Source organism: Symphalangus syndactylus, chromosome 8 (assembly GCF_028878055.3).
Source record: "Symphalangus syndactylus isolate Jambi chromosome 8, NHGRI_mSymSyn1-v2.1_pri, whole genome shotgun sequence".
NCBI classification, from domain to species: Eukaryota; Metazoa; Chordata; class Mammalia; order Primates; family Hylobatidae; genus Symphalangus; species Symphalangus syndactylus.
Genome location: NC_072430.2, coordinates 121,410,187 through 121,482,275, shown reverse-complemented (window position 1 = coordinate 121,482,275; position 72,089 = coordinate 121,410,187). Strand labels below are relative to the sequence as shown.

The following is a 72,089-nucleotide window of genomic DNA, read 5'->3' as shown; positions in this document are numbered from 1 at the left end:
TGAAAAAGAAGGAATATTTCTATTTTGATCATATTGAATTGGGTTCTTTAGAGTCAAGTCCTTACAGAAATAAATGTATTATCTCCGGTTGCTGTGAGAGACTTAAACAGTCATGCATACACACACACTCAATGACTGTTACATTTCCTACAGGCAGGAGAAACATATTTGAATGGTCTCTTGTACTCCTCCGATGCCTGGCACAGGGCTGGGATTCAATTTCTCAATAACACCTCTCTGGGAAAGCCTCACTTAACATAAAAAGGACCTCAAAACTGAGGGTGGCCCTTGAGCTGCACGAAAATGACCACCTTATTTCACATATATGACCAAAGTGCAGCAAAGGTGAGTGACAGCACAATAGAGCCCCGCCCACCTGCTGAGCCATGCCCCTTCCCTGTCACAATGGCCAAGGCCTTAAATACCCAGACTCCTGGCCCCCTGGCCTTGCAAAGCCCCTCATTTTGGCAGAACTTACCATGTCGACCAGCCGCAAATTAAAGAGTCATGGCATGAGGAGGAACAAGAGCCGATCTCCTCACAAGGGAGTCAAGAGAGGTGGCAGCAAAAGAAAATACCGTAAGGGCAACCTGAAAAGTAGGAAACGGGGCGATGACGGTGAGTGAGGGATGGGGAGGAGACTGCCAAACTTAGGCACACATTGATGCCAGGCCCTCCCTCTTGGAGGCAGCCCTCACAGGACCCTGAAATCTTGGCCTGAGATTATTTCCAATAACTAAATGCAGATTTGAGCAATAAGAGTATTGATGGGAATGTTCTAATTCGTGTCTCTGTTGCAAACCTGTCCTTTCCCACAGCGAATCGCAATTACCGCTCCCACTTGTGAGCCCCCAGCGGGCTCTGCCCTGGTGTGCTTCACACAGCACCAAGCAGCAACAAGAACAGCAGAAGGGGAACTGCCAAGGAGACCTGATGTTAGATCAAAGCCACAGAGGAGCCTATGAAATGTGGATCAAATGCCAGTTGTGACGAAATGAAGAATGTATATGTTGGCTGTTTTTCCCTAACATCTCAATAAAACTTTGAAAGCAGAAATGTTTACTTTGATCTTTTGGTTGGAAAGACTTGAGTTCCTGAGCTAGGTGGGTTTGGGGAAGAATTGGCCAGTATGAAACCATTAAATGTGACTTGGAAAATATCAAAAGTAATTTGTCCTCCAATTCCCTCCCACGGTAGTCCTTCTCTGGCCACACACTATTGCCGTATTTGTCTTCATCCCAGTGTGCTGTCTCCCTCCCCAACATGGAAAGGGAGAAGAGATAAAAAAGGGAGAAATGCATTCGTTAGCATAAACCAAAGGATTCAAGCTGTTTTTGTTAGAGCTTAAACCAAAGGATGCAAGCTGTTTTTGTCAGAGCTTATAGCATAGAGGTGTTGAAAGCTAAACTAAATCTAAAGACTTGGCCCAGAGAGAGAGATCACCTGGAGGAGCTCTTAGAAGCTCTTAATTCATTGATCATATGAGCAGGATTAGCAGGCTAAGAGATGGGAACACCTTCTGGACAGATACCAACATACTATTTGTAAAGGATCCTATTAGTAACAGTGGAAGTGATGAGAGTTTAGATTTCTTTAGGTTATTTTGGTAGCTATGTTGGGCTTGAGGTAGGCAAGACTAAAGAGTGGGATATTGCCTCGTAGCATGTCATAAGCCTTAGTCCAGTGTGCCCGGAAGTAGGAATTTTCTCAATCTGAGTAGGCCTTATTGATCATTTGACAGAGAACTGACTTTAGGGATAGAGCTGGTTCTGCTCATTTGGGAAATTCCTAAGCCCTCACTTTACCTTGTCCCTGAGTTGTAACACAATTTATGATGTCTCTGGTCAAGGATATGACATTCACCCACTCAGAGATGCATCATATTTTTCTTGTGTTTGCTGTTGCCTCAGAGGTAGCTCCAGGGTAGAAATGAGACTCATATTTAAACTCAAGAACCAACCACCCACATGGTTTCTGGGGAAGTAACCAGGAAAGGGTATAAGCAGGAAGGAATGAGGGGGCATGAGGTTAGACACGAAGTTTCCAGCAGTCAGGGGTGTGAGACATGGGAAGAGGACACTATTAAGTCTGAGCCTCATGCAAATGTGTGGGTACCAGGATGTTGGTCCTATTAAGGGGTGGCAAAGGGTGTTCCTGTGGGTTAGAATCTAGAAATGCAATAAAAAAGCATGTTCATTTTTCACATAAGTCATTTCACTTATTGGGGTAAAATATTTCAAGTCCTCACTCTTCCATAACCCTAAGAATGCGCATGCTGATTCAGAGCTGTTTTCAAGTTCATGTAAAAAACATTTCTCCTTACCGTCAGGCACACAGATACTTCAAAGTTTTCCATTGTCAGTTTCCCTTTTTGTCAAATAGGGATAGAGAAAATGCTTCATAACCCTCATCCTCCATGGTTATGTCTATTTACCTCCTAAATGTGACTTTTGTTTGTCTTTGCTTCTCTAACTAAACTCAGATTAGTCTCAAACAATCCTATATGTGTCCGTAGTGTCACTGAATGAAGCTCTAACTTCTTAGAAGTTTGCACACATATCTGATCTGGATTCCCTCCTTCAAATCTCTGAAAGAACTCATCAGCCATGGCTCTCACCCTGCTCTCATGCCCCTTGGGACTTCCTCTGCCTCTGTATAAAATGTAAACACTCTTTGCAACACATGAAGTCTATAAAATAAATCCAAAAAGTAAAAATTGTTTAATTATTTTAATGTGCTTTTTCTGCTCTTGCTGTAAATTCTTTCAAACAGCCTCATAGGTTGGGTTCTCAGGGAGTGGAGATGGAGTTTGAATGCAAGATGTTTATTAGAGGTCAGTACTTGAAGAGGGAGGCTGCAGGGTTGTACAGAAGAAGGAGCTGAACAAACCATCAGGCAGTATAGCCAGGCCTTTATACCATTTATACCCCACCTGGCTGGGCTGCGCCAGTAAAAAATGGCATTTCCCTGCTGAGGCAGACTCAGAAGGGAGCATCAACTGGAGGTTCCTTGGTGGATCACACACCCGCAATCTGAGCAGCTCACCTCGGTGTCTATTACAATTGATCTCCGGATGATCTGTATCTTTTCTCAGCCTCTGCTCCCCATCTTCCCCTTAAGCCTCTTCACAGCTTGCTGCCTTGCCACTTCCTGCTGTGACTGTGTCATGAGTCTTCAAATGCTCTTGTGCACAGCTCACTTCTCGTGGATTGCCAATTTGCACAAAGATGACCTCTCCCATAGGACAAAGTCAACAATCAGGAACAAACTAGAATATCGTGACGCTAAGTGTGCAACATTTACTTCCCTCAGGAAACTTGTTATGATTAGGGAGCCACACAGATCCCTGCATATGGTCCAAATGAAGACTTTGTCAAAGGGATTATTTACAGAGGAGAGACACCTAGAGCCTACCAATGGGGTCTTTAGACCCTTAGGACTGAGAAGGCAGAAGGGCAAAATAGCATGACAGGAGCCCACTGACAGCCAAAACTGTGTGTGGGAAGGAATGGTTGTGAATGGACCTCCTGGTAAAATCTGTACTAGGAGGATCACAGCTGTTGTCAGGCTCAGACACAGGGAAGAAACATTCCATCATTTATCTAATCTCCTGCTGTTGCTCTCATTGGCGAAATTCAGAAGTCAGCAGACAAGAGACCCCAGGTGACACAAAGCATAAGGGCCAGCCCCCTGGGACATCAAAGAGCAGAGAATGTTGGATAAAATCTCCAAAATCCAACAGTGATAGCTGACACAACTTTGTAGACAAAATTCTTCTTTCCTTGGACTCCTTAGAAGTTTGCCATTTTATCAACCTGCTTATCTCCTCCCTTATGTTGTCATGGACCAAAGTCCCTTCAGAAGCAAATTGTAGAGAGATAGAGTGAGGAGAGAGACTCCGAATAGTTACACAGGGCTCCTGAACCCTCACCTTAAAAAGCTTGTTTTCATGTTATTTGCATGACAGTATTATCCCCAAACCAATACAATGCAATGTTCTAATGCAGTGCTATATCTTCACAATACTCTAAACACTGAAACAATCTAATTAATCATCAGGACAGGCATGTGGTGAACAACCCAAGACTAGCCACGGCAGACAGATCCTCGCCTGGTGACTTCAGCCTCTGCCCTCTTAGACAGGTTGTGAAGGAATGGTAGACGCCCGGAAAACTCTGCTTTGCACTAGGAACATTTTCCAGATCCATATATTGGAAATTTTTCAACACTGGCATTGATGTAGTCTCTGTACCCCAGGAATATTCATTCTGTCCCTCTGTTTACGGTTCCTTTAGGTCCAGCACCTACAAGGCACGTGTAGGGGTCTTTGACCACGGGGACGCTCTTTCAGAAAACCCAAAGGCCTCACCCCCTGTGTGCTTTTTCTCCATCTCCCTAACCAAGGAGGACTTTGTTTCCCTCTCCAGTTTTCTCCAGAACGCTATGTCCTAAAGTCATCACTTCTTTGGACTTTTGGAAAAGAGAAAAATCAAAAAAAAAAAAAAAAAAAAAAATGAAGGATCTTGGCCACAAGCCCTTTTGGGTCACCTTGACCTTCATGTGAGCTGACTTGGATATTCGGCCTCTGCTCCACTGGCCTCAGAGCCCACTGGGAGTGGCGAAGCCCAGGGGACCCACGTGTGGGTGGAGAAAACCCCAAGGAGCTATGGAGAACACAGCCAGCTCCCACCTTTCACCCAGCCTCCTCCAGATGACCCTTGGGTGGGATCTGCATCTGTGCAGCTGCAGGCAAACAGGAAGTTCTGGAGAAATGCTTAGGGCTATGTTTAGGAGGTGAAGGCCCAGAAATGGCAGCAGGGAGGAGACTTTGTGCTCTGGGGGTAGCTGGTGCAAGCCAGACATGGCCTGGGGCTTGGCTGTTTGGGTCACCCAAAGGTTCTGTCCTTTGAAACAAGAGAAGAGCAGCAGCCTGAAAACTCTCTCACTTTCTGGCTTTGCAATCTGAGCACTCACTTCCAGGCCTATGCTGGGAGAAGAACCCAAACAGGGAAGGGTCTTAATTCCTGACCTCTAGGAGCAATGGGCCTTGGTTCCAGGTTGATCTGCCTCACTGGGCTGTACATGAGGAAGCTGGCTATTTCAACAAAGCCTGCCTCTCCTCATGGCTGGCCCCACCAAGCCTCTCTCCATTCTCTCCCCAGTCCCTCCCACAGCGCTCCAAACATAAGCTTTCTCCTGCAGCTGAGCCCTCCAGCCATTCCTGAGCTCAGTGTTCCAGAAGTAGTTAGCATCATGGTACAAGAGGGTTGAGAATCAAAACCCAGGGGCCCGACTCCTTCTGAGCCAACTCTTCTTGCTTTGTGACCTCGATTGACCTATTAGTCCTGCCTCATTTTAAGCTTTGCACACCTCCTCTCCTGCAACTGGGGCCATTTCATCTCTTTCAATGGCCCAGCATCATCATCGCTGTAAGCAGGCCTGACCTCAGGCAGAAGGGAGTGAGACAGCATGACATAGGATGAAGCAGAAAGGCACTGGGGTGAGTGGGCCGGCGTCTGAATGCCCACTCTCTAGCTGTGTGATCTTCGGTGAATTTTATAACCTCCATTAACTTCATCTTCCTTATCTGTAGGATGCCAGTCATAAAATCTACCTCTCAGGTGGCTTGTAAGACTCTAAAATGCTGTAAATTATAGGCCCTGAGTACATTGCATAACCCCTCATTTCTCTGTCTGGACTGGTCTTTTAGGGATCATTGTGCCTGTCTGATCTTGACTCATGACTGCTTCCCAGACCTTAGTCTCAGGATGCCACACCAGAAGAAGTGGACCCCACACTTGAAGACAGATGTCCCTGGCGGTGCCTGCCTGCTCTGCAAAGAGCTAGTCCCAGGCTCGCATCGTGACCTAGCACCTCAACCTCTCCTGACCCTTTTGGCTAGGCCAGATCCTGAGATCGGAGAATACCTACATCTCCCTGGGGCTTGCTTTCCTCTCCCATGAAATTTAGGAGTTGGGGATGATCTTATCCCTCTACCTAGACTGTAGACTCCTGGGGGCGGGAGGCAAGGCACTCATAAGCGAGGGCATCAGAGTGACATCAAGACACAAACAGCCATGGAATCTTGGGAACAGATCAATGAGTCCACCTCTTAAAATATTGTAAAAAATAAAATCTGAGTATGAATGTTGGTGAAAAGGACCAAGGATGGATCAATAAACTCACCAATTAGCACCATACTTTTTTTTTCCATTAGCACTTGCAAGTATCTTTAAAATTAATTAGGTATGAAGTCTCCGGGTCTAACACACAGGAGGTTTTTACTAAAAAGATGTAAAGAGCTTGAATTTCACAATCAGTAGGGATCATCCTGAAAAATGCTTTAGAACAAAAACTTTTCTAAAAGTTGAAGGAAGGATACAGCCTTCAATAGTCCTAGAAACTGGACCTTTATTTGTTGAATTTCCCTTCAGGAACACAGAAGAACAACACTACACCAGCTATACAATAATACTTCTGCAACTGTATGTGATAGAATCACCAGGAGATCCGGATAAGATGCACACTCTAATTCTGTAGGTCCAGGGTGGGCCCAAGATTCTGCATGTCTGAGAAGATCCCAGCTGGGGCTGATGTTGCTGGTCCAAAGACCAGAGGGAGTAGCAAGGACATAAGAATATTCAACTGGAAGCTCTCTCCAAACTTCCACAACCATTCATTACCCCTATCTGAATCTGAGCTTACTTCCCAGGGATATCAGACAAAAAAATGAAAGAAGAGATAAGAAAGTGCTGTGAAACAGTTAGGCTTCTCCCACCATGGCCACCACTGGACTCTTGAAAGGGGATCTCTGGGTTGTTTGTCTGTTTGTTTGTTTTGAGTCGGAGTATCGCTCTATCGCCCAGGCTGGAGTGCAGTGGCACGATCTTGCCTCACTGTAACCTCCGCCTCCCGGGTTCAAGTAATTCTCATGCCTCAGCCTCCTGAGTAGCTGGGACTACAGGTGCATGCCACCACCCCCAGCTAATGTTTGTATTTTTAATAGAGACAGGGTTTCGCCATGTTAGCCAGGCTGGTCTCAAACTCCTAACTCAGGTGATCCACCCAACTTGGCCTCCCAAAGTGCTGGGATTACAGGCGTGAGCCACCGCATCCAGTTGGGATCTCTGTTTTGACCACGTAACCCTTTCCTTTTTTTTCTTTTATGTGCTCCTCTATGCTGCAGATCATGAGCCATATCACCCCCAACCTGCTGCTCGAAATGTGCACTCGTTTGCATTTGGTTGAGATCAGCAGAAACAGATTCCAGCTCACTTAGAAGTGGGGTGGGGTGGGGAAAGGATGAAATATATTAGTAGAATGTGGAAGAGCTTAGGGAATAGGAGGAAAAGCTGAACAACTGGGCCTCACAATGGGAGCCAGGCAGGCATCAGATGGGGCCTGAAGGGCACCCTGCTTTGATTGAAATGACTGATTGTTTCTCATTCTTACATCACTTACGCTAAAAATTCAGAGTCCCAGGAGAGAGAAAATGATGACCACGCTTGTGTTGCTGTGGGGACAACAAGGGCTGGTCCTAAAAGGAAAATTGAGAAACTAATACCAAAGATGGTTATATGCATACTGATCAGCCAGACACGATGATCTCCTCTAGAGATATAAGAAACTACTTTCCTGCAATGCAAAGAATTCCAGGGTACCGACAGCATAGCATAAAAACAGCACACAACAGCCACTTTCTTGAACCCCTAAATCTGTGAACACACTTATGCAGTTTTTTTCTGTAAAGTGGCTATCTTAGCACAAAGAATTTGTTTAGAATACATAACGTACATTTTACTTTTCACCACCAGAACCAGAAGGTAGCTTCATTCTCAACTCCATTACTTTCCCTGCCTAGAAAGTTTTGCCACATTAGGAGAGGTGACAGAAAATGGGGTAGGAAGGAGGGAGTCATATAACACTGCACTGCAGGTCTACATGCTGGAAGGATGGCCAGGCTCATTTGCTAGTGAGCATGTTTTATATTCATGCTACAGCAAAAGGAAATGTGCCTGGGAGTCACAGACTCTCTGAAAGAGTCCAGGATAAAGGCTGTGATGTCCTTGAAAGCCAAGAGTACAATGACATAAAGGTGTGATGGTTGGAGGGGACCCTGGCCTCAGGGCACTCCATCTGCCCCTACCTAACTCCTAGCAAGAATAGACCCCTCTTCCTCTCCTTTTACTCCGAACAGCCAGGAAGCAAGACATGCTCTGGCTGATTCAGCAGACAGAAGCTCCTTGGGGTTGAGGTCTGTGGCTCTCCAGCCTGGGATCCACTGGGCTCATCCCAGTTACCAAGCACTGGAAAGAGGGCGAGTTTGAATGTCAGTGTGCTCCTATGATAACAGACACACCAGCCACCAAAGACATCACGCGAGAAAAAGAGTGTAAAATACCTCATTCATAATTTTTTACATTGATTACATGTTAAAATAATATTTTAACTGTATTAAGTTAAATCAAATAATGAAAATTAATATTTACATGTTTCTTCTTTGCTTTTTAAAATGTGCCTGCTAGAAAAAATGAAATTACGAATATGACTTGCATTATATCTATTTCCATATTTGGATAGAGTTGGCCTAGGCTGCCCTGGGTGTTAACTCCTCATTCCTCATACTTTCTGCACTTCGCACTAAGAGCAATGCCTACTAGCCAGGCCCTGTGCTACACACCTTTCTTCTCTCTCTGTCTCCTTCTGTCTTAGTTTAATCCTATAGGTCTAGAGGTGTAGAGGTGATTGCTGAGGCACTGTTGTGATGTTCTTGTTGTTCTCATGCTCATCCTTGTTGCCTTTGATGGACCTATATGATCACCTTATCTAGAAGTCTGGAGGCAAAATTGTTCACCACTGTATATCTGTATCTTTTCTACCCAGACAACACTTAGCTCCTTATGAATGGGCTCAAAGTTGACTGGTTTATAAGCATATAAAATGAAAACAGAAAATGTATTATTTTTGATATATGAGGAAGTTTTCTACATCACACACGGAGGAAAGGATAACTTGACATCTAATTTTCACCATGATCTACCCACACCTCTGCCTGCTAACTCTCTGTCTCTCTCACACACACACACAAACACACACACACACACAGGCAAAAAATAGAGAAGAAAATATCAAGGGAGTGGCACTCAGCTTTAAATTCTATGTTATTTCCCATATATTTATCTGAAAATACTAGAATTTCATTAATTACACATTTAAGAAGAATAATGACAGCAATACTCTTAAAACACCTATACCAGATACTCTTCTAAGGGTGTTATGTGTATTAACTTCTTTTACTTTCCTCACAGTCCCATGAAGTAGGGATATTATGATGATCTCTATTTTAGAAATGAGAAATGTTTCCAAGGTCACAGGGCTAGTGAGCAGCAGAGTTGGGGTAGAGCCAGTCTGTCTTTTGTCTGTGTGCTTAACAACTAAGCTATGCATCTGTGTTTTATAGGCAGAAAAAATGAAGCCTCGAGATTGGGAAAGATGCACTCAACATGGCTCAGTTAGTGACAGAGGCAAAACTAGAAATCTGTGCTTCTGTACTCTATTGCCCTCCCTCCACCCCCACAAATGCTGCTCCTCCACCTCCCCCGTCTCGCTACCCGCAAAACCAGACTACGTCATTGTCTGAAGTGAACGGGGACTTTGACAGCAGACCTAAGATGCTTAGGGGTAGAAGACAAGGAGGAGAAGACAGACCATGTTTCTCATATCTCTTGATCTGACAGAGACAGGGCCAGTTGATTCAAACCCTAAGTAACAAACTATAACAGAAAAATCCAACAGCCTGATTCAAACCCTAAGTAACAAACCATATCAGAAAAACTCAGGCTTTCCCAACAGCCTGTTCTAGACTCAAATCTTACAACAACAACTTAGCAGTTACATAACCTTGAACAAGTTATCTAGCTTCTCCGATTGCTGTCATTTGCTCTGTAAAATTGAGTTAAGAACAACTTCTAGGATCAGCATTCAGATTTACATGGAATCCACACACAAAACAATTCACACCATACCCAGTATATCCTGGGTACTTGATAAACATCGGTTCCTCCCCAGACCACCCTGACCCATCTCAAGGTTAGCTGGAACCAAACGGGGACCCTTGAAATCTCTGCAAATGGGTCTATCATGGAGGACAGTAAGTGTGCAGGTCTAGAGAGTTGCCCCAGGAGCAGAGAAGGAGCAACCTACACACCGGTCACTGCATAGCAAGTCGGGCAAGGGTTACCACTGACAAATCCACCCCACAGCCTTGCTCTGTGTTGCTAGAAAGAAAGAGAAGGATTGTGAGCTTTTGCTTGAGTCACAGAAGCCCTTTGTGTCTCCCCGGAGAGGGGAGGGTGGGACCTTAGGCTAACGGAACAGTGGTGGGCGGGGTGATCTGGCAGCCTCGATTTCATCGAAGAAAGGCTGGCTTGATGCCCAGCCTGGCGTGTTGCAAGGCCAAGGGTGGAGGTGCCCTGTGAGGTGGAGACAGGTGTGGGGGAAAAGCAATGACTTGGAAAAAGGAGATGCCTCATTTTTCTTTCTTTTAGATTGCATTTTAACTAAGTAAACTCCATTTTTAAGACTTTTTGTGCTTAAAAGGAGCCCATTTTCCATGCCCCAGTTTCCTCAACAAAAACATAGGAACTCAAAACATTGTGGAGCTCAGAGGACACTCCCAGGCCCATCTTTTCTATCTCCCAGTACACACCACAGACGGCTCTCGCCCCTACTGAGCAGATGGAAAACAAATGGGTGAGACCCCAAGACTCCCAGAGACTAGAAAGCACCTTCTCTTTCTAGGCCAACTTGACCTTCCATAGTTTTGGTTGGAAGGGAACTAGGCCAAAGACCAAAAGGAGGCTCCCTTCGGGAAAGAGGCCTCTTCTGTTTCTCACTGTCACCTTTCTCTTTGAAATTCCTCCCAAATGTTAAAACCCAGCTCCAAGGATCTTTTCCTAATCAACCCAGGCAAAAATGAATAGACTTTATCACCTCTCAATTCCTGGCTCACTGTGCATGCCCTTCTAGAAGTCCTCACTTTCTAAGAATGCAATGATATTATAGCTGCTAGGGTCTCTGTTCCTAATGGAGCATAATTTCCCTGAAGACAGAACCATTATCAGCTCTGTCTCATCCACATGGCTCACAACAGGGCTTCTCAGGCTGGGATAATATCTTCCCTACTAACTCAGGATTTATTGAATGTCTACCCTATACCCAGACTGTATTTATAGTTTCCCACATTCATCCAGGATGACAGCCACTGTTCTGTAAATGTCTGTGGAGTAAGAGCCCCTTACACCATAGACTGGTGCTTGTGTAGAATGAGTGGTCCAGGTACCAATTTCACCCTTCAAGTTATATGCCTCTAAGGTGAGCAGGGCATCAAGATCCACACGAAAGAGACAAGTTTTACCATGGGTGTGCTGAGTATCTGAAAGATGAAAAATATTGTCCTGGGTCCCTCAGAGTACACACCAGGAGTTCCCAATTTTGTTCATTCCACAATGCCTCAATTCTAAATGTAATTATTTGGCCAAAGAGGGTAGAAGAGGGCTCCATTAACCCAAACTGCTATTCCAGGCCTGGACATCCGGACATCCCATGAGGACAGGTAGCGTGACATTTTGTACTCTACTGTCTCTAGCCTCTGGTAAAGTGCCTGGCACATGATAGTTGCTCAATAAATATGTGTGGAATAGATGGACAGATGGAGGTGATGCTGCCGGCAAGCGGCCACATACATCTTAGGAGGAGGATGAGAATGAAGAACATCTCAGTTAGAAGGGACTGTGAAGTTTTGCAAAACCAGCCTCTTATGTTTAAATTAGGAAATGAGGGCCAAGGTCACATGATGGAGTAGAAAGAGCACTGAACCAGAGTTTGGGAGATCTGGAAGCCTCAACTCTGACAAAAAAAAAAAAAAAAAAAAAAAAACTTAGAAAAAAGAATGGTCAGCAGGGGTGATGTTGGGGAAGCAGTCCTTGCCGTATTACCACCACCACCCCTCCACCGACCAGGTCATGTGCTCTTAACACAAGTATGTTTATGCACATTTCACATTCTCAATTCTGTTCCTACGTAATTCTTTAATTGTAAGCTCCATGAAGCTTGCAGGGGGGTCATGGTTTTGGTTTGTTCTTTTCTCATCGGCCATGGTATCCCTATCATCCACCACCACAACTGAATTACATATTAAATATTTGTTAAACACAAGAAGTTATTAATTATACATTCCTTCTCAATTGCATGCTAAATTTTTCATGCAGTCTAGAGTGGATTTCATTGTAAATGCAGCCACCTTCGTAACTGTAAAGTTGCATTTGAGAAAGCTGATCAGAACTGAAGCAGGTTGAATTCGGCCCTAGAGAGCTGGTAAAAACCAGAAAAATGCATGGCTGTTGGAGCAAAATTGATTCTGCCTTCAAGACGGTTGGGGTGTCTTTCAAAACTCAGACTAACTCTAATCTGAGCTGGGCTTGAGAGACTTGCTCCAGGGTGGTAGGTCTGGGGAAGATGAGAATGCAGAAGATTCTGCTAGTGGAACTGAGAGAATAAGCAAACAGCCAGCAGTAGCCAAGTGGCAGCTGGGAGAGAAGTTTGGACCTCAATTTGAAAAGGTTCGTACCTACAACACCGTTGGCAAGAACTGGATATCCTCCAAACTCAGGACCAAGAGAGGTAGAAGAGTTAGCCAAAGACTGATGCATATGCCTGTCATTTTTTATTCTGTTCTGTGTTAAGTTGACCCAGTTATATGCCTATAAATCGTCCTTCCATATATAAACTGTGTATTAAGATGTTGAGCTCCAATCAGAAAACTGAGAGCCATTTCATGAAGCTGGTTTATCATCCAGAAAGACTTTAGACTTAGAACATGAGTGACAAGGTAGATCATGGTTCTAATGTCTGGTCTGAGCAAGAAAAATGTGACAAACTAAATGAGGCAGGCAACAAGTCCCATAAACTGTGAGAGAGGAACCCTGGGGCTATGTCTGGGGTGTCCAGGAAGAAATTTCATCTCTAAGATTTTTGAAACCTTGGTGTGTAGAAGTTGAAATAAAAATAAAAAAAAAAAGTTCAAGAACAGATCTATTAAAAACGCAAACGAGGCTGGGTGTGGTAGCTCACACCTGTAATCCTAACACTTTGGGAGGCCAAGGTAGGTGGGTCACTTGAGGTCAGGAATTCAAAACCAGCCTGGCCAACAGGATAAAACCCTGTCTTTTCCAAAAATACAAAAAAAATTAGCCAGGTGTGGTGATGGGTGCCTGTAATCCCAGCTACTCCAGAGGCTGAGGCATGAGAATCACTTGAACCCAAGAAGTGGAGGTTGCAGTGAACAGAGATCACGCCACTGCCCTCCAGCCTGGATGACAGAGTGAGACTCTGTCTCAAAAAAAAAAAACAAACAAAAAAAGCAAACAAGCAAAACATTGGGCTCAGAAATTTCACCTCTAGGTATCTGCTATGGTTTGAACATTTGTGGCTCTTCCAAAATTCATGTAGGAACTCAATCTCCAATGCAACAGTATTATGAGGCAAGGCTTTCAGGAGGTGATTAGGCCATTAGGAATCCACCCTTATGGATAGAATTAGTGCCTTATAAAAGGGCTGGAGGGAACTAGATAGGTCCCTTTTTGCCCTTCTACCTTCTCCCATATGATGACTCAGTGTTCATCTCATCCAGAGGACACAGCATTCAAGACACCATTTTGGAAGCAGAGACTGGATCTACTAGACACCAAATCTTCTGGAGCCTTGATCTTGGACTTCACAGTCTCCAGAACTGTGAGAAATAAGTTTCTGTTATTTATATATTGCCCAATGTCAGGTTTTTTAATAGTAGTATTTGTTCTAAGCCCAGTGTTTTGCTTGTTTGCTTTTTTTTGGTTTTGTTTTATTTATTTATTTATTGAGACAGAGTCTCACTTTGTCATCCAGACTGGAGGGTAGTGGCACAATCTCAGCTCACTGCAACCTCCGCCACCTGGGTTCAAGCGATTCTCGTGCCTCACCCCCTCGAGTAGATGGGATTACAGGCACCCGTCACCACACCCAGCTAAGACAGCATCTATTCTAGAGAAATTGTTACATCTCTGCACAAAAAGTGTTTCATAATAGTCATGGCAGGATTTAATGTTAACAAGACTCTTAACATAGTTATTTAACTAATAAAAATATGCCTGCTGCAAAGTCTAATATGGACTTCTCCATTGAAGTACACCCTAAAGGACTAGTCAAATCAATTAAATTACATCTGTACCATGATACATTCTATAGCAGTTTAAAAGTAGATATGTGTATGTGTGTGTGTATGCATACACACACACATATACATATGCTCTGATATGGATAGATTTCTAAGTCATATTACTAGGTAAGCAAAAAATGTAAGAATCAAAACAATGCATATAGTACGATCCCACTTAAATTTAAGAGATAAAACTTTTTATATTTAAAAATAAAGTGGATGAGCGTGTGTCTATGTGGTGTGCGTATCTATATGTATATGTGTACACATATATTTACAAACACACATACACACTCACAATTTTGTACTTTTTTTTATGTTTGCACCAAGCTGTTGACAGTGATCATTTCTGGGGGGAAGAGTGAAATTAAGTGGTGAACAAAGAAGACTTTTGATCTGTCTATATTGTTTGAGTTTTATTACACATTACTTCTATAATTAACTTTTTTAATTTCTTCAAGCTGCAAGCAATTTTTATCTGGCAATAAATGGGAACACCACCAGTCTTTTAGCATAGAGAGTCTCTTTGTTCTGCGGAAATTTCCCAAATGAGGCTTTTGATGATATAAAAGGACTTCTTCGGTGCTCAAGATGTGGTTTCCAGGAGAAAAGGTTCTTTGGGGGGATTAATATTCCCTGTGTTAACATGTCCCTGTGTTGGAGCAGGGCAGACTGGACTAGGAGGTTTATAAGGACATGTGCCCTGGCTGAGAAAGGAATGAAGACCCAGAGGGATGGCAGGTCACTTATGTCTCACTCCACAGCAGCATGCTTGGAGTTGGGGCCCTTGTGGTTAGAAGTTTGAGGATGAGAGGCTTGAAATATTTTCATTTTGTCTTTCATGCAACTCTGGCTGCAAGCTGTGCTCTTTCTGCACCTAGATAACCAAGTAAAGCCCCAAGTCACAAGACACCCTCTCTCTCTCTGCCCTGTGTGGAAACACTCCTGCAGACCAAGGATTGGTGGTTATTGTGAATGGCATTGTTTCCATTGTATTTTTCAGTAGGCCATTACTGATATGCAATAAAGCACTAAGCCTTTTTAAATATTTATTTTGTATCTGGGTACCTTCATAATCTCTTATTAGTTCTCCTGCATTTTCAACTCATTCTCTCCATTTTTTTTTGGTATGCCATCTGTTATGGTTGAATTCTGTTCTCTAAAAGGTATATGTTGAAGCTGTAACCCCCAGTACTTCAGAATGTGACTATATTTAGAGTTAGGACCTTGAAAGAGGGGATTAAGTTCAAACAAGGCTGTTAGAGTTGGCCTTAATCCAACCTGACTGATGCTCTTATAAGAAGAGGAAATTTGGGCACATGGGGACAATCATATGCAGAGACAACAAGAGGTGGACATCTGCAAGCCAACAAGAAAAACCTCAGAACAAACTCAACCTGCTGTCTCCTTGATCTTGGACTTCCAGCCTCTAGAACTGTAAGAAAACTAGTTGTAGTTGCTTAAGCCACCCATTCTGTGGTATTTTGTTATGACAGCCCTAGCAAACCAATATACCATCATACAATCAAAAAATACTCAGAATTTTGGCTGCTCTCCCCCATAGTTCTGCCACTCATTTCTGTTTCCTGCCTTATCCCATTGGCTATCATATCCATTCTTTTCAATGTGAGGGGCCACATGGAGAGTGATGCATGGCAGGGGACTTAGAGAGGCCTCTGGCCAACAGCCAGTGGAGAACAGAAAATCCATTCCAACAGCCTGCAAGGAACAGCATTCTGACAAGTGAGCTTGTTGAGTGGACTTAGAAGCAGACCCTCTCCCAATTAAGCCTTCAAATGAGCACACAGCCCCTCCTAACACCTGTGCAGCATCCTGAGCGTTTGTGAGGACCCAGCCAAGACACACTCATTTTTCTATCTCATAGAAACTGTGAAATAATATGTGTTTATGGTTTTAAAACCACTAATTTTGGGGTTAATTGCTTGCACCGCAATAGATAATGAATACGTTCAATCTGTAAGTGAAAAGACCTGGATTCCAGTCTCACCTCCACCAATAGTTTACGACGAACCCTTAGGCTAGTACTTTTCTCTCTCTCTGAGAATCTGACAGCTCCTCTCCTGTGAAATGAGGAATGTGAGAGATAGCTCTAAAAATCTCTTCCAGCTCTCAGACTTTATAAGCCTCTTGACACAACATCTTAAATCTTTTCCTATGTCCCCTCCCACCCTTTCTCCCCCCTTTCATGTGCCCCCTTCCTTCCAGGCCCCCTGGCCTCTACTTGGGCTCTGTCATCCCTGCTCTTTTCAATCCTGCAGTGGAAAAGAGAAGATCTTCCTGGGGGAAGAGGCCCAGCCCAGGACTTTAATGGAACTTCAGAAGCTAAAGACAAAAGGAAGGGATGCCACTGCACTCTGTGAATTTCTCAGCAACTCAGACATTCACAGGCTGCTGCTAACTGCACAACTCAGCCCTCAGCCCTCAGCCCTCAGTCCCCTCTTCAACTTTGAGGAGACTCATGTCACATGTCCTTCCATGTTCCCTCAAAGGAAGCTCCAAGAGGCTCTCAAAGCCTGTCACCTGACTTTGGACAACACCTGGGCCCCAAGTCAGCCCAGCACAGTAAGTTCAGCAAATGGCATCTCCGGAGACCGGCGCCTTCCACAGAGAATGCTGACCTGGTGCTTTCTCCAGAACATCTGGTCTGGTTCCAGGGGAAGCAATTCACAGGCCTGAGGAGGAGGCAAATGGGCCATCTGGAGGGTGGGGCCTGGTTTGGGAGCAAGCGCTCTGGAGTTCAACTCTCTGTAATGCCGCCGGATTGCCTGGGTAACAAGGAACAGGTTCCCCGCATTAAGCCTTAGTTTATATTTCTATAAAATAGAGAGAAATCCCTGAAAGATTTCTACCTCTCCTAACACATCTGCACCCACACTCTACAAACCTCTCCTCATAGACTTCTCTTCAACACCCCCAATCCTTCCTCAGAGGGCCCCCAACCTCCAAGAGACAGTACTAGGGGAGAGTGCCTGTTTCCTTAAAGACAGAAAGCATGGCAAAGTAAAGCTACTCGTGAAATTTAAATACAGAATCTCTCCCTCTTGCCTTCTGGTTCTGTTCTCTTGAGAACACCCATCCGTGCAGCCCAGTGTAATAATGAGCAGGTCCTGGCAGCTGTGATAATGGCCCTTGTGTTCTCTAGAAGGCGAAAATGAGGTACAGAAAAAGAATTAACTTTATTAATACATTTTAATTATTTTTTTACTACACCTGCATCTGTGAAAGGAATCTAAAAGGCTGGGTGATTCATTCAAGTTCAGAAGAGTGAGTGCCAGAGAGGCAATGCACCTACCTGCTGTCTCTTTCGACGGCGTGTAAAAAAGAAAAAAACATCTGACTCAAATAGCTTAAACTTTAAAAGGGGCTTATTAGCTCACCTAATTTTAAAAGATGAAGGGTATGCTGGCTTCAATAGTTTCACTTAGAATTTTTTCTCTTCCTTTATCTCTGTTCTAACTTCAACTTCATCTTAACACTGGTTCCCCTACTGTTCTTCAGATAGCTGCCAGCAGCCCCCGAGGTCACGAGCTTCCTCGTTCACATGGAGAAGGAATGTAGGAGTTTCTTTGCTCCAGCATTCACAACGAAAGTCATGAAGTTCACTGGGACATGACTAGCTTAAGCCACCCAGAGGTCATCATTATTGGAGACTGGATATACTATCTGACTGAGCTCCCCACTGAGCCAACAGCAAAAGCAGCTTCCCTGAACCACTTGAATTCCCAAATAAAATTGGAGGCCTCTGGGGAAAAGGAAGGCAAAATGGATACTGGTAAGCTAACCAACAAGAATCTGCTATAGATACAAAGAGATTTTTCAAGTTCAAAGCCGCAGGGTTTTAAAGTGAATAATAGCCATACTACCCACCCTTCTTGGACCTCTGGATGATGACAGCAAGTCACGCCCCACCCAGACAAGTGTGCCCATGCACACACCTAGACACTTACCCTCTTTAGAACCCAATTCCTCATCTGGAAAATGAAATGTTAGAGTAGATCATCTCTAAGTGGTGGTCCACTTCTAAGATTCCATGACTGAATATGAAGCAGATGTGTCCCTGGGCTCTCTGAATCCACATACAAACCTGTGCTGGTTAGTTCTTACTACAGACCTATCTCTGCTCTTCTTGAGCCCGGGGGTGCTCCTGGAACCTATCTCTACGAACTCTGTACCAGGGCACTTTTGCCAACTGGCTCTGGTTTGATTTGGCCAATAGAAGACATCAGCTTGAGATGAGGAGTTGGGAGGAAAGACATTTGGGGTGTCTTTCTTGCTCCATTCCTACTTTGGGCCACATTTCAGTAGTGTCTATTCCTCTAAAGCCAGGCAGCACCTCCTCTACAATTCCAGCTCTCACTGGGCTTCTTGTAACACTCATCCCTCCCCTTCCCCCTAAGGCCAAAGTGTGTCCATGGTGTTCCACTGTTGCTAGTCTCTAGGTGCCTTGGCATTTCTTATTGGTTTCTTTAAACCTGTCCACACCTTTGAAAGTAGTGCTTTGTTGGTTTTTTTTTTGTTTTTTTTTCTTCATTTGAACCATTTGAGTTGAATTCTGGAACCTGACTGATACATATTTTATCAGTCAGTGCAACATTCTCACATTCCTTTTCAAATATGCTTCCGGGCAAAAACAAACAAACAAAAAAATAAATAAATACTGAGGATTCCTTATTCTTATACATATGCACACACACATGGACATGGAAATAAATGGGTACTACCCTAGGGATGCAGATAGATTTTAATTTCTATGACAATACTGCCAAATTGGTAGTACCTGTCAGGAACACTGAGTTGAGAAGGATTCTGTCTGTGGAGTAGGCTGAATAGTGGCCCTAAAAATGATATGCCCACATCCTAAAGCCCAGAACCTATGAATGTGACCTTATTTGAAAATAAGGTATTTGCAGATAATTAAGGATCAAGATGATAGCTCCCAGGATTTAGAGTGTACCCTAAACCCAATGACTGATCATTGAGAGAAAGGCCGATAGAGATTTGAGATGCAGAGAGAAGTTCGTGTGAAGATGAAGCACAGATTGGAGTGATTCATCTATCAGCCAAAGTCTTCCAGCAGCCCCAGAAGCTAGGAGAGAGGCATGGAAGAGAGTTGCCCTCAGAGTCTTCCCGAAGGAACCAACCCTGCAGACATCTTGATTTCAAACCACTGGCCACTGGCCTTCAGAACTAAGAGAATAAATTTCTGTTGTTTTAAACCAGCAAGTCTGTGATAATTTGCCCAGCAGCCCTGGGAAACTAATCCAGTCTGCCCCTTAACTCCGCTGAACAGAGTCCCATGCAGAGTCCGGGCAGGACTCTACCGTCACTAGGCTATCCAGTTTGGACAGCCGGGAGAGCCACTGGCCTGTATGAGCATCTGTGCTCCGATGGGCTTCCTTATGAAAACGTGTGTATGTGGGCATTCCAGACTCCAGGCAACCAGTGAAATGCAGCACATATGGCACTCCAGAGAATACTAAAAGATGACCCGAAAGAATATGCAGACAGTTACAGTTAGAGTCTCAGGTTTCCTTGTGAGTATATGCATGTGCACACACACCCGCAGCCTGAAGGCAGAGATGATGTCTGTTTCATTTAGTGTTCTTTTTCTCCACCTGTCCTTGTGTCATATGGTGCTTTGCACACACAAGGCATGGGATCAGAGTTTGATGAATGAAGGAAGGAGAGAAGAAAATGAATTCATTAGTTGGTGAATTCCCAGGATATGGACTGGAGCCAAAAGAAGCAGGTTGCTCTTGGATACACCAATAAATCCCTTTGCTGATCTATCCTTCCAAATAGGTGCAAAACGCTAAATTAAGAATCATAAATCTGTGGGAAAGTCAGAATATGAATCAAATTGATTTACCTGTGCCAAGAATTAGTTCAAACCTGTGCAGGCTTTTGCCTACAACCCTCAGACACACTCTTTTCCAGCACACTTGGGTATGTAAGAAGGACTAAGTGACCCTGCTAGGGTAAACTTCTCAGTTTGATGACCAGTTAAGGCAGCACGGCCAGAAGTCAGGGATGCAGACTCTGAAGCAAGCCTTCCTGGACTCAGATCCCAGCTCTGCCACTGAATATTGGTGTGACCAAGGGAAGATGAGGTAACCTCTCTTTACCTCAGTTCCTGCATCTGTAAAATGGGGATAATCGTAGTACAACTTCATAGGGTTACTGTGAGGATTACATGACTTACTATTTATAGACTCCTTAAAACACTAGCTAATATAAAGAGCACCACAAATATGTTTACTCTTGTTATTCTTCCTTTTTGCATTCAGGTATAGCTTGACCAATGGACAAATTAGAGCTCTCAGCCAAGCATGCTGGCTCACGCCTGTAATCCCAGCACTTTGGGAGGCAGAGGCAGGAGGATCACTTGAGCCCAAGAGTTCAAGGCCAGACATAATGAGACCCTTATCTGTACAAAAACTACAAAAAAATAAAAATTAGCCAGGCATGGTGGCACATGCCTATCGTCCTAGCTACTTGGGAGGCTGAGGTGAGAGGATCCTTGAGCTTGGGAAGTTGAGGTTGCATTGAGCCAAGACCCTGACACTGCACTCCAGCCCGTGACTGAGAGACCCTGTCTCCAACAACAACAAAAAAAAAAAAAGAAAAAAACACAAAAAACCAAACAAACCAAACAACAACAAAAACAACACATTTGAGCTCACAAAGCTTAACTCTGGACCTCAGAATATTCTAGCATCAGATGAAGGACTGAAGGATGGTATAGACAGTTACTCATGCCGGGGAGCCCATAGTAGCCCATCAGCAAAGTGCGAGAAGTTAGTGGGACAGGCTAAGTCACAGATGAGAAGGCAGTAGAGGCAGGAAAAATGCCCTCCATTCTCCAATATGGACAGAAGTATTGCAGGAAGCTGGAGGCCTTGTATAAAATGCATTCTTTGCTTTGCATGGTCCTCAACCCTCTTTTCTTCTTTTCTGAGCTGAGAACACTGTCATTTTATGAAAAGAAAAACAAAGATGCATATATGCCTATAAATGGAAGATGAAGTGGTGACTGAGGGCTTCCTCCTGCCAAGGAAAACAAGTGCAAAGCAGCTGGAGAGAGAGAAGCCAGGGAAGTCTGCAGAACCAGAAGCGCTCCATCTCCCTGGGACCCGGCTCTGGCCTGTGCAGGCTTGGCCGTCTGGGAACGGCAGCTCCATGGTCCTGCGGGAGAGACCTGCCAGGAACCTTGGGGCCACAAATCAGGAGTTGCTGCGAGCTGAATGCTGCAATTTGCCATGGGAAAAGAAAGAGACAATTGGAGGCTGGTGGCCCAGAGAAACCGCTGCTGAATTTGACAGGCATTGACTGAATGATTGCTGAATGTGAGGCATGGAGCCATGGGGCAAAAGAAGCAAGGCTGGCATGCTTTCTGTCCTTGAAGACCTAGAGTCAATAGGGAGGAGACCTGTGAAAGTAAGAGTAAGACACATACAGGTGTGACTGCACCTTCCGAAGCATCAGCTCTGCTTTGAATCAGGAAGAACCAGGTTTCTGAGCCGCAGGGGGCTCGCTCAGTTTGAGGAAGTGACATTGGAGATAAGTTGTGAAGGAAGGGCAGGATTTGGACAAGGGGAGATGGGGCCACAGGAGGGCAAGTGACTGATGTGACCCGGTGTGGAGGCAGGGAGACAAAGGCACCTTTTGGTGGGGGGATGAGGGAGAGCAAGGGATCCAATTTGACAGGTTGGGCAAAAATGTGACAAAAAATGTGTAAGTGCACAACTTGGTAGAGTGCTCTTGAAACCAGGCTGGGCAATCTGTGCCTGGTTCTGGAAGCAATGGAAACTCACTGAAGGTGTGGGAGGCTAGAGAGCATGTGACCAGCACTGGAGCCCAGGCTCTAGGATAACTTATGGGCAGCAAGTGAAGATGGACTGGAACAGAAAGAAAGAAGACTCCTTATGGCTGTCAGCCCTTGGAAAGAAGGAAACCTAAGGCTTTTGTGTGACTTAAAAAACAAAAAAAAATCTAGCCAGGTATGGTGACTCACACCTGTAATCCCAGCACTTTGGGAGGCCAAGGGAGGCTGATTGCTTGAGGCCAAGAGTTTGAGACCAGCCTGGGCAACATAGGAAGACCCCATCTCTACAAAAAATAGAAAAATTAGCTGTGCGTGGTGGCGTGCACTGGTAGTCCCAGCTACTCGGGAGGCTGAGGTGGGAGGATCACTTGAACCCAGGGAGGTCGAGGCTGCAGTGAGCCATGATTGTACCACTGCACTCCAGCCTGGATGACAGAGAGAGACCCCATTTCAAAGTAGTAATAATAATAAATAAATAATCAAAATTCCCTACCACAATTTACCTATGAGGACACCACTCTGCCCATCCTTCCTGCCTCATCTTGTGCCACCTTCCTGTGCTCCAGCAGCACTGGCTGGATTTCTGGTCTTCTGACACACCAAGCCTTTTTGATCTCAAAGCCTTAGCTTGTCTCCAAAATGGTCACCATCACTTCCCTCCTTAAAGACACCAGCCATTTTCCCTTTGAGAAGTGGAGTCTAATTCTCCATGTCCTACAGTCTGGACTGTGACTTCCTTGATCAAGAGGATACTGCAGAAGTGATACTAGCCCAGCCTAGGTCTAGTCTTTAAAAGGACAAGTGGTTTCCTCTTCCTTGCTCACTCTGGACAAAGCCAGGCTCCACAGATGAAATTCAACCATCCCGAGCCCTCCATGCCATTAGAAAGCCCAAACTAGCCATGTGGAAAAGCTACAAGGAGAGAGAGCATTGACAGCAACCTCCAGCTATTCCAGCAAGCCTAACCCAAAGGCCAGGCATGGGAGTGAAGGGACTATCTTGAATATCCATTCAGCCAAGTCCAGCCTTCTGATGACTCCAGCCCCAGCAGCTGTCTGACTACTGCTGCGTGAGAGACTCTGAGGGTGGGAAGTGACACCCAACAGAGGCCAATCAACCAACAGGGCTGTGGGAAATAATACCTTTTTGTTCTAAGCCATTAAATTTTGGGGTAGTTTTGTCTTCTCTCTAGAATATTCTGTCTCCCTCACCCATATGCTGACATCCCCCATGGCTGGTCATTCTCAAACTTCAGGCCCCAGCCCACTTTAGGGCCTTCCTTTCCCACCCTACTTACATACCCCGGGTCCCCACCACCCTGAATGTCATTGTGTTACTCATACTCCTTGCTCCCTTCCTGATGTGTCTCATAAATGACTTATTCTGTTAGTGACTGCTACCTCTCTCCCTTCACTAAACATGGGCCCTCTGAGGTTAGAAGCCATGAATACTTGAACCACTATTTCATTACCATACCTAGCAGACAGTATGTGTTCAATAAATATTTGTCAAATGGGTGAATAAGTCATAATCTCTCACATAGCGCAGAGCCACCGACAGGATGATGATAAATTTCCAGAGCCCCAGTGGTCTAACAAGCAAATAAGTGAGTAATTACATTTAGCTGTGACATTAGTCTTGCTCCAAGGGGTTCATAAGCTAGTTTAAAAGTCTTTAAAGTATGTTGCTTCTGTATCCCCAAAGCAGCTGATCTAAGAAGGGCTGCATAGAAGCTGTTCATTACATAGTCACTGATTTATTGATAGAAAATTGGATCAAAAAGCCAGTCTGGTTAACAGAACAAGATCCCATCTCTACAAAAAAATAAAAATAAATTAGCTGGCATGGTGGCATGTGCCTGTAGTCTCAGCCACTCAGGATATTGAGGCAGAGGATGGCTTAAGCCCAGGAGGTCAAGGCTACAGTGAGCGGTGATTGTGCCACTCCACTCCAGCCTAGGCAACAGAGTGAGACCCTGTCTCAAAAAAAAAAGGAATAAAATTGATCAAAAAAACCCAATGATTTAATGGATGGGTTATAATAGTAGAGTCAATTCTAGGAGGTCTGACACCAAAGGGATCCCCCTAAGCCTGAAAGAGATCATTTAAAAGACAATCAAGAGAGACTGAGGTTGTTTTCTTCTCTTTTACCAACTCTCCTCAATGCAGAGAAATGTACAGAGTATGTCCATCTCCATCTCCATGGTAACAGGAGGCAGGCATGATTATTATTCTTCATGTAATTATAAAGAGCCTCCACGTGGTTATTCATTTATCAGCTGAAGAAACTGAGGTTCATGAGAGAACCTCAGGGAATTCTAGGAAATTCTAGGAGCCGGACACAAGGCTACTGTTTCTTGTTTCCAGTGGGAGAGGGGTTAGTGAGGAGGAATCCAATCAGAAGGCTGATTGGAATTTAAGGAATTCAAGGATGACATCAGGCAATCTAACACTGTGTATCGCCAGCCCTAATCAAATCACAGACGGGATTTATAACTCTCTTGCCCATCAGTGGTCCTAGTTGCATTGTGTGTATCAACACCTCCCTTACCATGACAGCTAGTTTTGGTCCACACTAGGTGTGTATATTTTTATGCTGAAGGGTGTCAAAATTATTACAAAGCTCCATTCTTTCTTACCAGACCAGTCTTATGCTGCTTTCTTCCCCCATTTCTCCAGTACCCTTCACCTCTCTCTATGTCAGCCAATCTTTCCTGGCTTGTTTCTTTTGCCCCTCTCCTAATGGTCTCTGAGTTTCTGCCTCTTTCCTGTATCCTGATGGTACCGCAGCATACTACTGAGATGGCCTGGGGTCTCTTCTCAGTCATCTTTGATCACAGGCCACCAGGGAGCCATAGAGGAGACAGAAGGCTCTTCTATGAGAAGTGGCTGGTACAGGTGAAGAGATCTGTGTTACAGATGATTGGGAGTCAGAAGACCCAAGTCCTTCTCCCAGTTTTGCTGCCTCCAGCCATGTCACTTTTATTCAAATGCTTAACCTCGTGAACCTCAGTTTCTCCATCTGAAAAATGAATAACCACGTGGAGGCTCTTCATAATTATGTGAATAATAATAACCATGCCTGCCTCCTGTTACCATGGAGATGGACATAGACATACTGTGTACATTTTAAATGCTAAATCTATGTATGGAAATACACTTTCGGCTGTCTGGTCTCACCTAGCTTGAAAGGTCCTGTGTTCCTGTCTTCGCTCTGCCCTTAATGATGTCACCTTAAATAAGTCACTGTCCCACTTTGAGCCTCAGAATCTTCAACCACAAAATAAGAGAGTGGAGTGACCTTGGAGGCATGAAATAGGACCAATATTCTGGGTCTATTTCACCCACTTTTTTATCCCCACCATTTTGTTTGGTGTGTGGTAGGCACTCAACAAATGTTTGTTGAATGAATGCATGTGTAACGTGATATTTATGAATAGGCCCTAAAAATACATGTTAAGAGTGGCTAAAGGAAGTCTGGCTAGGAGCAAGGTGCCACACAGAGGAGGCTTCCAGTGAAACCCAGCTGGCCAAGGGCACATCCCCCTCTCCCTCTACATCTCCACACTGTCTGTCCACATTCCCTGAGAACCTGGCCTGGGATGCCACCCCTACATGAGCTCTGGGCAGATGCTGAGCATCTCTAAGCCAGATCACAGTGGAAGAGGCAGAAGTAGAAGAAGAGAGATAAGATGGACATGGAAAAGATGGGAGAGCCTAGGAAAAGAAGGCAGGATGCTTCAAACTTTAGACTCTGACAGCAGAAAAAACCTTCGCAATCAGGTGATCAGGTAATGAAATTTCTCATTGTCTACACAAGGAACTTAGAGGACAACAAGATCACCTGGTTCATTGGTGATTAGGCAAGTTTGAATTTTAAAGGAGAACAAAAGTGTTGCTTCATAGGATGCCCTAACTACTTCATGTAATTTCCACCTCGCCAGACTTTCCAGAACTTGGAAACAGGAACCATACCACCTCCCTTATCTTTCTGTCCTCTTTCCTCCAGGCTCAATTCCCCACCCCACCCTCACATCCCCATAGCACACGACAAAGGGAACAAATGTGGAGCAGATGCCCTGTAAATTATGAGGCCCATGGGCTGGGAGCAATTTCCTACTCACTGGAGAGCCCCTCTTCTATCTCAATGCAGCCACATCTGTTTCCCTGCATCACAGAGGGACCTGTTGGTCTCAAAGGAGGAATTCACAGGGCTTCTCTATCACCTGCCTGGGAATGGGTGGGAGCCGGAGGAGGACCACCATTGCCAGAGATCACGTGAGCACTGACCTCTGGCCCTGGCAGCAGCAGTAGCTGCTGTTGCAATGGGTCTCTGCCATGCCCCAGTCCTGGGGGAACATCTGCAGATCAGTGGTTGTCTTGGAATAGGCCATGGGAAAGTCAAGAGAAGCCACGGCTCTTGAAAACCATCCCAGAATCCCACTTGAACGCTGTGCCAGAATACACTGAGCCCTAAAGGTCTTGGGTTTTATGCTATTTTACTCATTTTTATTTTCTGGCTGCAGTTTTAGTTGGAAATTCAGAACACTAAAGTTATCCCAGGGCATTGGTTCCAAGCATGTCACATAGCTCTCCTGCAGCTGATAACTATGGGACCTGTGTTCAGGATCCACAGCAAATGATGCAAATCAGCCTAGTCCCCAAGAACAACCAGTCTCTAAAAGAGACCCAAGTCCAAGGAAGCAAAGACTGAGACCAAAACCCAAATCTTGTCTCCACTCCTTAAATCTTCCTGCCACGGCCAGGGGAACGTACGTTACTTGAGGGCAGGCACTTGCCTCATTCATTTCTGAATTCCCAGTACCTGGAGCAGCCCCTAACACACAGTAGGTCCTTAGTAAGCATTTGACTAAAGACATGGATAGGCCAGGCGTGGTGGCTCCTGCCTGTAATCCCAGCACTTTGGGAGGCCGAGGGAGGTGGACCACCTGAGGTCAGGGGTTCAAGACCAGCCTGGCCAACATGGTGAAACCCTGTCTCTACAAAAATACAAAAAAAAAAAAAAAAAGTAGCTGGGCATGATGCTGGGTGCCTGTAATCCCAGCTACTAGGGAGGCTAAGGTGGGAGAATTGCTTGAACCTGGGAGGAAGAGGCTGCAGTGAACCGAGATCACACCACTCATGGCACTCCAGCCTGGATGACAGAGCAAGACCCCATCTCAAAAAAAAAAAAAAGTATATAAACTACCAGGCCATACAAAAAGAATCTCTAGGCAGAGTGACCTCACCCCACAGCACCGCTCATCTTAGAATGTGACAGGAGAGGTGATAGGAAGGCAAAGGTTAGCAAACTGGCCCATAGAATTCTGTTTTTGTACAGTCCGTGAGCTAAGAATCCTTTTCACATTTTTAATGGCTGGAAAAAATGCAAAGAAAAATAATATTTCATGATACGTGAAATACATGAAATTCTAATTTTGGTATCTATAAATAAAGGTTCATTGGAACACAAACACTCCCATTCACTTATTAGTATTGTCTGTGGCTGCTTTTGCAGAACAGCAACAGAGCTGAGTAGTTGCAACAGAGACTGCATCACCCACAAAGGTGAACGTATTTGTTATCTAGCCCTTTACAGTAAAAGTTTTCCAACCCCTGGCCTAAAGAATCTCCCCAGTTAGGTACATGTGGTCTAGATCCCCAGGGTTAACTGTTTGGAGTTAAGCATTGTTCTCTTGGCTCTTCCTTTTTTTATTTTTATTTATTTTTATTTTATTGCAAATTGACAATTTGTAATTGTATCTATTTATGGGCACAAAGTAGTGTTATGATTTATTAATACAATGTGGAGTCATTAAATCAAGCTAATTAACATACCCATCACCTCATGGCTCTTTCTTTTAAATAGAAGGCTTTCTAGAGTGGTTTAAATTACTCTTAGTAGTATAAATTGTTTGACAATTTCTCTCCCTGAAAAAAGGGACCTGATCAAGGATAAGGAGAAACAAGGGAAGAAATATTATTAAAAGGGTAAAGGACTCAAAAAGGGGAATTTCCCCCAAGAAAAACTGGGTACACTTTATAATGTTCCTAAGGGCTAGCACTATACCAGGGCTTTGAGAAAGGACACAAAACAGGAAACTTCTCTGAGTTCACAGAAGGACCCCTTACCTCACCCTGAAACAGCCACACCCCTGCCCAGGCTGGCTCCTCCGATCTGGCCTCCTTCAGTACCTCATCCATCCCGAGCCAGTGTGAGCGATGCTGTCTTTGGACGTCCCACCTGCACCATCCACAGGGCACCACATACAGCTCTCCTAAGCAGTGGAAATCATAGTATTGTTTATTTAGATCCAGACATAGCAAATGACATGCATCCCTTCCTCCCCGCAGAAAACACTCATCACAGCAATCCAGTCAGCAAACAAAATGACCACCACTTGCCGTCTCTGATTCCATGTTTGCCTCGAGACAGAGAACTCCTTGCAAGTACAAATTCTGTGTTAGTGATTTTTATTTCCCTGCACCTAACACAACATCTAACTTGTGGTAGGTATAATATTCAACTAAAACTAGTCCTCCCCTCTTTTTCCTTTTCTTGCCCTGTCGTGCAGACAGGAGATGCATGGAATCCAATGCTCTTTCCACTGAAGTGGAAAGTAGGCTGTTAACAACCTCCCCAGAATCCTTGTAAGTAACCCCTCCCCAGGGGAGAACACACATCTAGAACTTGAGCCTGGAATTCAGGTCAGCTTGGTATCAACAATCATCCAGGGTCTCCCCATGGCCAGTGTGGCTTTTCTCCCCCTTAGATATGCTGGAAGAGGAGTCATCTAAGTTTGTTTTTCCTCTCTAGTCTTCTGATCAGCTAGGAGGATCCGAGGTTCCAACTGAGTTCTCTTGCTTCACCTTGGGCAAGAGGAGAAAAAACAGTCACTTGTACACCTAACAACAAACCCCTGACCCTCTTCAAGGCAGAGGAAAGTAACTTTCCAAACTCTTCTTGAATAAGAAGAAAAGAACCTCTCCTCTTTCAACAGGTATTTCTGGCTGCTGGGGAGGGTGTTATTAATACAAGAATCTAAACACAATAGCCTGTCTCCTGGCAGCTGCCATTCCCATGGCAACCTCTGACTTTCACGGACTGCTTTGGATACTAAGGGCCTCAGAGACAGACTTCTAAAACAACCAAATTTTTCAAAAGTGACTTCTCAGGGAACTTACTGCTCTGGCAGAACAGACCCCTCCTAAACTTCCATTTAAAGAGAAAACCTAAAATCTGCTGTTTAAAAAAAAATAACAGAAACCCCCATTAAGTGCTTTTATCACACCAACCCTCAAAGCTATGGACATGGACAATATAGAATTTAAATTTCACAAGTGAAAAAAACAAGTGTACTAAGTGTGAGTTGAGGATGGGAGATGGAGATCTGGTGGACTACCAGCAAATGGAGATAGCCATGAAGAGGCATATTTGGGAAGGTAGTTCACAAACCTGAACCAGAAGAGACTCACCTGGAGAACATGCTCAAATACCAATTCCCAGGCCCTGTCCCCAGAGATTCTGATTCTGTAGGTCTGGAATGAAACCTGAATCATTTTTGAAAGCTCTTCCAGTGATTCTGATGAACATTCAAATTTGGAAACCAGCAATCTGAAGCCTATTCCTTGCCCCTTCCCCACATGGTCCAAGGGTCTCCTGGCTCTTAGCTCCCTCAATTCCTGCCAGCCCTCAATTCTAGAACCAGAGTAAAAGAAACTCATTTTCTTTAAAATGAAAGGAAGAAGTTGCAGCCCTGAAGTGCACGTGTGCTCTGTTAGGCGCTGTACCCAGGGAACCTTGGAGCTGGAAGCCGCCTCCAGCCCTTAGCTGTGGGAAGGTTATGTCATGCCCTTGGCTTGCTGCCCGGTTTCCACTGGGGTTGCTGCCTGGTATATTTTAGGTGCTGGGTCTGCAGGCTAGTACTCTGACCTTCCTTGGCTCTCCCCCAGGGAGCAGCCACCAGGCTCCTGCTGTATCAAGAGCTACAAGGTACAATTTCCATGGCATCCAGGTAACAGGAACCAACTGGCAGCAATAGCTGGGACCTGCATTAGACCTGGGGAGGCAGCCTGCTGGAGAAGAAAGTTTCCCGGATGTGAGCCTTTGCACGTGGTCTTAGCACGGCTATTCACAGCTGTGGGATTCAGGGCTAGCCACTGTCCTTCCAAGGGCCTCAGTTTCTCAGCTATGAAACTAGGAGCTCAACAAGGGGTTCGGCATAGAATAGTGGAAGGAATGTGGATTCTGGGGCCAGAAGACTGAGGCTCAAATCCTAGCTTCATCACTGACTTGCTCGGTGATGTTGGGCAAGTGGCTCAACCTCGTCGTGCACCAGTTCTGTCATCTACAAAATGAGTGTAATGGTACCTCTCCCACAAAGCTGATGTGCCAAGTAAAGATGATGTGTGCCAAGTGCTTGGCTTACACACCACTGGAGATCCAAGACACCCACACACACACACTCACTTCTTAACCGGGAACCTGCTGAAGTGGGTGCCAAATCTGGATAGAGATGGTCTGGAGGGGGTTTAGAAGACAGAGAAGTTTCTCTGTGCATAGCAGGTAGGAAGAAAGGGAAACATGAATTTCTGAAGGAAACGAAGTTTGAGCTGGGATTTTGACAAATGGAGAAAATATGAATAAGCAACTACAGGACAAAACACTGAAGAACAGAAGAAAAAAAAAATCTGGAATCCGGATTGGGAAATTTGGATTCTAATCCCAGCCCTTTCACTGTCCAGCTTTGTGGTCTGCTGATACGTTGCCTCTGTTGCAGGAAAACAAACAGGTTCTTTTCACACTACCCAGAAAATTTCAGATCACGGACATATTGTAGGGTGAGATGCGGGAAAGGGTTTATTGGGTGAAAAGGGAAAAAGGAAAGAGGAACTTTCAGCAAAGCGAGAGAGAGTCCTGCTAGCAGGCCCGCACCTTACAGACTGAATCCCAGGCCACTACATAGGAACTGAAGAGGCCAGGCTCCTCCTCCCTGTTCTACCTGCTTCCTTTGGTGCGCATTATTCAGAGAGAACCAGTCAGGAAAGAGTGGACTTCATCCAGGACCAGCAGTCCTGTTTTTCAGCCTTCAGGATTGTTTTAGGTTTTAGGTGGGTTTTCACCAGGGACGCTTGTCTGTCTCCTGTCTCTATCACCTCTATATCTATAGAATGGGGCTGTGGCAAAAATTAACAAGATAACTTAGGAGAAAGCACCTTGTATAGTGCCTGGAACACAGTAGATGTTTAGTGGACGGATGGACGGATCTATGGACAGACAGAGGATGGATTCCAGATGGAGAAAGTCGGGTGGGCAAAGGAATAGAAAGAGGAATGCCCAAGGCATCTTTATAGGTCAGTGGGTATATCTGCACAGTTCAGCAATTTCTGAAGAGTGTTCATGGAACTCTAGCCCCTAAGATACTCCTAGGGGGAAAAAAAACCATACTCCCTGGTCAATTATACTTAGGAATGACAGTTTGATATATCACTCTCCTGATGATTTGCAATAAATGTCAACGTATAAATGATTCTGCAAAGTTCTTTTGAGTTTTATTTATACCCAGTAGTCCACAATCCAGTTCACTTCTAAACCAGTTTTTCACATTAAATTTGTTAATTTCACACTGAACTTGGCAGAGGTCTTCCTGAAGTAAACTAAGGAGGTGGCGGCAGAGACCCTTGGAAGAATTAGTTGGGGTTTTCTTTATGCTCCTGCTGCATGCAGCTTTAGGAGCTGTCTGTGCAGCACTGTGTAGAAGCACCCTGGACAAGACAGGCAAGCATATTGAAAACAGGGTCCTCTGCTTCCATGCAGTCCCCCGCTGCTGCACCATATGACCTTGGGCAAGTTGCTCAACTTTCCTTTGCCTCCATTTCCTCACCTATAAAGTCACAATACTTAACCTCACAAGGTGATTGCAAGAATCAAATGAGCTAAGGAACCTAGGGAGGTTAGCATGATGCCTGGCACTTAGCAATCTGTCAGTAAAAATGGTGCCGGTATGATTAGGTCACCATCTGAATATTCTCAACCAGTCATTCTCTAATATCCAGCAGGACTTGGATGCTGAGTCCTGAGGGTAGTAATCATACCAATTTCTGCCTCCCTCTTCCTTGTGGGGGTCAGCCTAGAGTCACACACCAAGAGGAGGTGAGTCAGGCCATTGCAAAGGAGTCAACGATGGTGATGTCTGCTTCGTGTTTTCCCTGAACACAGAGCAAAAGAAGGGCCCTCTTTCAGATAAGCATCAAGTCTTGCAGGCTGGCAGCTGGCTACCAGAAGATGGAGAATCTGCTTAGTCATTTCTTAACAGCAAGAACAAGTGGCTTAGAGAAGAAGTCAGCTATACTCCCTGGGAGGTCAGCCAAGTACCATCTAAAAAGAGAAAAGCAGGGAAGCACAGAACCCCAAGTGCCTGGATCTGATCGGAGCCACGGGGAGGAGACAACTGGCTCTCAGTGTCAGAGACCCATGCCCTGCACGAATGCCTCCACTCCAGGCTGGAAGAGGATGGGCCAGCTTCACCTCTGGCCAGAAAACCAAGTCCCCAGCTCTCCTCCATTTGTGGAAGAATGTTTGCTGTTCTGCAGAGGCCCTATGGTCAGTTTCTCCTCCTTGATTCATTCACTCATTTAGTTAATATTTATTGAATGCTTACAAGACATCACAAGAGACACAGTTGTACACAAGACAAGTCTCTGCACTGATGGAGTTCACATCTTAGTGGAGAGAGACAGAAAATATGCAAATAAAGAAAATAATGTCAGGGAGTGATAAGTGCCTTAAGGAGAAATAAGTTAGGGTGAGGGTGAGAGATCAATAGATTAGGAGCTAGAGAATGACGGAGAACTAGAGGTCAATGGATTAGGAGCTAGAGAAGGAAGCCTCCTGAAAGAAGGGACCTCTGAACTGAGATGGGAATGGAGCAAAGGAAGGAATCGGAAGAAGATCTGGAAGGAAAGTAAGTGCCCCAAACACAGCAAGTGCAATGGCCGTGAGACCAAACTGAGCCCCACATGCTGAAAAGCAGCCAAACTGGCTATGGCCAAAGTGGGGGTGGTCAGGAGAAGCAGGAGAGAGCTACAGGTGAGGTCAAGAACCTGTGCAGACCAAGTCAAGGATTTTGATTTTATTCCAAATGTGATGAGAAGTCATTGGGAGATTTTGAATGGAGGAAAGGATAAAGAGCTCACCCTGACGACGACTGAGTGAGGAACAGATGGTGAGCGGTGAGAGTGGGCTCAAGGAGAGCCCTTGTGAGGCAGATGCACAGCACAGGCGCGAGGTGATGGCAGGAAGGAGGTGAGATTTGAAGGCGGAGCGACAGGACATGCTGGTCGTTGGGTTGCAGGCTGTGTGCGGCACTGAGGGATAAAGGGGGACCCCCGGAGTAGCTGCCCTTTTCCTGAAGTGTGGAAGGCTGTGCCGCAGGAGGAAACTTTTGGGAAAGGAAGACAACCTAAGGCTTTGGATGCATGTGAGAGGCTGGAGATGCCTTTTGGACATCCATGTTGAAATGCCAGCCTGGCAATTGACTGTGTCTTAAAGCCTTTCGGATCCTTTCATCCAGACAGGATTGGGTGCACAATCAGAAGTATAACACTTGAGAATGAGACCCTAGCAAGATTATTTAGTTCAATCCTTTTGTTTTGCAAAGGGGAAACTGAAGCCCCAAGAGGGGAAGAGACTCAGTCAAGGTCAAACAGCAATCTGCCTGTAGTGCCAGAACCACAGTCTACGTCTCCTGTGCTGACCCCCGCAAGCTACCTTTCGAGTTGGAGCCTTCTTTTCACTCTTGTCAAAATTGTTTCCCACTGATTTCTTGAAGTTATTTGCGCATTCCCTAAAAATTTTCCTTGTTTCACTATGGGGAAAGTTGTTTCTTTTTTCCTTATCCAACTTAATTTTCTCCATCTGCAATCTAAACTCATTCTCTATTTTAATCATTGTTTTGTTTTTTACAAAATGTGCATGATGTTGCTACATCTGACTTTTAAAACAATTCTGTTAGGTAGTTAGAGTATGCATTTTGATTACCATTGACAGATGAGGAAACTGTAAGCATAATGGTCAGATAAATTATATTCAGTCCCATAGCTAGTTTGAGACAACCAAACTAGAATCTAGTGCGTCTTGAGTCTTTGCTCATGGCTCTTCCTTGTGTGCCAGAAAATATTTTTAAGCCCAGGTCCCGCCATCCTTCAGCAGCTGAGGACTTCTAGCTCTTCAGAAAGAGGAAGATAATTAACATTACCTCAATCTTACTCTTCTTCAATCCACATAATTCTTTCTCCTTTAAACTCTCCTATCTATGGCACAGATTGATTCCTATTGACTAAATCCATTTCCTCTTTTTCCTGGGCATGGAGCTGAACTACCTTTCCCAGGCTCTCCTATATTTAGGTATTTCTATGTGAGTGATTTCTCACCAGTGGAATTTGACCGGAATTAATGCACACCCTTCCTAGTCAGTCCTTAAAAATCTCTCAGGCTCAATTGCCTATGCTTTTTCCTCTTCCACCAGCTCGATGTAAATGAGAATAGCTACCTTGGAGCCAAGTACCTAAGATGTCAGAACCTCAAACAGGAAAGATCCTGTTTCCCTGTATCACCACTTGGAGGAAAATGGCCTGCTCATTAGGGAAACACATTTTAGACCTTTTGTGAACAAGAAGTAAATTTCTACCATGCATGGGCCATTGTATGTTTTGAGATTTGTTTGCTACAGCAGCTACTATATTGACCTGGGTTAGAGACAACTGATTCCGGCTTAGGAAGACACTCAAGGGTATCTACATTCCAACACTTAGACTTAGCATAGAACCAGTAGTTGAAGTAGAAGGAAGAAGCTCAGAGACCATAAACCATGACCTTCCTTATTCAAAAAAGAGAAGAAAATGAGATCCATGAACGGACACATCTGGCATGCCTAAGGTCATGGCAGCTAAAAGGTCTCTACAGGACTCTGGGGTTCCTTGCCCAGTGCTCTTTCTAGACCACGTTGCCACTCTACTAACAGATGGAGCGTACAGTGTCCAAGACAGGCTCTAGAACAGGACTCAGATGAAGCTCACTGTGTCTTCCATGACTGTAACCTGAGTCTCATCTGTAGAGGTTTACACCCATCTCTTCATGCTCTGAGCTCAGGGAGGAGTAGCTTGTCACCTGCTTTCCTACAATAACCTTCCTGACACTTAAGGATGAATATTAAATTACTTCTCAGTCCTGGCTTCTCTAGCACAGCTGTATTCTCACAAGTATATCTCAGTATTATGAGAAGTAAAAAGCAAATGTGATCATAACAGCCCCAAACCTTCATCATGGTGGTTGAAATGTAGGTCCGCACTGAACCGGCCCCCAGCCCAGCTGTCTCTTCTATCGCTCAAAGATGTCTGCAGTTTTTGCTCATAGGACTGTACTCTGGTGGAAGAAAAAGGGGATGGTTTGGGTTGAGCCAATGTTTTTTATAGACACACTGCCCAGTCTCACACTTTCTGAGGTCCCTTGAGCACCAAGCTGGAGACTACAGCTTTAGCCCTGTCTCAGGTAGGGGATATGCAAATATACGCTTTTCAAAGACCATTCCAGGGGTCTAGGGGTCTTTCCTTTCTTTCTTTCTTTTTTTTTTTTTTTTTTTTTTTTGAGACAGGGTCTAGCTCTGTCACCCAGGCTGGAGTGCAGTGGTGTGACCACAGCTTACTGCAGTCTCACTCTCCTGGGCTCAAGTGATCCTCCCACCTCAGCCTCCTTAGTAGCTGGGAATACAGGTGCATGCCACCATGCCCGGCTAATTTTTATATTTCTTTTATTAGAGACTGGGTTTCACTATATTGTCCAGGCCGGTCTCAAACTCCCAGGCTCAAACAATCCTCTTACCTCAGCCTCCTAAAGTGCTGAATTACAGGAGTGAGCTACCATGCCTGGCCTATTCCAGGGTTCTTGAACCCTTCTGCTCCACACCCTTATCGATAAAAGTACTTTGATCACTTATCTCCAATATAGATAAGTAATGTCTTTAAATATTTAAGTGATATGCCTGTGCTATATATGAGTCAGTTATGTAGCATTCACAAAAATGAAATTTTTTAAAGGATGAGATTAAAAAACAAATGGGATTAGAAGTGCCAATAATTTTTTCCCTGGCCCTGCTGGATCATTCTACTCCTCTCTTCAGAAAACATTTGGTCCAGGCTGGGCACGGTGGCTCATGCCTGTAATTCTAGCACTTTGGGAGGCCAAGGCAGGCCGATGACCTGAGATCAGGAGTTCGAGACTAACCTGGCCAACATGGGGAAACCCTATGTCTACTAGAAATACAAAAAAATTTAAAACTTAGCTGGGCATAGTGGCAGGTGCCTGAATCCTGGCACTTTGGGAGGCTGAGGCAAGTGGATCACTTGAGGTCCGGAGTTTAAGACCAGGCTGGCCAACCTGATGAAACCCCATCTCTACTAAAAATACAAAAATTAGCCAAGCATGGTGGTGGGCACCTGTAATCCCAGCTACTTGGGAGGCTGAGGGAGAAGAATCACTTGAACCCAGGAGGTGGAGGTGGCGGTGAGCCAAGATTGCACCACTGCATTCCAGCCTGGGCAACAGGGCAAGACTCTGTCTCAAACAAACAAACAAAAAATTTAGTCCATCAGAACTTTTGGACGCCACAAACTGACAACCTACAGGCCAAATGTGGCCCACAGATGTGTTTTGTTGGACCTGAACAATGTTTGCTAAACTTTCTATTAGCTCCCAATACTTAAAAATTGGAAAAGTTCACATGAAAATCTAGAGATTTTTATCAATTTTATTCACTGCCTTATCCCCAGTGTCTGATACATAGTAGGCACCCAATAAATATTTGTTCAATTGAATTTCTAGCTTCTCTCGAAAAAAAAAATTCAAGCTGGCATTTCTTCCTGGCAGTAATCGTCTGGAGCTGAGTAGTGATTACTCCCTTTAGCAGGGTGTTGGCCCACCAGTCCTGAATCACAGTCCCCACCACTCCCTGTTGTCCTATATCCAAACAGTTTCGTACTGGTGATTTGCCCAGCCCCCATCAGCATCTGAACAATTGTTTCTATCTCGGGGTTTTCTGGCTGTGTGATGGCCTCAGTCACCCTCTATGAGTTAAACAAATACAATATTCCACCTGGAGTCCAAAGACAGAGGTTTGAGCCTGATTCTGCCCATTGCCATCCTTGGGAAATTTGCTTTCTGAGCCAGTTCTCCTAATCTGGAAAACGGGGATGGCAATACCTTCTTCACAGTTTGACAATCAAAACGAACAAGACAATATCTGTGGGCTGCTTTATAAATTGTAAAGTACTATGGAAATGTGAACACTTTTCATTGTTGCAGTTGCATTCATCCTTTAAAAGTATCCACTGTGGTAACAGTGATGGAGATTCCTAATGCCAAGCTCTTGTGCTCACTACGCTTCCCTACATCAGCCATGTCTCTGTCTATATACACCCCTTTCCCAGCCCTCCCCTCTCATCTACCACTTTGGATTTCAGGGTTGAATGGGAAGACAAATGAAGGAACAGGCTGAAGAGTAAAGAAGAAGCCACAACCCTCAAGGTTGGGTTCCAATTTTTCTACTAATATTGACTCCTTTATTTCACTGTTTCTCATTTCTAAGTCACTACACCCTTGTGACTTAATTTGCTATCACTGTACCCAGTGTCTCCACTCTGCATCCTGAGAGCCAGTCACTGCCTCCTCCTTATGTCCTGAATCCAGGCCCCTCATGGATTCCTAACCTGGGTACTCACCCCCTGGAAATATGCCAAAGAGAGTTTCCTCTTCCACATTTTTATCAGCAAGGAGACTATTTTTGTCACATATAAGCCTAACTTATCAGCAACACCCTCACCTCTCTCTCTCTCTCTGTCTCTCTCTCTCTCTCTCTCTCTCTATATATATATATATATATATCCTCCCTTCTAACGCTCCCATAAATGTTTTGCCAGCCATAGGTTGGACCATATGAAATTACCAGTGTTTAACAATTTCTGATGTCTAAAAAATGGCAACTTTTTGTGGTTCAACTTGATACATTTACTCTAGTGGCCCAGCCTTGGGGTTTCTGGATCTCCACCTCTTCCCATGTTAGGCCACAGCCAGTTGCCTTGTCCATTTTTGTGATGATTGCATGGCAGCCCCGAGAAAAATGCTTCAGCATTTCAAATGTGGCAGGGAGTTTCCTCCCTCCCAGACCTGAGCTACAGTTGCCAGACAACTCTGTGAACTAGAAACCCTAGTAAAAAGTTACATTCAGGATGAAACAGATTCTTGTCTCTCCAGTTTCTTTCCTGCTCCTTAGGGGAAAAAATTATAAAATATGCCTTGCTGGTCTATGGCTTGGGAAGTGGAAGACTTTTTAAGGAAGGGGGACCTCCCCTCAGAATCACCCACGTCTCACCACCTTGGAAGTTTCACGTTTTTCCTCCATGTGTTCTTTCAGCCCTTTGTGAAAGAAGTTCCCAAATCCCCTGCCTCTTGCTGATTTTGCTCTGTTGACCAGCAGGAACTAACCCTACTACCTGCCTCTTACTGGAAGCCCTCTCTCAACTTCCCTCTTAAGCCCAGTGGGGAAAAGAGCACATTCTGAGACTGTTGGAAGAATTCCCCCAACTGCCGACTGGTAACTGAAATTCTGTTTGGTAGCATGTCTCACTCAGTCCATTGAGGCTGCTATAACAAAATGTCTTAGTCTGGGTGGCTTACAAACAGAAATTGATTTCTTTGTAGTTCTAGAGTGTGGGAAATCCAAGATCATGGCACCCGCAGTTTTGGTGTCTAGTGAGGGCCTCTTTCTGGCTCATACATAGCCTCTTCTCATGTATCTTCACATGGTGGAAGGGGCTAGCTAGCTCTCTGTGGCCTCTTTTATAAAGGCACTAATATTCATGAGAGCTCCAGACCCATGACCTAATCACCTCCCAAAGGCCCCACCTCCTAATACCATCACTTTGAGGATTAGGATTTCGTCATAGAAATTGGAAGGACACAAACATTGAGACCATAGCATGGCATAAATCCTGTAGCAGTAACATTACTCCCTTCTTGTGGGGAGTCCTCTTTGAAAAGGCAAATCCCCCACATATTAACAGTTTACAAAATGATTCCTGGGAATCCTAGTGTTCCAAGACATATTCTTGGTTGTTCATAAAAAAAATGGGTTTTTAGGTCCAATAAGTTTGAAAATTGCTGCATGCCATAGCCCCTCAAGGGAGTCCATAATACACAGCACCAAACTAAAGGCTCAGAGAGACCCTGCAGTGAGGAACCATTTAACTTGGTTTAATCTAGTCTTTCCTTAATTTATGTATCAAAATAATCATTTTTTTCATGGAATTTTTTTTCCATGAAAGGAACCACTTAACTTTGTTTAATCTAGTCTTTCCTTAATTTATGTATCCAAATAATTATTTTTTCATGGAATTTTTTTTTTTATCACTTCTTGATCCTTCATGCCTCATAGAACACACTTTGTGAAACCCTGAGGTAGCCCATGAGGGAGAACAGATGAGTCTAACACTTCCTCTTCCCCTTGGGTATGTGGAGAGAGCAGGGAGACTGAGGACACCACACCTCTTATCCATCATCCTGCCCACCCCATACCCCCACTCCTGGAAAGGAACGCCACTCACACAGGCTTGCCTATGGCTCTCCTCCTCTGCCCAGGACACACACAGTATCTGCAAAGAGCAAGATATTCCCAAGTGTCTGTTCAGCCTATCATCCGTCATCAGCCTGGGCTCTGGGAAGCCCCGTGTGAGTCTGCAACCCTCAGTTAAGACAGGGAGATCCAAGAGGACCCCACCCAAAAAGAAGAAATTAGAAGGCCAAATATGATACGTTCTCTTTAGTTCCGTTGCCCAATTTCGATTAGACACACACTTGTCTCCAAATTCATGCAACCTAGTCCCACCCAGGTGGGAGCCCCTGGAGCACCCTGTAGAAACCACAGACTTGGAGGTGGTGCTTCTTGGCTTGGTCAAATTCCTTATGATTCACCTGGATCCCACACTTTCACATTTCAATTCTTTCTACTTTTTATTATTCTGTGTCATCTATGGAACTATCTCCCCACCTTGAATGTAAAATTGAAGAGGTTTGAGGTACTTCCTGTTTTTCTCCTTACAGCATCTAGTTTTCAGTGATAGGTATGGAGGAAGTACTTAATAAACAATACGAATTTGTGTTTAACAGAATCTCTTCTGTTCTTACCCATTCCAGGAAAGAAGGGAGGTAAGATAGAAAAGCTCTCTTAACCAACCTCCTCTAACTACCTCACAGATTCAACCAGCACCATCAATTTCCACTAAGAAACACACCAGAGAAGCTCCCGGCACACTCCTTGCTCACAGCACTGGGCCACTCACTCTCTCATGCCCTATGCACTTCTGTTCTCACTAATCGAGTCGTTTGCTTATCAAAGGTAATGTGTTCCCCAATTTGTTCATGCCAGTTGTATGTGTTACTGTAGTTATGTATTTTAAATGAAGTTACCGGGACAGACACTCATGTTCCACTACACTAGATATTCTCCATTCACCCTCCAGGGCCATTCTCCCCCTCCCCCTTCCTCCTTCCTGCTCTGTGTCCCAGGAGGCTGACCTATATGGACTGCACTAGTCAGGCTTCCTTGCCCTCTGGCTTCTGGTTGGATTCAGCCGCTGGAAGGTACCAGTGGGAGATAGAAAGTAGGGGATAGAGGGGTTGAGCTATTTCTTCCCCTGACTCCCTCCTTGCAGGTCTTCAGCTTGATAGTGACTGAGTCCTCTGCCAAAAATCCTAACCCCAACCAGGCAGCTGTCTCTTGTGCTACCTGATGACGTTAGACCTAGCAAGGATAGCAGCTAATTATTGTTGCTAGTTGCTAATCACTGAGTGCTTCGCTACCCCCTGTTGTTTTCTCTCAACTCCGTCTACATGTTATAGTTCCTTTGTTAAACTCTTGTCAACATTCCTTTTGAGTGTACCATCTCTTTCCTGCCCCCTTTACCTTGACTGGTCCACACACCCATAACTATTCTTCTCTCTCTTATTTTCTAAAAGAGCTCTAGTTTATTCTGATACCAGGATCCCAAGTGCTTCAGGAAGCATCTCTCTCCTGCCAAAGGGTGACAAAAACAAATCAGACTTAAAGAGATTAAGTAACTGACCTAAAATCACACAGCTCCAAAGCGGCAAAAGCTGGGGATGGGATCAAACCACCTTAGCCTGGGTTGCTCGGAGAAATCAGAGCATCAGACAGCGTCTTGTGGGTGGGTGGTTTATTCAGGAAAGTGATGTCATGGAGCAGGTGTGAGGGACAAGGGAATTGAAACAGTAATGAAGGGGGAACCAATACTAGAATATGTTATCAAATTGGTCATTGTTAAGAGAACTGCATGCTGCTTGCACCTGCATCCACCTGAAAAATCTTATGAATTGTATCTTTTTGTCCATCTGAAGCAAGAAAAGAGAGGTGCATTTATCCATCAGCTCCCATGCCTCATTGGCCAAGCATTGCCCTCTTCTGGAGTATTAACTGCTCTGCACTTCCAGATGGCATATGGGGGACAGCCTACAGGAATACCTACAGGTATTCCATATTGTGCCATCAGAAAAACCCAGGACAGATCACAGGAGGCACTCTATACCAGTGTGAGGTGAGGCAATTATAGGTTATATCTTTGTAAAGTGGGTCAAAACCTCTGTGGAAGTGGTCAGTGCAGCAGAGGCTGGAAGGGGTGAGCCCAAGAAGGTATAAAATGATGCCCAAAATATGACTGATATAGTCCACCTCTTTTACTACTGAGATCCACTCACACCCTTCATCCTACAAGCCCCATCTACACAGAGTCCCCTAGACTGGTGACTGGCCATAATCTCCACAAAGACTTAATGCAAGAGAATTAGTGGAACCAAATAGAGTCCCTATATCTGCATCTGTCCAGAAGCCATAATTGATATTCATCATCTCCTTCCTCCACCACCCTTTCTGGGTTCCCCTCCTCTCAGTCAGCACTTTGGTTGGTCTGGGTTGCTTTCCAGGTGGGGCATCACAGGCTCTTCAGGGAAGGGTCTGAGTCTTTAGTTGCCTTGACCTTTTTAGTGTGGTGAAATTGCTCATTCACCAATATCACTGGGCAAGGATGCCCAATGCACCCCATGAGCTCCAATAGACTCCTCTCTGCCCTTCATTGTATGGAAGCCACCATGGTTCCTCATATCAGTCTAGCTCAATTACCCCCACCCCCTACGCCAAGTAGCATAACTCCTTTCTTTGCCTGGTAGTCCATTGGCATGTGGGGCCTAAAATGACCTAGTAGTAAGGAAATGGTAGTGGATCCAAAGTACAACAACTTGTCATTCATCTCAGAGGTATGTTTCCGTGTGCTCTAAAGCAGTGGACCCCTGAAAACCCACTTGATGTAGTAGATCTTTGGATCTTTGTGGAGCTTATCTCCCACTTTCTGGCATGCATGTGTCTTAATAGGGCCACTTCCGCCTACCAGATCCAATTAGCATGATTTCATCATTATTGTGAGCAGAGAGTGGGAGAGATTGTTTTGAGGATTAAACTCTCATCACAGAGAAAGCATTTACCATCTTTGGCCTTTCTTCCTTCTCTCGCGTTATTCATTTCTTCTGTTCTGCCTAGTGCAGATGCTTTCTTAAAGGTTATGGGGTCCCCATTTCAAGTGTTTGGAGTCATGAATTAGGTCCATGCCTCCCTTCTCAGGAGACTTATCTTTGTGATCTACAGGACCATGGGCTTCCGCAAGCATGAACCAAATCATAAACCTTGTTAAGAATTCTTCAGACTTAAGAAGTTCCAGACACAAAAATCCGTGAAATTGAACTAAATTATTTGAGTTGGGTTGATCCAAGGAGACTGGAGCAATTCCCCAGAAGCAATGCTGCCTTTGTCCAAAATCCCTGTCTCTGGTGTCAAAATTGAAGAACAAGTGTTTCCACTAAGAGTTTTCCTTGGGTCCCTTTTCCCAAAGAGCTGCCTTTCTTGGATGGTCTGTAACTATCTAGAATTCCCTTGAATGATCTGTGCACATCAGAGCCCACAAGAGCAACAGCAAGTGGAGACAGCCATAAGCCTGAAGGCAGAGACTTGCCACAGAGACATATGGAAATATTTTGCACCATATCACAGCTGACCTCTATCTATTCCTCTCCCTGTGTTATTTTATCCTGACATTTACCATGCACCTGCTGTGTGTTAAGCACTGTGCTTTTCTATAGATTAGTTCACTTTACGAGAAGCAGAAATTGCAGATTATCCATGGCCTAGAAGTGTTGGAAGATGGTCTTAGGAAAGTCTCTGGCCTGTCCCAGATCTGTTAAATGTATGGGTGTGCTACATAATCTCTCAGGGTTCTTCTAGCTCAAATTTGCTAAAATTCTATGCAGCTCTGAGATCTAGTTTCTCCTTCTAACAGAAGCCCCAGTGGAGCTTCCAAGCCTCTCTTAACCTTGAGTTTCCCCCCAGAAAGCCAAGCTTGAGACAAGGCCTTGAGTACAGTTTTTTTGAAGCGACTCCAAGAAATAGGAGTGGGAAAAGGGCAGGAAAGAAGGAAGAAAGGAAAGAAGGGAGGGAAGCAGAGAGAGAGCATGAGGAAGACAGGAAGGGAGGAGAGCTTGAGGGAGGGAGGAAGAGAAGGAGGTTGGAGGGAAGGACAGAGTCTAACATAAGAATGCATTATGAACTAGTCACCACTGTAGGAAATTGAGCTCAATCCCACTGATATCCTCTAAAAAGCCATATAGAATGCACCTTATAATTGTCCACTGGAAGGATGAAAAGAGAAATGTTTATTCGCCTACTTCCCTTCTCCATTGATGAGGGGTTGTCCCATGGGTGTTAAATCCCTCCCAGTTTGCAATTATGCCAGTGTCCAGAATTTCCACACAGTAATATCAGAGAAGCCCCAAGGCAAAACAAGAGATACAAGACACAGCTTAGACACTGACTGTCAGGGGCTCCAAGCTGGTTATCACAGCAATGATATAAAAAGTGGGCCATTAGGGTTTGTAAGATTTAGCAAACATACAGTATACTCTGTTAAATTTGAATTTCAGGTAAATAATAAATATGTATAAGAATGCCCTCATGCAATATTTCAGACATATTTATACTAAAGTTTTTCATTGTGCATCTGAAATTCGAATTTGACTAGGCGTCTCATATTTTATCTGGCAATCCATGTGCAATGCACAGGTGGGCACAGGACGAATGCAATACAAAGCCCCAGTCCATATCTACCATCTCCTTTAAGGACCTTATCTATCTGCCTTGAGGATCTTTAAATTTCCCATTTCACCAAGCCTTGAGTATAGAACTGGCTTGATCAGGAGTGATGAGCTGTGATTCCTTTGTACAAGGACAGGAGAGGTAACAGAAGAAAATGCAGCAGGGTGAGGTGAAATGGGACACAGAATTTCCCATTCTTTGGGGACTCAAAGCCCAGGGCGGGACTCTTGTGCTTGATACTGCCAAGATCCCATGCTGAGCAAACCCAGGCTGGTCCTGGACTTGCTCTCCATGCCCCTTGCTAGCTGAGGACATCTATAACAATGTCAAGATATGAAGCCCTACAGGGAAAGAAGAAACAGAAATCTCATTAGCACTACAAATGAGGATGCCAATATTTAAAAACAGTGGTTTTTACCTACAAATTCTTCTGTTGTTTTCAGGAAGACTTCTCATCTTAAAATATACCAAATGTAATTGTTTTAAGAGCATTTAGAGCTGGGAGGTGTTTCCTATTTTGAGTTTAAAAATTGAAAAAAAATAAGATGCTTAAAAATTACATTGCTTATACTTCCATGTTTCCATATACTGCCTAAACTTCCTTTAGCTTCAAAATTTCCAGAACTTTCACATCTGTCCCTTGGTGAGGACTCCTCAGCCCCTGTGCCAACAGAAGCCTGCCTTTCCCCTGCCCAGTTCCCTCATCTAGACAGAATGACAGCTCCATTTGAGTCTCCTGTGAGGATAAGGCTAAACTGTACTGAAGCTGCATTTTCTTTCTTTCTTTTTTTTTTTTTTTTTTGAGATGGAGTTTCCCTCTTGCTGCCCAGGCTGGAGTGTAATGGTGCGATCTTGTCTCACTGCAACCTTCGCCTCCTGGGTCCAAGTGATTCTCTTGCCTCAGACTCCCAAGTAGCTGGGATTACAGGTGCATGCCACCACCTCCAGCTAATTTTTGTATTTTTAGTAGAGACGGGGTTTCACCATGTTGGCCAGGCTAGTCTTGAACTCCTGACCTCAGGTGATTCACCTGCCTCAGGCCCCCAAAGTTCTTGGATTACAGGCATGAGCCACCGCGCCTGGCCTGAAGCTGCATTTTCTATGTTGGAACCTTGAATCTGCCTCCCATGCAAGGCCTCTGGAAAAAAAGGCTGAAGTTGCTCAAACACCTTCACCTAGGATCAGCCTCTTCAGGACCTGTCTGATTCCAGAGCCTGGTTCCTATTGAGTCTCAGTTCCCCAAAGTGAGATGGAAAGGACCACAGTGTCCCCTCCTCCAGCCTCCTTATTCCATGGGTGACAATACTCAATCCTGAAGGTGGAAAGTGACTGGCCCAAAGTCCACAGCTGGATTTTGCCATTTGATGGAGCCAAGAGAGGAGTCCAATATTCCTTCTTTTACCCCAGCCACAGTCTCACCCCACTCCCCCATTCTTCTGTCTGATTGTGGGGACAAGCGGAGCCCCATATGTAGGGACCAGTGTTCAAAGAATACTACAGTGAACATTTCACCTTAATGACTCAGAAGGCAGATGAGAGCCCCAGACAGTAACCATGAACAGCTTGTAGAGGAAACTAGATGAAGACCCTGTTTCTGTCACTTAATCATCATGTAACTTTAGCAAGTCATGTAATCTTCCAGAACCCCAGCTCATCTGAAAAGTGGGCAGGTGATCTCTGCTCAACTCTGAGTAATTGTGAGGAACAAAGGACTTCTCAGACATGATGGTGCAGAAAGGCGTACATGTAAGTTATTGTGATAGAAGGGTATTCTGAAAAAATATGCCAATTATGGAAGCTTTCAGACTGTATTCTGTGTGAATGACCTCATACCACATGCTATGGATTGAATCGTATTCCCCCAAAAGACACTGAAGTCCTAACCCCCAGTACCTGTGAAGGTGGCATAATTTAGAAATAAAGCCTCTGCAGATAATAAAGTTAAGATGAGGTCATCAGAGTGGATCCTAACCCAATATGATCCATGTTAAAAAGGGGACATTTGGACATAGAGACACACATAGAGGGAAGACAGTGTGAAGACACGAGGAGAATTCTATCTACAAGCCATAGCATGGCTGAGGATACATGAAGCTAAGAGAGAGGCAGACAGCAGAATCTGTCTCGGTACTTGGAAGGAACCAACTCTGCTGACACCTTGATCTTGGACTTCCAGCCTCCAGAACTAGGAGGAAATAAATTTCTGTTGTTTAAGACAGCCAGTTGGTGGTACTTTATTATAGTAGCTCCAGGAAACAAATACACTGTACAAAGATAGTTATTGGTTCTATGTTTTTCATTACATCAACCACACTCCTGTACTGGCCCTGTTTCCCATCTAAGCAGCTCCTTGTTGCCCAGAGCTGTGCTGTCCCATACAGTAGCTGCTAGTCACATGTGGCTAGTAAAACTTAAATATTGATTTCAGTGAAAATTCAGCTTCTCAGCCACATGAGCTACATTTTAGGTGCTCAGTAGCCACACGCGGCTGTTGGCTACCATATTGGACAGTGCAGATATAGGCATGTCCATCACCACAGACAATTTCACTGGGCAGTGCTGCTGGAAGATGGTAGCAACTCACATGAGCCACAAGGTAATTCGCAGTTGGGTCCCAGCCACACTTGTTCAGCCTCATTGATTGCCACACCCAGACCATGTGTTCTTTCTGGGCCAGTGCCTCCACCTGTTCCTGCCTTCTTTTTTTTTTTTTTTTTTTTTTGAGATGGAGTCTCGCTTTGTCACCCAGGCTGGGGTGCCGTGGCACGATCTCGGCTCACTGCAACGTCAGCCTCCAGGGCTCAAGCAATTCTCCTGCCTCACCCTCCTGAGTAGCTGGGATTACAAGCGTGCACCACCACACCTGGCTAATTTTTGTATTTTTAGATAGAGATGAGATTTCACCATGTTGGTCAGGCTGGTCTCGAACTCCTGAACTTGTGATCCACCCACATGACTTTTGTTGTGTGGTGTCCTTTGGCAAGAATGCCCTCCCTACCCTGTACCCACCCTACCCACTGTTCCTGTCTGCTGAGAAAGCCCTGCTCACTATTCAGACCCAGTGTCAAAAGTGCCGTGCAGTGCTCCATGACCCTTCCAGGAAGAATCAATCTTCTGGCTCCACAATTGCTGTCTCATTACATCTGTGCCATGATGTGTGTTTGGCATGAGGCTCTCTATTAAGCCCTTGAGGGCAGGGACTTTTATATGTATATATTTGAGACAGGGTCACTCTCTGTCACCCAGGCTCTGGAGTGCAGTGGTGTGGTCGTGGCTCACTGCAGCCTCAAACTCCTCAGGCTCAAGCAATCCTCCCTCCCCAGCCTCCCAAGTACCTGGGATTATAAAGGTGCACACCACCACGCCTGGCTAATTATTGCATTTTTTTGTGCAAAAATTAGGCATTTCACCACATTGCCTAAGCTGGTCTCAAACTCCTAGGCTCAAGTGATCTGCCCGCCTCGACCTCCTAAAGTGCTGGGATTACAGGCATGAGTCACTGCACCCTGCCTATATTTTATCTTTAATTGACAAATCATCATTGTGTATTGGTATGGGGTGCAATGTAGTATTTTGATATACATACACATTACAGAATGATTAAATCAAGCTAATTAACATATCCATCAGTTTACATACTTATTTTTGTGTGTGTGGTGAGAGTGGACATTTAAAATCTACTCTCGGCCGGGTGTGGTGGCTCACGCCTGTAATCCCAGCACTTTGGGAGGCCCAGGCAGGTGGATCACGAGGTCAGGAGATAGAGACCATCCTGGCTAACATGGTGAAACCCCATCTCTACTAAAAAACATACAAAAAAAAAAAAAAAATAGCCAGGCGTGGTGGCAGAGGCCTGTAGTCCCAGCTACTCGGGAGGCTGAGGCAGGAGAATGGCGTGAACCTGGGAGGCAGAGCTTGCAGTGAGCCGAGATCATGCCACTGCACTCCAGCCTGGGAGACAGAGCGACATTCCATCAAAAAAAAAAAAAAAAAACTACTCTCTTAGCAATTTTGAAATATATACTACATTATTAACTATAGTCATCATGCTGTGTAATAGGTCCCCAAAATGCATTTCTCTAACTGAAACTTTGCACCCTCTGAACAACACCATTTTTCCCCACCCCCCACCCCACCCTCACCCTCGCTCCCTCTCCCCAGCCTCTGGTAACCACTATTCTACTCTCTACTTCTATGAGTTGGACTTTTTTAGATTCCACACAGAAGTGAGATCATGGGATATTTGCTGTTCTGTGCCGGTTTATTTCACTTAGCATCATGTCCTACAGGTTCACCCATGTTGTCACAACTGACAGGATTTCCCTCTTTTGTAAGACTGAATAGTATTCCGTTGTGCATAATACCACATTTTATTTTTGTACCCCTGGGGCTGAACCCAGTGCTTGGCAGAGAGGAGACACCTGATCGATGTCTAGTTCATTTACGTTCGGGTTTGGGACGGGCTCCAGCTGCCTCGCTTCCCCATCACAGTGGTTCTCAGCTCTAGCTCAGCCTCAGTTGTTCTCCCCAGAGGGGCAGGACTTCCCCACAGGCCCCTAGTTCCTTCCAGAGTCAGCGAAGATGTGGGGAGAACCCAGATCGGAGGCAGGAGCTCAGACTTTGGTGGCTCTGGGGAAGCCGCCAGCTGAACAGAGCATACCCTGAACCCTTCCCCACAGCGCAAGAGATGCCCAAGCAGGGAGGTGGCGCCGAGGGGCCGTCTCCGTACACACACTGGCCGTTCTCTTCCAGTGGAATATTCTGGCTGACCGCTCTGGCGTCCAGCACTGGCAGCTCTCCTGGCCTCCCACGAGGGCATTCTCCTCAGGGCACTGACCCACGTGCCTGCCCTGGCGAGCCCCAGGGTGACAGAGCCTCCCGTGGCTGAGAGTCCCCTGCCTGTTCCCCGAGCTTCCTTCCAAACTAGCCCATCCCCGCTGCGTTCCTCGCCGCCCCTCCGGCCATGTCTCCCGCTCCTGGGCTCCATGTTGGGTTACCGGCCCCACTATCCTTCCAGCTTCCCTGCAGAAAGCTCCCTGCCGGTCTGGGCCTCCCGCCCGTCTCCCCCACAGCCACCTCCGGCCGTAGAGAGCCCTGCCCACTGGACTCCGGCGGTGGCCTGAACTCCCCGCCATGATTTACTGAGACCCCATCACCTCTCGGGCTGCCCACACGAGAGCGTCGCTCCTCTGCTCTTTAACCTTTTCCATCCACCCCATCATCTTCCTAAAATTCAAATCATTCTCCTGCTCTAGGCTTCAGCTCCTCCCAAAGTTCACGAGACAAAACAAAAGCCAAACTCCTTCTGCAAGCATTGAGGTGGCTCCCAGATCTGACCCCTACTGACCCAGGCTGCCTCCCTTTTCCAGGGCCATGCCACACGCCGTTCCACTCGTCTGCCTTTTGTCCACCTCCCGAGTCCCCCATGTCCCCACCCCACACACTGTCTTCAGGTTCAGCTTACACACACACCCTCTGTGTGACGGGGACACAGGGAGCTGCCTGCCATACTCACCTAGACGGCCTGGCTCATACATGACACCCAGGCATACAAGCCGAGGAACCTCCTTGCACCTCAGTTTCTTCGTCTGCAACACAGGGTCATACGATGCCTGCTGGTCGTTGAGCAGATTGACTGAGATGCGTTACACACACACAGTGCAGTCCCTGGCACATAGCTGTTCATTTCTATCACTGGTATTGCTGCGTGGTCTCCCGGGAAGATTTCACCAAACCTGCCTCTTCCCTTTTCACCACATTTTGCCTGAACTCTACATTGGGGCTTTGCAGCAGGCTTGGTTTTGCCCATGGCTGCCTCGCTCCGAAGACACTGGGGTGGAGTCTGGTTTGCCGGGCACCTCCCCAAAACAAGCACAGATGAGGCCCCGTGAATGTCAAATTCCTCCTGCTCCTGTCTCCTGAGCTCCTGCCACCGCCACTCACTCGGAGCGAAGGCCCCTTTCACTCTGACTCCACAGAAGGCATGTGTCAGAGACTGTGTGAGTGTGCAACAGATGTGCATGAGTGTGTGTGAGCATGAGTGTGACTGCATCTATGTGGGTGAGTGTGAGAGAGTGTGTGAGAAATGCATGTGTGTGTAAGGGCATAAGTGTGAGTGTGTCTTTGTGGGTGTGTGAGTGTGAGTGTGTCTGTGGGAGAGTGTGAGACAGTGTGTGACAAATGAGTGCGTGTGCGAGGGTATGAGTGTGTGTCCATGTGGCGCACTTGCTGTGTGTGTGTGTGAGTGTGAGAGTGTGTGTGTGACAAATGAGTGTGTGTGAGGGTGTGAGTGCGAGTGTATCTAGTGGCTCTGAGTGTATGACAAATGTGTGTGTGAGTGTGTGAGAGTATGAGTGCGAGTATATGTGGATAAGTATCAAGGAGTGTGCGACAAATGTGTGTGCGAGTGTGTGTGGCCATGAGTATGAGGCATCTATGTGGGTGTGTGGGTGTGAGAGTGAACATGTGACAAATGCGTGCTCGAGTGTGTGAGGGCATGAGCGTGAGTGTATCTACGTGAGCATGAGAGTGTGAGATGTGTGAGTGGGGGTGTAGTGTATGAAAGTGAGTCTATGTGTGCATGTCTGTGTCAGAGTATGTGGGTGTGAGTATAAGAATGTGTTGGAGAATGTGTATTGTGAGAATGTGTGTGAGAGTACTGTGAGTGTACATATGCCTGTATGAGAATGTGCAGGTGAGTGTGAGAGAGTATGTGTGAGTGCACAGGTGTGTGTGAGGTGTATTGTGGGATTATGTGTGAGAGAGTATGTGCGTGTGTTTATATGCACATATAAAAGGTGTACGTGAGTGTGAGTGCACAGTGTGTACATGTGAGTGCAGATATGCATGTATGAGAAGGTGCGTGTGAGAGAATATGTGTGAGTTGCATACCCATGTATGTGCTGTATGTTTGTGTGTGAGTGCATGTATGTGTGTATGTGTGTAGCTCATCTTTATTAAGCACTTGCTGTGTGCCAGGCATTTTACTTATCAGCAACAAGTAAACTCACAGAGGTACTCATTATTTCCATTTTTTCAGAAAAGATAGTAATAATTAGGTACACAGAGATTAACTTGCCAAGGGAGCTCAGATTCAACCCAGAAAGTGTTACAGTAATGCCTGCGTGTGCAACTACCAGATTTACTGCTAGAAATGGCTACTTCAAGATTCTGTCTCACCCCCATGTCCCTGAGATCTGAAATCAAGGAGTGTGTGTGTTTATGTGAGTGTGAATGACTCAGTAACCAGGAAATGAAAACTGGGCAACTTGGGCAGGGGCCAGAAAGCAGAGTAGAAGAATGGGAACCACACAGAGGTCTTGCGGTTCTCAAGCATTCAAACAAGCTGGTCTCTGCAGAGCGCCCCTCTTGAGTTGGGGTTGAGTGGTTTCCAGGCCTAGTGGTTTCTCCTGATACCAGGAGAGTGCCAGTTGGCCTGTAAGCGGCAGCCATTTGTTCCTGGTTGAAGCCAAGCCACTTGGAGTTGTCGGATCAGCAGATGTCAGGGCAGGGGTGGGGCTGCAGTGTGCTCAAGTGAGCAATCATCCCATTATTGGTCGCTCACACTTCCAGGGGAGCTACAGTGGTTGTTCTCAAAATGAGGCCCCAGGACCACAGACAGCAGGATTCACATGGAGAGCTTGCTAAATTGCAGATTCCTGAGATCCATTCTCCTGGATCACAGTCTCTGGGATATGACCTTAAAATCTGCATTTTTAACAAGAACCTCTGGTAATTCTGATTTGCTCTCAAATCAGAGAATCACCAATCTACACACATGCATAACTGTCTGTCTTAGAGCATTAAGAATGATGGGCTGGGTGTGGTAGCTCACATCTGTAATCCCAGCACTTTGGGAGACTGAAGCAGGCAGATGACTTGAGCCCAGGAGTTCGAGACCAGCCTAGGCAATATAGTGAGACCCTGCCTCTATTTAAAAACAGGAAAAAAAAAAAAAGAGTGATGAAAATAAATTCTTTTTGTGAAATCAATGATATTCACAATATGTACATTGGCCAAAACAGTTTAGAAACACTCAGGATGTGAACCTATGGAGACCTAGGCTGCACCTAGGATGGCTTCTGGAACTCGACCCCCCGGCAGTCCTGTGTCCAGTCATTGGTCAAGGGAATCTTTAATTACCTAATTTCAATAATCAGGATAACCAGCTCCTGCCTTTGGAATTGTGTTGTTTCTGCCTTGAATAAACTGATGGAAGGTAAGAGGATCTACAAGGACAGAGATCAGGGACTTATTTAAGCTATCAAAGCAGAAGCCTGTTTGATCATGAATGCTTATTTAATCATCATAGGTATGAATCTGGTCTGAGACTTGCTTTTATTAGAAGACACTGGCAGGGATGAGAAAGAACAGCTAACCTCACCCATCTCAAGCTTCCTTGGCTCTATCATTAACCACTAAAAAGTACCCAACAGTTGTGCTCAAACAGATTGACTCCGGCTGGCTTGTAACAAGGCAGACAACCCAGTAGCGACTCACTCACTATGGGACAAGCAGAAGACACATTTTCAAGTGTTCACAATTGTGGTTGGGGTACCCTAGACCACCTGCCTTGGTTCACTTGAGGAGCTAAGGTGCAAATTTCTCAGCCCCTTCCCAGACCTATTGAATCAGAATCAATTGGGGTAGGGGGAGCTTTTCTAGAAATGACATTTTTTAGAAAGCACTCCAGTGATTTTCTGCACACTAACATTTGAGAACCACTGCTAAGAAAATCTTTTCTTGCTTCCCCACTCCCAAGGTCAAAGCTCATCACTGGTAAGGCCGATCTCCAGAGAACAAGCATTAACCACTTATCTTTCTTCCTTAATTGCATCTCCTGGTCTACTTCTGGGAAGAGGAGAGCCATCCAGGAGGCCAAAGTAGAAATAAGTCAGAAATAAGGAGGCTGTGGTTTGTGAACTCCACTATTAAGCATTTAACAGGGCAGGGTGTGGTGACTCACACCTGTAATCCCAGCACTTTGGGAGGCTGAGACAGGCAGATCACAAGGTCAAGAGATCAAGACCATCCTGGCCAACATGGTGAAACCCCGTCTCTACTAAAAATACAAAAATTAGCTGGGTAAGGTGGCACATGCCTGTAGTCCCAGCTACTCGAGAGGCTGACTCAGGAGAATCACTTGAACCTGGGAGGCAGAGGTTGCAGTGAGCCGAGATGGCGCCAGTGCACTCCAGCTTGGTGACAGAATGAGACTCTGTCTCAAAAAAAAAAAAAAAAAAAAAAGAATTCAAACAGGAGAGTATACCTCCTCGGCTCTGACCACCTTGCAAGGCCATCTGCCAACCATAGTCACCACTCAGAAGCTGCTAGGATGATGGCGCCCAGCAGAGACGAAATACCTCAAAGAAGCAGGGGTGAGAATGGCCCTGCAAAATTGGTGCAATGACTAAACCAGATGGTGCCATCTCTGATGGCAAAAGCTTCACTATAAAAACCAAGAGCACTCTGAAAACAACACGGTTTTCTTCTAAACTTGGAGAGAAGTATGAAAGAACTGCAGGTGACGGCAGAAAAAACTCAAACTATTTGTCTGCAACTTTACAAAGCGTGCATTGGTTCAATACTGGGAATAGGATGAGGAAAGAAAAACGCAAGAAGAAGAAAAGTGGGAGACAAAAAAGTAGGGATAGAATTTATTATGAACAATGTCACCTGTACTCAGATCTGTGACAATAAAAAAAAGCAGAATAAAAATTTCCTTACTGCTTTGGAGAGCAATTAGCTGAGAGAAGGAATAATTTCAGTTCAATGAACAAATCTCCATCCTGCTTATTTATTTTTGTTTTTATTTTTTTCATTACTGTGTTTAATTATCTTCATCACAAATATTTTACACGCAGCTATTTTAAAGTGTTGGCTTAAATCAGGATCAGCTTTTGGTTAGTAAATAAATGTGTGTTTTTGCTCAAAATAAAATAAAATAAGGAATTCAAGCAAGAGGCAAACACCCCACAGAGTTTCTAGCTATTATCCCAACAGGGAAGTTATCATTCAGGTGTATGTTTGTAGGACCTGATGAAGTTCTAAAATTTTTATAATTATTCCTGCATTTAGTAAAACAAAGATGTGGGCAGGCGGGGTGGGGAGGTGACGGGCTTGTCTTTGGAGGCAGCGAGGAAATAGGAGCCAGGAAGAGAGTATTCCACTCTGCCTTTATTGGCGGAGAAGCAGGTTAAAGAACAGAAAGGATGGTGGCAGTTCCCAAGAACAGAGAGAGAAGGAGGGACCTACCATGATGAACCAAAATCACAGGAGCTGCTGTCCCTGGGGCAGGGACTCAGAGCCAGGCCTTGGACTCAGTACTTGCCTTATCCGATCCCAACTCTCCCGGTCAGCCAAAGGTTATGTCTAGTTTTTATCTTTACAGATAAAGACACTGAAACTCAGAGGGGTTCAGTGACCTACCTGGAACACTCAACTTGAAAGCGGCAGATTCCTGGAGGTGACCTGCATCAGAAAGTGTTCCAGGCACAGGGGAGACATAGCAAAGGCCTGGGAGTGGGAGGGAGCAGGAGAAATTCAAGAACCAGAACCTGAAGGGCGAGCCATGAGAATGAGTCACAGATCAATTGGGAGCTGGGGAGCGGGGACCAGGCCTCTCTCCATGCCGAGTTCTCAGGAGCACAACCAGCACTGATGAAGCAACTGCCATGTGCGAGGCATCAGGGGATGTGCTCCCTCTGCTTTCGGAGACTCTGATCAATGGGAAGAAAATAGACAAAAGAGCTCATCACTGAGTGACCAAGTGCAAAGACCCGGCGAATCCTGGGGCCAGAACCTGCAGACTCGGCAGCTTCTAAGCCCAGTTTGCTTCAGATTTCAGTGCTTGAAAAGACAGGAATCCCAGAAAGTTCTGCCCTCCCTCCTTTCCTCCCTTCCTCCCTCCCTCCCTCCCTTCCTTCCTTCTCTCCTTCCTTCCTTCCCTCTCTCCTTTCTTCCTTCCTTCTTTCATTTTTGCCAATACAAACTATGAGCCAGACCCTAAGAAAACAATTTCCCAAGCATCTTCCCCCTGCCCCGATGTCCATGATTCTGACATCCACTCCAAGAAGTGTGAATTTTCATCATTCCCATTTTAAATTATGAAGAAACTGAGTTCTCACAGCTGGTTGGTGACCATGCATGGACTTGAACTCTGATCTCCAACTCTCTATGCCTTGTTTTGTGTTGTTTTCCCCATACCCTCTAGTCTCACCCTCGCCTTTTCCTTTCTGAGGCAGCTGTTGAACAAACCCAGCCAACCCCATGAGCTCCACCCCCACTCCTGCCACGGCTGCCGTCAGAAGGCGGACAGGCCAGGACAGTAAAAGGGCGCACTGGCATGCTGCCCTGAGAGCAGCGGGTCATGGGCTGTGCCAGGGCTGGGCTCCAGCATGAGCTAAATCTGCCCCTCCCTTCCTGCCACCCTGCCCCGACCCTGGCCAAAGTGGTGGGGAGCAGGAGACTAAAGGAAAGAACACGTTAACCATCTGCAAATATCATGAGAGGTGTGAACATAGAGAGCCAGGATACGATGTATACCCACTCCCCAGGGCACCCACGACTGGGGGCTGGGCAGGGGCAGGAGCAGCTGCTACCGGACCAATTTATGAAAGACACAAAAGAAAGATGAAGGTGGAGGGAGCCTGACCCAAAAGGATTAGGATATGAAATTGCAGAGGCATAGAGGGTCGGGACACAGCTGTAGAAAGGCCTGTAAGATAGCCTGGCTTGAGGAATTTTCAGCCTCACCAGAACTTAGCAGTGGGGTTCACTGCCCCAGCCTCCTGGCTGGGAGTCCAGGCTGGGCTGAGTGGAGGGAGGTCCCTGCTACTGCCTCCCAGAGCTGAGGGGAAGAAAGAAAGGCTGAACTTCGAGGAGAGGCTTGGGGTGGGGATGAGGAAACAAGCACTCTACCCTTGTTAAGATGTGTCTGGCAGCAGAATCTAGAATCCTGGCTGACCCAGAGCCTCATCATGTGTTCTTTTTGTTTTCTGCAATGACAAAGATAAAGAGTGGGGAAAATAAACCAATGAAACATGCAGAACTCCTCTCTCACCTGCCTTGACCCTGAAGAAAGTAATCCCATTGGCAGACTAGGGGCTGGAGGGAGAACACAAGCTCAATAGCAGGCTCCAAGGTCCCGCCACCATGAGCACTAACTGGTAGCCTGCTCCACCTCTTCCCACTCCCATCCCCTGGCTTGAGAAGATTGTCAGGCTAAGCTGCCCCTGAGATGGACACCAGCATGGGTCACTCAATCTCTGGAAGTGTTGGTCCATCCCCTTACCCCTGCAGCTGTCAGGAAGCCTCTTTGAGAACAGGCTCTGGTTACAGGGTATAAACAGGCCACAGAATCAGCTGGCCCTGGTCTGGCCCATGCTGCTGGTGCTTCTAACTTGAGGGGTGGGGAGCAGTGACAAAGCTGGAGGAGGGATTTGCAAAGTGGGATGGCCCCTCTCTCTGCATGCCAACTCCTCCCCTCCTTCCCCACTCATCTGAATTTTCTCCAGAGAATACAGATCTTCCTTCCCTGCAGTGGTCATGTGTGCCAGTCCCTGTGACCTTGGCATGGGCCACAATGCACGTGAGCAGCCCATCTTCCAAGTCAATCGGGTCAGAAACATGCTGTTTGAGACCAAACACCATTCCCTGTCATCGCTGTGCAGACACAGAGATCCCTTTCATCAGAGCAACAAAATCTTCTATGTATTTATCTTCCTTCCAACCCTAACCAGTGGGATTGAAAGTTTGTATCGTTTTGGCTCTAGGAGACCCTTGTTGTACCCAAAATGGTATTCTGAATCTCCAAATGCTCATCCAAGACCTGCAGATGATTAGGGTAAGTGTACAGTGGGGGCTTCCAGAGTAAATGTTGCAAACCCAACAGAAGGGGCCACTCTCATTCTGGAGGAAAAAACAGAAATTCAAACTGATTTTCTTACTGAAGGGCCGCCCTATATCCTTCAGAACAAAGGATTGCTGGGGCTGGAATTCTGCCTGGTGATTGAGAACTTCAGAAAGCAGATGACATCTGGTGGGCCCATCCAGGTCTATAAATTCCTAATACAGCATGAATATCCCAAATAGAGTAGAAGAAATCACTGGAAGCTGAAGCAAATAGTATAGATCCAAGGGGAGTGATCAGCTATCAAAAGGGCAGAAAGATTGACTTGACTCAGCCTCAAGGCCACCTCAAGGCTCCTAACTGGCAGGCTTGTGGAATTGTATCTGTAGGTCTCATTTGAGAATTATAGATCAATTTCAGATCAGAACAATGGGCTAGATTGCTGCTATTCAATAGCTGTGTAATCTTGGGAGTCTCTTCACCTCTCTGCTAGTCTGTTACCTTCCGATAACATGCAAGGATCTCTAAATCAAATTCATCCACATGTGCAGATCAATCCACACATATGAATGACACACAGCCTTTGTTATTTTTAAGATGAGAAAAGACAGGGGTGACTAGGAGAACAGGGGGCTTTCAGAAACTGAGAATGTGGAAGACCACCCCTGAATGGAAAGATCAGAAAGAAGAGGAGGCAAGGAACAAAAGAAGAACTTCAACAGACTGAGCTATGGGATCTAGAGTACGCTCTGTGCATTTCCAACAAGGCCAGGCCAAACCAGGCGAAATTCTGTGGTTTTAGCTATGCAGCTACCAAAGTCCTCTGCTTTCTATCATTTAAGAAGTAGGTTTGTGCAGGTTTGGAGTGTAGCGTGTATGTGTGTTTTTACTTGGCTAACTTGAAACTTCCTTCCCCCAGATTAATCAAAGAATCAGCATTTGACTTACTCAGAATATAGGTCACAGAATTATAGAATGTTATTGCAGGAAGAAGCCTTTGAGGCTACACACTTGTAGAAGCACACTCACACCCAAAGAGTGGCTTAATAAATGCATGTTGAATGAGGACACTTCATTACAGATATAAAGAATTATCCATCTATTCAACAATTATTACATACCTATTATGTGCTGGATCCTGTGTTAAAATTAGGCCAGTTGCACAAATTCATCTGCTAGAGCAGAAAAAAAATATTTTATTCAAGGCTGTTTAGCAGTTTAATCAAAAAGCTAAACTATTTTTTAAAGCCCTGAATGATATTTTTTTCCCCTATACTTGGACAATCAGGCATATGGGCCTTGGCATAAAAATGTTCCAGATCCCAGTTGGGGTAAGATATGTGGCTAAAAAGACCTTCAAGCATTTCCAGTCCTTTCCATACTCTTGGAAGGTTTTTAAGAAAAAAAGAAGAAAAAGAAACACCCTTTGGTTTCGGTATGCACTCTCTGTACTTGCATCTGTCTCTTTGGACGTGGTTGGCCAAAGAGTCTGCTAAAAATATAATGAAAGAAGGGGGGTGGGAAGTGGGGAATATAGGGAGAAAATTGAAAAAACTAGCCCTGTTCCTTGCTGGCTGCCTCCCCCCACAAATTCACTGCAGTGTTTAAGCATGTCACTATTTATCCCTCTTTTTAGCCATATTTTTGACACTTGACATGGGTACATAGTGTCTTTTAAATAAAAGGTAAAAGTGCTCTCATTTTTATTCTTCCTGTTGGGCTCAAGAGTCTCTGAGACTGAGAAAAACTCTCTAGCTTCAAGCAGGTCTGTGTTCTGATTTTGCTGCCTCCCAGTGGCTGGAAGGCAGGCTGGGGAGTGGTGGGAAGGGTGTTTGAGTCAATGCCCATTGTATGGGTAGCAGCATCCACCAAGATCCTGAAGGTATACGAGAACCAGTTTAATAGACCTCCAAGGACCAGCCAGCTGGGAATACCCAAGTCTCTGGTTTCTCAGGTTCCAGGATCTGTTCATCCATGTCATGGTTGGAGTTTGCCCAAAGGGAACAGAGGAAGGGAGCTCAGCAGGAGCTAGTCCGGGAGTTGGGTGGTTGGATCATTGGGCTTCTTGGAGTTTGCTTCAGCTCTTCCCTTTCAGCAAAGGTTACTGGAGCAGGCTGGGCCTACTTGGGCTAGGAGAGCTGAGTCATGCATGGGAAGGGACACCAGCAACTATAAATTATCTTGTGTGTAAGGCTGGCTTTCGAAAACTCTGGCTTTGGGCTTAGAGGCTTTATTTATATCTCTCACAGGAATATTTTTCAAACTCATGACCATGCACTCTGTATTGCTTTGGGGACACTCCAAGCACCTGGTCTCCTCTAGGATGAGTCCTGCAGGTGACAGTCCCCAGAGGCCCTGGGCCTGGACTTTGAGTCTGCTGTCACTCACACCCACATGTACACCCCCTTGTTGCCAAGGCCAGGACCCCATCCCACACACAGATGCATGTCCAACTTCATTGGCACAATGTTCCATGCAGACACACAGATGACATTCAGCCAAACACACACACACACACATACACAAACACACACACACACAGTCTCTCTCTCTCTCTTTCTCTCCCTTTCTCCCCATATGCAAACTACTACAACCCACTGGTTCTCTGCAGATTTCAGAGACAGCCTCTGCTCACTGTGAAACCTGCAACACACAAGAACACTCCACAGGCTGAAGGACCCCTCCAGGAGTCAGATGCCCACTTCTCTGGCTGAGGAGCATTTTGTAACTGACTGAACACACTTTTTATGTGCTTTGGTAATTTGGTTTGCTTGTTGTTGTTACTCGTACCTTACAAAGTGGATAGCGAGGTACCATAAAATAGTAGCTGCCACCTAATTCACACTCTTGAGAACAGTTTCTCTGGCCAAATCCTCGCAAATCAGAGTGAGGTGCCATGGAGATGCTGGTCCTCCCTCTTGGATTATCTGGCAAAGAGAAGCAAAATTTCCGGAGCAGAAGTGCAAGAGGGGGCAAGGTTATCTCTTCTAATAAATGTGAATGCTTTTGTCTCTTCTTAGCCTACACTGACATTGTTTCTGTATCTTCCACCTCCCTAGCCTTTTCTTTTCTCTTCCCTGCTTTGTAATTAGATGATTTTTGAAAATTTAATAAATTAGTGATCGTTATTTATTTCCCTTGGCTTATTTACCATTATTTGTTTTTATCAAACAAAGTCTCTTCAAGATAGATAGAAAGTATCTCATTGTGGCCATTTTCCTGAGAGAGATACAGGAAAAACAAACCACTTTGCCTAGGATCTCATAGGACAGCGGCTGTGATGGGTTTGAGTCCAGCACCTCCAGACCCTGCCTAGCAACTTGCTTCTGGAATGATGACCACAGGTCCCTCTAATTCATCCAGCCCAATTTCTATCCTCTGAGCCCTGTGTCTTCTTACCTAAAGGACATAGGACTGACTTCAACACTCACTCACTACCTTTCTGGGAAGCAGTACTCCCAGACTTTGAGGCTAGATCTTATGGGGCTGTCCTCACCTGTCAGTAGAAGGGATAGTTAGGGCTCTGCATGGGGCAGCAGTGACCCTATTGTTGATTGCCACAATGCCAGAAATTTGAAAAAAATGTCATAGTTCTACATCAGGTTAGTGTTCCCCAGTTCCTCCCTCTTCCTACGTGATTTCCCCATCATCATAAGCACATGCTGTTCACACATATCTAATACTCTTATCCCACCATCATCTCTAGCTATCTTCCAAGCACAGATATGTACATATATAAGGAATCACTTTCTCATCCCTGGATCATCCAACCATCTTTCTCCCACTACTCAAACATTACTTAACTTTCTACTTCTTCCACCAGCTTTTTCAGACAATTTATTTTCCTCTCGACTACACAAAGCACTAATTCCTGCCACATATATTTCATGGAAATGTTTGCACCTCATCCTTCCATGGCTGTTCAATGCTTACAGTTCAGTTGTGCTTTTCGGGCAATGGGGGGCATGCCAGACAGCTCCACCTGCCTCTCCAAGTCCAGCCTTCTTCATCCTACTGAGCCTCAGGAGGCCAACCCCTAGGGGCCCTATCAAGGGGAGTCCCTTGCCCTACGGTTTTCATTTGGATTTGGCCAGTGGGAGGCACTATCTGGAAGTCAGAGAGAATGAAGAAAGTGGAAGCTGGGAACTGATTCCCTCATTCTCTCCTTGCAGCATTGTTCCAGGTTGTCTGGGCTCCTTACAGCTCCTGGCATATCGTCCTCTCTATGGAGCTACTGTATTAGTTTCCTGTGGCTGCTATAATAAATTCATGCAAACTTGGTGGGTTAAAAACAACAGTAATATGTTCTCTCATAGTTCCAGGAGGATAGAAGTCTGGAATCAAGCTATTGGCAGGGTCAGGCTCCCTCTGGAGGCTCTGGCATCAACAGGATCAGTTCTCTGCCTCTCCCAGCTTCTGGTGGCTGTCAGCATTCCTTGACTTGTGGCCTCATCACACCAATCTCTGTCTCTGTGGTCACATTGCCTCCTCCTCTTCTCTGTGTCTTCTCTTCTATCTGTCTAAAATCCCTCTCTTTCATTTACAAAGACATTTGTCATTAGATTTAGGGCCCACTTGGATAAACCAGAGTAATCTCCTGATCTCAAGATCCTTAACTTAATGAGATCTGCGAAGACCCCTTTTCCGAATAAGGTCACATTCGCAGGTTCCAGTGATGGCCACCAGGCCCAGCTAATTTTTTTTGTATTTTTAGTAGAGACAGGGTTTCACTGTGTTGGCCAGGCTGGTCTCGATCTTCTGACCTCATGATCCACCCGCCTAAGCCTCCCAAAGTGCTGATATTACAGGTGTGAGCCATCACATCTGGCCCGTGAACAACTTTTTATTACTTTCATTAAGCTCACTTCTAATCACCCAGTTTGTTTCCTGACTGGTGCAGGCATCTTGAGGTCAAAGGCATCAGGTAAAGCATCTGTGGGATTCACCCTATGCACTCTATGCAGAAAGTAAAGATTTATTGATGATAATGATAAAAATGAGAATAAGAACTTCAAGACAGAAGGGGCCCAGCCCTCAGGAGCAGCATCATAGCAAACATTGCATACAGTTCCTCCCTAAACTCAGTTACGGGTATGAAATGAAGGGGTAGAATTAGAATGATTCTAGATTCTTTCCAGACCCTTTCTGTTAAGACTATTCCACTTAGAATATTTCAGCAGCAAGTAAACAGAACCAAATCCTCCTCCAATCCTGACTCCAATGGCTTAAATGGTGGGTCTCAAACTTTAGCATGTACCTGAAGGGCTTGTTAAAAGGCAGACAGCTGAGCCCCACTCCCAGAGATTTTAATTCAGTAGTTCTGGGTAAGACTCAAGAATTTGCATTTCTAACAAGTTCCCAGGGGATGTTGACTGGCATTTCTGGTCCAGAGACCAGACTTTGAAAATCACTGGCTTAAAATAGATGAAAAATTTACTCTCATATAAAAAATTTAAAAATGCCCTGGAGATGGTGGCTCCAGGGTTGGTTAACTCAACGTCTCAACCAGATCCTCAAGGACCTGGCTCCACTCTGCTCTGCCATCCTCAGCATGTCAACCTTGACCTTGACCAGGTCCTTACAGCTGCAGGCTGGGTCCAACAGTTCCAGGCATCCCTTACAGACTGGATAGTGGCCAGCAAAAGAGATTAAGCTTCTTAAGGACTGAGAACTCTTCTAGTTGGTATCTCCTTACATCATATTGGCCAGGATCACATCACATGCTTGTACCTAAACCAATCACTGTCAATGAGAAGAGGAACAGCAATGATTGGTTTATACCCATCAGCCATAGGAAGGAAGAGTAGACACCAACTATGCTGATGGGCTCTGGTGATAATAGAAAAAAGGATTACATCACCTGCTTAGGTCTTAGGCCTGCTAGAGTACTTCTTAGGCGTTGTCTGTTCAGCAAACATTCCCATCCTCTTTCTTCTGCTACTTGGAGGAGTGGGCATAGGACTAAGGACGAACAAAGCCTAGTGGTCTGTGTTCAGGCAGCAGTGACACGTAGCCCAAGTAGGGAAACTGAGAATCTCCCTGAGTTGCAGCAAAGAATACTGTAGGGGGAAAAGGCACTCTCTTTCTGCAGAAGTTGCTAAGCAGGGACAGCTGGTGGTTATGTGCCTCCTAGGAGACAAAAGCCTCTGGGAAGTACTCAAAATTAACTAGCAGTCAGAGAAGCACAGATAAGCAGAGATGAGCAAACAGTGATTGCTGCAGCTCTTCCCCTATTTCTATGAGGCATCTCAGTGCCCTTCGTATCTCTGGAAGAAATGTCTCATTTGTCTACACTAATTGAAATTATGTTTCTGTTCTCTGCAACCAAACAAGTTCAGATTCAGACGCTGGTTCTCTCATGAAGGACAGAGGGGAAGAAGGTCTGAGGATTACATAAGGGTGGAGGTGGTTCGCACCACCTCAGCTCCCATATAGAACCTCCACCCTTGGCCACATCTTCCAGACTGGGAACGAACAAAACAGAATCCCTACCCAAAACCCCAGGCCCCAGCCTACTCCATGATTGGCATGCAAGAAATGCACAAGGCCCCTAGGACCTTCAGAGACAGGGCAGAGACAGAGAAAAGACAAACCAGGTTTAGTGGGGCACCACCCCGTTTTTTGCAAAAGAAGTATTCCTGGCCACAGAAACTGGGGAGCATAAGAAAACAGTCTGCACCCTCAGCGCTTCCCTCATCTTCTCCAACAGCTTCTAGGGTGAGGGCAGGGTTAGGGCATCCTCCCACAGGTAGACATGTGGACAGAGGATTTCTCCAAGGGTAGATTTCACAGGGAGGAGGGCCAACCCCAGACCCACTCTAAGTTTCCTCCTGGGACTTTTCTTCCCCTAGGGAAGAGAGTTCCTCATGCATGTGCTAAAATAGAAAGTTGCTTGTTTGTTTTAATTTTTTTTTTTTTTTTTTTTTGAGACCAAGTTTCACTCTTGTTGCCCAGTCTGGAGTGCAATGGCACAATCTTGGCTCACTGCAACCTCTGCCTCCTGGGTTCAAGTGATTCTCCTGCCTAAGCCTCCCAAGTAGCTGGGATTACAGGCGTGCACCACTATGCCCGGCTAAGTTTTTTAATTTTTAGTGGAGACAGGGTTTCGCCATGTTGACCAGGCTGGTCTTGAACTCCTGACCTCAGGTGATCCACTCACCTCACCCTTCCAAAGTGCTGGGATTACAGGTGTGAGCCACCACGCCTGGCCCTAAACTTTTTTTAATGAAACATAACAACCTACATATGCATGGAGCACATGTGATGTTTTGATACATGCATAATAATGTGTAATGATCAAATCAGGGTACGTAGGACATTCATCACCTCAAACATTTATATTTCTTTGATGTTGGAAACATTTCAGATCTTCTCATCTAGCTATTTTGAATTGTACAACATATTAGTGCTAACTGTGGTCACTCTGCTCTGCTATCAAGCACCGCAACATATTCTTCTAGCATACGTTTGTACGCGTTAACCACCCTCTCTTCCCCCAACTCCCCACCCTTCCCAAACTCTGGTAATTAGCATTCTACACCCTACCTCCATGAAATCCACCTTTTAGCTCCCACCTATGAGTGAGAACATGCAATATTTGTCTTTCTGTATCTAGCTTATTTCAGTTAACATAATGACCTCCAGTTCCAGCCATTTTGCTGCAAATGAGGACATTTTATTTTTATGGCTGAATAATATTCTACATGTGTGTGTGTTACATTACTTTTAATGGCAAAAATCGCAATTACCTTTGCACCAACTTTATATATATATATATACATATATATATATATATAATACACATACAGATATATATACACATCTCACATTTTCTTTTCTTTATTTTTTTTTTTCTTTTTTTTTGAGACAGAGTCTTGCACTGTTGCCCGGTCTGGAGTGCAGTGGTGCAATCTCTGCTCACTGCAAACTCTGCCTCTCGGGTTCACACCATTCTCCTGTCTCAGCCTCACAAACAGCTGGGACTACAGGTGCCCACCACCGTATCTGGCTAATATTTTTTTGTATTTTTATTAGAGACGGGGTTTCACCATGTTAGCCAAGATGGTCTTGACCTCCTGACCTCGTGATCCACCCGCCTCGGCCTCCCAAAGTGCTGGGATTACAGGCATGAGCCACTGCGCCCAGCCATGTCTCATATTTTTCTTTATCCATTCATTTGTTGATGGACACAAGTTGATTTCATATCTTGGCTATTTTGAATAGTGCTTCAATAAACCTTAGGATGTAGGTATTCCTTTGATATACTGATTTCCTTTGGATAAATACCTAATAGTGAGACTGCTGGATCATAGAAAAAACAATTCTAAAATTTGAGTATTTGTTTTTAATGATCTTACTAGTAAAGTATGCTAGCGAATCAGCAAATTCTGCTAAGGCAGTAGAAGTCTGCTCAAATAATGTTTCCATTTCCAATGACCCATTAAGTACAATAATTACAACAATTACCATCACTTCTGTTGCCTTCATGCTATCTATTGATCCACATACTCTGCCCCCAAAACTGCACTAAGCACTTAACAAGGAATTCACATACTAATGTGTGGGGTATCTGCATGACCCCTCCGCAGAATAAGAGAAATAAATTGATCTTTTCTTCCATTGGCAATGAATGAAAACAATTTTTACTTTTCTTTTTGCTTGTTGCCATCCATAGTTCTATACCCATTAGAAATCACAGCGAGAAAAAGAGCAGCAGGGGAGGAGCTCAAGAAGAGACGAGAGATAGGAAAGAAGCATTATAATTTGGCAAAAATGTGAGTCAGGGAATCTCCCTTTTTCTAATCCCTGGAAGCTCTAGCTGGAGCTCATCTTGCCTCCAGATGCAGAAAGCATATTCTACACCATAGGGTCACCGTCTACGGCCATATCACCCTGAATGCGCCCAATCTCAGAAGCTAAGCAGGGCCTCATCTGGTTTATACTTGGATGGGAGCCACCACAGTGTCACTGATGGAATCTCTAGATTAAGTGGTAGCTGGGCCCAATGTGGGTTTTTGGCAAGAGGAAAATAATAGAAAAGGAAGAGAAAGAGGTGTGTGTTTCTGCTCCTGTTGAAATACTATTTGTCCTTTAAGGCTGCCTGCTCTGTGAAGTTTTCCTCAAATTATGTCCCATCCCACTCACCCCTGTCAGACTTAACTACTCTTCCTCCATCCTGCCATAAGCATGTGTGATAAGAGAAATCAAAGAGGACTATCAGTCTTCTGTGCATAGTGAGGGTGCGTGTGCCTAAAGCAGAGTGCAGAAATGTCTGCAATTCTTTTCCCCTACTCTCATCAAGAGCTGGAGCTCTTCCCCACTGCCGGCTTTGGCCTTGTAACTTGCTGTGGCCAACAGAACATGTTACATGTATTCTAAGCCTGTCTTCTAGAGGCTTTGCAGGCTGCCCCTTGCCTCCTTGGAACCCTGCCCCTGCCACCTGAGCAAGCTCAAGTCTGCCCGGGAGAGGATGAGAGAGTATGCAGAGAAAGACTCCAGTCATCCAGGCTATCACTGACCAGCCTGGCCCATCAGCCAGCCTACAAACACTTAAGCGAGTGCAGCAAAGAGCCACAGAGCCCAATCTGATTCAGCAGGCCTGCCCTGCTGGTTTGCAGACTCCGCAGCAGTGATGAAGGAATGTTGTCACACATCGCTAACTCTAGGGGTAGCTCATCATGCAAAAGCTAACTGATGCAGGTTGCTGGCCCCCTCTGAAAGGGAATGCCAAGAGGGCTGTTAATCTTAGATCTCTCTATATCACTCCTCCACTAATATATTCTTGGGACATTCCTGATTCTCAACCAAAGCTCACAGACTGGAGAGGCACAGGGTGCAATGGAATTAAACTGAAATGTTGATAAAGGGCGGAGCACCCACAGAGCATGCCATGCATGCACTAATGGAACTGTCTGGCTCTTTTCCACGTCCCCAAGGCAAGAGCTTGGGAAAAAGGTTACCTGATCTCCAATGCCTTTGTCTATTAATTCATTCAGGGCTGGATTAATCCCTGTTCAGCTTCTCCTCCACCTCCCCACCACCCCTGTTCCCAGTCTGGCTGCTCAGATGATGTAAGCAGTAACCAATCTTGCAGTCGGGGCAGTCAGCTGGCTGGCTCACTTCCGTATCCATTAAGGGAAGGCAGACACTTTAGGAAGAACTGGAAAATATTACCAACCACCCACTCCACTCAACTCCCCACCCCTTGCCCCAGTCTCCTCTCCCCGTCACATACACCCTAACCTCTAGAGACTGGAGCTGGAAAGTACTGAAGCCAAAGAAAGAAGAAACTGGAATTGTAGCCCCACAGATCTCATGGGTTGAGACACGAGACTCCTTTGGCATGAGAACTAGTCTTGGGAGAGATGAACCAGGGCTATCTGGAGAGCCCCATCAGCTACCCTCCCCCTCATCCCAGGCACCCTCCCCTCCAGGGGCTTTTCCATTTGGTACCAATGAAATGGGTATTCAGGGGCCAGAATGTCAGCATCAATGGTGGGAAAGGAGCCACACAGAAGATGCCCATCCCTTATTAGAAGTTGCTAGACTCCCTTACAGGGGCACAGTGGGGACCCAAAGTTGATGACTTGAATGGATACGGGCAGACTGAACGTGGTCTGTTTGCTGAGTTCAGGGTTTTCAAAACCTGTCAATAGTTACACTATTTCTCTCAACATCTACTATGAAAGGAGAATTCTTTCATTGAAGAGCCAGCCCTTCCTGCTTTGGAAACTTCTGCTCTTTGAAAGTGCCCAGAAAAATGCACAGTAACACCCCCAGATTGGCTCCTCAAAAACTGTGAGGTCTTGGGCAAGCCCCTTTACCTTTCTAGGCCTCAGTTTCCCTATCTGAAATGTGCAGATAAAAATGCATCCCTACTTCACAGAGTTTTTGAGGAAAAGAAAAAAAAATGTCAATAAAAGCTGGTTGCACAATAGTTTGTGAAAAGTATGTGCTGGACAGGATCTTTGTACTTTCCACTCAATTTTGCTGTGAACTTAAAATTGCTCCAAAAAATAGTTTATTAATTTTTTATAAATGCTGGACAAATTAGTGTGGAATGGATAATAGATGGTTGGACCTCTTTTTTTCAGTGCATACAGGCTGTAGAAAGGAAGATCAACGTAGATGGTGGGATTTCTAGCCTATAAAGTCTGTTAAAAACGTGGGTGTTTTTTTTTTTTTTTTTTTTTTTGAGACAGAGTCTCCCTCTGTCACCCAGGCCAGAGTGCAGTGGCATGATCTCAGCTCACTGCAACCTCCGCTGCCCAGATTCAAGCAACTCCCCTGCCTCAGCCTCCCAAGTAGCTGGGACTACAGGTGGATGCCACTATGCCCAGCTAATTTTTGTATTTTTAATAGAGACAGGGTTTCACCATGGTGGCCAGGATGGTCTCCATCTCTTGACGTTATGATCTGTCTACCTCGGCCTCCCAAGCAGCTGGAATTACAGGCAGGAGCCACCATGCCTGGCCAAAAGGTGGGTTCTTAATCCATCAGGGTAAGGGGATGTATCTACCCTGGAAAAAATTATTGGCAGCCCCAAACTGGAGATAAATTTGCATAAGGGATGAGAGGCAGCACTTTAAAAGGAAAATGGCTCTCATCGTTCGTGTGTGTTTCTGCCCAGCCTTGGGCCAACCAGTGAGAAAGGGCTATTCAAGAAAGGAAGACACTGAATGCATGTCTCTTACTCTGTCTGCCTGTCACATGTTCTTCTGCTTCTAAGAAATGCATCCCCCTTCCTCTGGGATGTCTTCCTTCCACTCCATGCCAGCTGTATTCTACTAGAAGCTTCCAGTTGTGAAAATATGCCTCCCTGATCTCAGGTGGAGCACAGGACTCACGGAACTATGTTTCCCTAAGAGTTTTTTAAATTAGACCTCGGGAGGTGGGAGGTGGGAGGCAGGAGGCGGGGGGCGGGGGGTAAGGCAGCTCCTCTTCAGGGTAAAAATGGCAGGTCATGAAACCTGGCCATTGCTGGCACCCTTGATTCCAAAAGAGAATCAGTCTGAGTGAACAGAACTAGTACATGGGCAGAAACCAAGATGGAGGACAGTGAGTCCTATCCGCTTGTCTTTTCCCTGTTTCCCGTTGACCCTGAGGCCAGCTGCACTGTGCCCTCCCTTGGTTCAGTTACAGGAACCAACAAATCCCCCTTCTAGCCTAGGCTGGATATGCAAATTCTGCCATTTGTGACTAGCATAATCCTGGCTACTACAACTCTGCCTTTCTCCCTCAAAAACAGTATAAGTCACTGGGAGAGAAGACATGATAAATAAAGCAATTAGAAAGCACTCAAAATAGCACTAGATTGGGCAATTTTGAATTAACTCAAACTTGCATCTATTTTTTCTTTTCTTTTTCTTTCTTTTTTTTTCCTTTTTCTTTTCTTTCTCTTCTTTATCTATCTGTCTCTCTTCCTTTCTTGGCATTTTTCCACAGCTAGCCGCTGAAAATGTAAAGATGAGGAAAACATACACGTGAAAAGTTTGCAATGAGGAAGCCATAAATATAACACAATATTATGCAATTTATACCTGATGGAGGTGTATAGCAGCACCAGGAAGGCATAGAGGAGGGTTAATTTATCCTGAATGCCAAGGAAATCTACTGTTGAGGCAGGATTACTAACGGTGAGCTCTAATGGGTTTTGCAAGAGAGCCAAGATTGGGAGTTTACAAGAATGTAGATGGCATAAAGGAGACATAAATCCCAGAAGATTCCAGGGATGACTAAAAAGAGCAGGAATCATAGTAGAGGTGGAGCCTGAGGTTGCTTACAGCCCTAAGCAACACAAAGAACCAGATGTCTTGCTCCTACCTTCTCCGCCACCTTAGCATCCATATTCAGATGCTCTGCTGTTAAAGAGACCCTATGCCTGGCCCACAATCTTTCTACAGCCAACCACCATATCACCTTCACACTGAAGATCCTGTCCCTCTTCTGCTGGGTTTCACTTACTCACAACTTCAGCTTAGGCCCATTAGGGAACTTCTTGCCATAAACTGGCACATTCTCTGTGCTTTACCATCTGGTAGGGAAAAGCAGAGAGTGCTAAGAAGGCTAAAGCTCTACACACCAGGGGTTGGCAAAACATGGCCCGCGGGCCAAATCCAGCCCACCACCTGTTTTTGTAAATAAAGTTTTCTTGGATCGCAGCCCTGGTCATTCATTTACATATTATCTATAGCTGCTTCTGTGCTACCGCAGCAGAGTTGAATAGTTGCAGCCAAGACCACATGGCTGGCAAAGCCTGTAAGATTTACTATCTAGCTCTTTCCAGATGAAGTTCCCAATTCCCACTCTATAATACTGCTTCCTCTGAACTTTAGTTCCAGACTCCCCAGTGCCAGCTTTTATAGTTGGATTAAACTTTTTTTTTTTTTTTGAGACAGAGTCTTACTCTGTCACCCAGGCTAGTGTGTAATGGTGTAATCACAGCTCACTATAGCCTTGAACTCCTAGGCCCAAGGGATCCTCCCACCTCAACCTCCCAAGTAACTGGGACTACAGGCACATACCACCATACCTGGCTAATTTTTTTTTTCTTTTTCTTTTTTTTTTTTTTTTTTATTGTAGAGATGGGACCCTCCCTCTGCTGCCCAGGTGGGTCTTAAGCTTCTGGGCTCAAGTGATCCTCCCGCCTCAGCCCCCCAAAATGCTGGAATTACAAGTGTGACCCACTGTACCTGGCTGACTAAACATTTTAATGTATCTATAAAAAATTGTCACTTGGGAATAATGGAACCTTCTTAGACCCTTGGCAGAGAGGACTAAGTAGAAAATGTCGTCACTAAACTGGCTCAAGCCATAAGAATATTTTTATACACAACTAAAAAATATGGAAAAGTAACTTTTGAAATTTTTTTTCCCTTAGAACTTTTTAGGGAAACTCTTTGGTACCCTCCTTCTTTTTAAGGAACGCTCAGGTCAGTCATAGGACATTTTTTTTCCAAGCTTGAAAGATCATTGCCTCACCTGCTCCCCTTGAGTCCTGCACAAATTCTGTTGCAGCCTGTTCCAGAGTAGCAAAGCTGATTCAGTTTCTAAAGATCTCCCCCAAAGAGCAATTCCCAGCCCTCCTCCTCTTAGACGCATCCTCCCCCTTGCTCACCCCACCCCCTTCCTGAGCACCTGTTGCTACAACAAAGAGAAGCTCAGGGTTGAAGTTTCTGGGCTTGCCCAGGTGATAAACTGAGGCTATTCAGAGGAGATAATGCCATTTGATGGTTGAGCTCTTTTCAATCATCAGGGAAAGCGCTGGGTGGAGAGAGGCGTTCAAAAAAGCTCCAAGGATAGAAAAAGGTGATTACATCTAAATGGGAGACCTGTCACTAGGCAAAGCACTCTGCCAGCTGATGGGCAGGCAACTTCAATGGCTAAACGGCGGCAGGCAGGGTGGGATTTTTGTGGCTCTGGACTTAGACAGCTGTAGCTCTGCTAAGGTCTTCCTGGGTCCCTCAGATCTAGTGAGAGAGGCTACAGGATGCCAGCCAAGCACTCTGCTAGGGGTCTGTCAACCTTGCCTAAGCCATGAGCAACTCAGGCCAATGCTCCAACACTCCTGTAGACAGGTCTGTATGAACTCCTCAAAGACCCAAAGATTTGAGGACTGTAGACATAGCCAGTTTGAATGCTTAAAGATCCAGGTTTAGCTCAGCATTTTTATTTGTCTGGTTTTGTTATTCTAGATCAGGAGTCAGGCACCATTTTATGTAAAAGACCAGATGGTAAATATTTTGTCCTTTGCGGGCTGTCTGATCTCTGTTGCAGCTACTCAGCTCTGCTGTTGTCATCTGCAAGCAGCCGTAGGCATAAATAAATGAGCATGGCTACATTCTGATGAAGCTTTATTTATGGACATAGGAATTTGAAT

The 72,089-nt window shown here is 45.3% G+C and overlaps 1 protein-coding gene and 1 long non-coding RNA gene across 3 annotated transcripts; both read left to right on the top strand.

Annotated features, from left to right (window-relative positions):
- The first annotated feature begins 438 nt into the window (after nt 1-438).
- TNP1 (transition protein 1) lies at nt 439-1,056 on the top strand. The gene is made up of 2 exons (XM_055287853.2): nt 439-618; nt 819-1,056. The coding sequence occupies exons 1-2, from the start codon at nt 480-482 to the stop codon at nt 845-847; spliced, it is 168 nt and encodes a 55-aa protein (XP_055143828.1). The 5' UTR covers nt 439-479; the 3' UTR covers nt 848-1,056.
- A 27,248-nt stretch (nt 1,057-28,304) lies between these two features.
- Nucleotides 28,305-40,602, top strand: LOC129487250 (uncharacterized). Of its 2 annotated transcripts, none has more exons than XR_010122225.1 (4): nt 28,305-28,396; nt 28,675-29,100; nt 37,616-37,679; nt 40,344-40,602. It is a non-coding gene; the product is annotated as an uncharacterized lncRNA (long non-coding RNA). The 2 variants fall into 2 exon arrangements; XR_008659270.2 differs by lacking the exon at nt 28,305-28,396 and adding an exon at nt 28,455-28,562.
- The last annotated feature ends 31,487 nt before the right edge of the window (nt 40,603-72,089 follow it).

What these genes read in the sequence shown, in the direction of transcription:
- TNP1 (XM_055287853.2), top strand. Translation starts at nt 480, where the DNA reads ATGTCGACCAGCCGCAAATTAAAGAGTCATGGCATGAGGAGGAACAAG. An exon ending in TAGGAAACGGGGCGATGACG is followed by an intron (nt 619 to 818) that starts GTGAGTGAGGGA and finishes CCTTTCCCACAG; the next exon opens with CGAATCGCAATTACCGCTCC.